Source organism: Nicotiana sylvestris, chromosome 11 (assembly GCF_000393655.2).
Source record: "Nicotiana sylvestris chromosome 11, ASM39365v2, whole genome shotgun sequence".
Classification (NCBI taxonomy): domain Eukaryota; kingdom Viridiplantae; phylum Streptophyta; class Magnoliopsida; order Solanales; family Solanaceae; genus Nicotiana; species Nicotiana sylvestris.
The window spans coordinates 127,249,367-127,321,455 of NC_091067.1; the positions used below are offsets into that span (position 1 = coordinate 127,249,367).

At 35.8% G+C, this 72,089-nt stretch overlaps 3 protein-coding genes and 1 long non-coding RNA gene across 5 annotated transcripts; 1 reads left to right on the forward strand and 3 right to left on the reverse strand.

Moving 5' to 3' along the window:
- Positions 1-4,307: 4,307 nt before the first annotated feature.
- LOC104234873 (RING-H2 finger protein ATL57) lies at positions 4,308-5,033 on the forward strand. The gene has a single exon (XM_009788509.2). The coding sequence runs from the start codon at positions 4,308-4,310 to the stop codon at positions 5,031-5,033; it is 726 nt and encodes a 241-aa protein (XP_009786811.1).
- Positions 5,034-12,705: 7,672 nt separating this feature from the next.
- Positions 12,706-14,947, reverse strand: LOC138881633 (uncharacterized). The gene is made up of 3 exons (XM_070161875.1): positions 14,539-14,947; positions 13,736-13,935; positions 12,706-13,026 (listed from the first exon to the last, which is right to left on the reverse strand). The coding sequence occupies exons 1-3, from the start codon at positions 14,945-14,947 to the stop codon at positions 12,706-12,708; spliced, it is 930 nt and encodes a 309-aa protein (XP_070017976.1).
- A 5,899-nt stretch (positions 14,948-20,846) lies between these two features.
- LOC104242328 (uncharacterized) lies at positions 20,847-24,849 on the reverse strand. Its single transcript, XR_714976.2, has 3 exons — positions 24,741-24,849; positions 23,379-23,461; positions 20,847-21,169 (listed from the first exon to the last, which is right to left on the reverse strand). It is a non-coding gene; the product is annotated as an uncharacterized lncRNA (long non-coding RNA).
- A 2,563-nt stretch (positions 24,850-27,412) lies between these two features.
- On the reverse strand, positions 27,413-34,482 carry LOC104242336 (uncharacterized). Of its 2 annotated transcripts, none has more exons than XM_009797365.2 (9): positions 34,318-34,482; positions 32,744-33,586; positions 31,633-31,751; positions 29,623-30,579; positions 29,225-29,534; positions 28,789-28,954; positions 28,542-28,653; positions 28,095-28,317; positions 27,413-28,003 (listed from the first exon to the last, which is right to left on the reverse strand). In XM_009797365.2, the coding sequence occupies exons 2-8, from the start codon at positions 33,512-33,514 to the stop codon at positions 28,200-28,202; spliced, it is 2,553 nt and encodes an 850-aa protein (XP_009795667.1). In that variant the 5' UTR covers positions 33,515-33,586; positions 34,318-34,482; the 3' UTR covers positions 27,413-28,003; positions 28,095-28,199. The 2 variants fall into 2 exon arrangements, with proteins under 2 accessions (XP_009795667.1, XP_070018590.1); XM_070162489.1 differs by lacking the exon at positions 34,318-34,482 and adding an exon at positions 34,242-34,291.
- Positions 34,483-72,089: the final 37,607 nt, after the last annotated feature.

Consider the following 72,089-nt stretch of genomic DNA (forward strand, 5'->3'; position numbering starts at 1 on the left):
ATGTGCCAGCATCAACCATGTCAATGAATATCTCAGAGCGACTCAGCTTCTTCCTAAACTACTCCTAAAAATATTAAAAATAAAGTATCCGGTTTGAGCTACACCCTTGGAAAAGAACCGGCGCCCAAAGAAAAACCAAGGGATACTACTTAACTATCCAAAAAAAAAACTTTTTGGTATTTTTAATCGGACTTTATCCCTCAAGAAAATTGTCCAAAAGATCCATCGTCGGGAAAAGTCTGAACTTTTTCTAATTTTTTTTCAATTTTCGTTTTTTTTTCCAGACTATGTCTATTACGAGTTCTAAAAGAAAAACTACATAAAAAATAGTTTTATACAATTACACTTCAGAAAGTAGTTTCTCCACCCCACACTTATATTATGCATCGTCCTCGATGCATGATCATAGAGAAAAATATTAAAACAAGGGTGAGAAATACTCCCTGAGGCCTTCTCGGGCCTAGCACCCAAAACTCTAGAACTAAGAAACTATGAAATTAAAGGAAGAGAAGAGAAGAAAAACTAGTTAGAAGCCTCTTCCACGCGTAGTGTGTGTTCCTCCACGTGAAACTCCCTTCAAAGTATGTTAGATCCCTCTAAAGTGGCATCCTCCCCTTCAAAAATAGGTTTAGTCTTGATTTTATACGTTTTTGGGTAGGTCTAGGGCCGAAATAACCTTATCCCGGGCAAAATAGGACTTAATCTGCGTCAACGGCGCCCACCTGGGCACTCCATTATTTTACATTCTGTTTCTGGCGCCACAGGTAGGGTTGTGGCGCCCAAATTCGTAAGTTTCCCGATTTCATTCGTTTTGGCTCAAATCTTGCGTGTTTCGCCCCCAATTGCTCCCGAATCATTCCTACACATTAAAACACATAAAAATTAACATAAATCAACACATTTAACATCCTAAATTCACGAAACAAAAGTAAAATATAAGGCGATATACATAGAAATATATATGCTTAAAGCTAAACATCAGTTATCCAACAAAGTTATAGCTTTCGGTCATCTCAACAAGGCGACAATTGTTGAAAAATTGTGCATCATTATATTGAAGAAATACTGATATTTTCTTGTCTTTAATTCGTGTTGTTGATTTTTGTATCTTTTGATTTCTGAATTATGTATTAATATAATACTGATGGTTTTATCTTTAATTAATTAATGTCATTGTAGTATATGGATATTATTTTTTCCTGATTATTTGTTCTTTTTTCTATTATTTGTCTTATTTTTACCTACTCATTATTTGCTTATGAGCGTATGTAATGAAAGTTTAATTCATCAAAAATAATTTCACTTTTCCAAAATAAAAAAATTCAAATACATAATGTCCAAAGGTTGGAAAAAGATAGAAAAAACAAATTATAAAACACATAGTGCATAAAAAAGCAGTGCAAAAGTTGGATAAAGATGGCCTATCACATACAACAACAATAACAACAAACCTAATTTGATCCCAACAAATGGGGTCTGGGGAGGGTAGTCTGTACGCATACCTTACCCCTACCTAATGCAGGTAGAGAGGATGTTTCCAATAGACCCTCGGCTCAGGAAGGACAAGAAGAAGAAGTGGAAAGCAATGAAGGAAGAAAGAAGAAAGAGAAAAGAAGGGGGGGAATAAAGGATAAGTAGACCAAATAATAGCAGCAGGGAATACAATACCTGAGGCGAACACAACCACATAACGTAATAGAAATCTAAGAATATAAAGGAACATGCATGCTACTAAGACTATCGGTGAACAACTATAAACTACCTACTAACCTTCTACCTTAATCCTCGACCTCCACACCCTCCTATCAAGGGTCATGTCCTCAGTGAGCTGAAGCAGCGCCATGTCGTGTCTAATCACATCTCCCCAGTACTTCTTAGGCCTACCTCGACCTCTTTTCAAACTCTTCATGGCCAACCTCTCATACCTCCTGACAGGAGCATCAATGCTTTTTCTCTTAACATGTCCGAACCATCTCAGCCTCGACTCCCGCATCTTGTCCTCCACAGAGGCTACTCCCACTCTGTCCCGGATAGCTTCATTCTTAATCCTATCTCTCATGGTACACCCACACATCCATCTCAACATCCTCATCTCTGCTACTCTCATCTTCTGCAGGTGGGAGTTCTTTACTGGCCAACACTCAGCCCCACACAGCATAGCCGGTCGAACCACCACTCGATAAAACTTTACCTTAAGTCTTAGCGGCACATTCCTATCACACAAAACACCGAAAGAAAGCCTCCACTTCATCCATACCGATCCGTTGCGATGTGCGACATCTTCGTCAATCTCTCTGTTACCTTGGATAATAGACCCGAGATACTTAAAACTCGCTCTCTTGGGGATAACTTGAGCATCAAGCTTAACCTCTACATCTGCATCATGGGTCCCGTCACTAAAATTGCACTCCAAGTATTTTGTCTTGGTTCTACTCAGTTTGAAATCTTTAGACTCCAAGGTCTGTCTCCAAACCTCCAACCCCGCATTAACACCGCTACGTGTCTCGTCAATCAACACTATATCATCGGCAAATAGCATGCACCAAGGCACCTCCCATTGGATGTGTCGCAACAGTACATCCATCACCAAGGAAAATAAAAATGGGCTGAGAGCCGATCCCTGGTGCAACCCCATCACCACAGGAAAAAATGCTCCGAGTCACCCCCCACAGTCCTCACCCGAGTCTTAGCATCATCATACATATCCTTAATCACCCTAATGTACGCTACCGAAATGCCACTAACCTCCAAACACCTCCACAGGACCTCCCTTGGGACTTTATCGTATGTTTTCTCAAGGTCAATAAACACCATATGCAAATCCTTCTTCATCTCCCTGTACTGCTCCATTAATCTCTTTACCAGATGAATCACTTCCGTAGTCAAATGCCCCGGCATGAATCCAAACTGATTCTCAGAAATAGACACGCACCTCCTCACCCTGGCCTCCACCACCCTCTCCCAAACCTTCATAATGCGACTCAACAACTTGATACCCCTATAATTGTTGCAATTTTGGATATCACCCTTGTTCTTGTAAAGCGGAACCATCGTACTCCACCTCCATTCTTCGGGAACCTTCTTTGTCTTAAAAACAACATTAAATATCCTAGTAAGCCACTCCAAACCTGCCCTCCCCGCGCTCTTCCAAAATTCCACCGGAATTTCGTCTGGCCCCGTCGCTCTGCCCCTACACATCTTACGCATCGCCCCTTCCACCTCCTCTACCGTAATCCGCCTACAGTACCCAAAATCCTGCCGACTCTCGGAGTGCTCCAACTCACCCAGCATAATGTGTCTATCCCCCTCCTCATTCAACAGTTTATGGAAGTATGAATACCATCTTCTCCTAATAAGTGCCTCATCTATCAACACTTTGTCATCCTCGTCCTTGATGCACTTGACTTGGTCTAAGTCACGGGCTTTCCTCTCCCTCACCTTGGCCAATCGGTACAACCTCTTGTCCCCGCCTTTGTCCTCGAGCTCCTCGTACAAACGAGCAAACATCGCGTTCTTAGCCGTCGTAACCGTTATCTTCGCCTCTTTCTTTGCCTTTCTGTAACACTCCCGATAAGTCCTTTTTCCTCCTCGTTAAGATGGCCATCACATGCTTGGAAAAAATAATTGGGCAGAAGGGGCAATCTTGAAAATTTTCACATGACGGGCATGTGCTTTTGGTGGGTGCTATTAGTTTTGTGATAAAATTTAACGGAGGAATGATTGTTGCAACACTTTAAATAATACAGGGATGACTTTTATTTAGTGGGATAAGACAAGAATGTACTCTCACTTTGTGTCATACTCTAAGGATGATTTTTGCCAAAAACTCCTAAAACAAGATGCAAATTCAAATCAAATTATTTTTAAATTTGAAAAAAAATACCATTCTTTTCTGAAGGGGTTAATAAAAAGATTGTATCATTAATGAATGGAGTATATAAAAAATTTAATATACATATTTTTGAGTTTGATTCGTGAAAGCATTTTATTCAAAAATGTAATTTTCTGAGATTTGAAATAAATAATATTATGTTGTTGAGTATGAGAATAAAAAAAACTAAAAATAAAACTTGTAGACCCCATGCTTACCTCTCTAAATCCAAAAACCCAAATCACCGCCATTTATCCTTATCCTCTTCATCACTCCTACTCTCTCTTCTTTCTACTCTTAGCTCCCAACACCCACCTCCAAACTTCAAGTATCTTCCACTTCATACTACATCAAAAGCCACTGTTCTTCTTTTTCAGCACACGGCTCTTGTTTATATATTTATCTTTCTTTTTTTGTTCACTGTTGGATAAAGAGAATGAAGTTTTCTATAGTACAAACCAGAAGACTACTACAAGAAGCAAATATAGAGACGACTACTACTACTACTACTTTGCATTCAACAATGAGCTCCTCCGACCCAACTTTCCAACCCATGAACGACTCTGTAGCTTCAGCAATGAGCCGTCCCTTTAAGCTCACCGCACCTTTCGACTCATCTATGGCGTTAACTATTCTCGTTTTACTCACTGCCCTTTTTTTCATGGGCTTTTTCTCTATCTACATCCGCCACTTCACCGCCGACGTAACACCCGAAGATCGCCGCCGGGAAAACCTCTCTCCGCCGTCTACCTCCGGCCACAGTTCTTGCCGGAAAGGGGTGGACCCAGCTATAATACAGTCGTTGCCTTTGGTTTCTTATCGTGGACCCGCGGAGCACCTGATCGAGGACTGTCCAATTTGTTTAACTGAGTTCGAGATGGGTGAACTCGTTAAGCTCATTCCGTACTGTCGACACGTGTTTCATCAGCAGTGTATTGACACGTGGCTCGCCTCTTACGTGTCGTGTCCGCTCTGCAGGTCTACGCAGTTTTTTAAGAAGGCGGATGAGGTTTGCTTGGATGTGGTTGAGGTAGAGAGTAGTAACGGTGGGAGTGGGATATCGACGGTTCAGGAATGTGACACGTGTAGGAATATTAGGAGATCGTGTAGCTATTCGAACTTGGGAAATAGAGTGGCATTGCACAGAAGTGCAAGTTTCTGAAAAAGAATTTGTGAAATTTGTAAAGATTTTGTAAGTATATTTGTGTACAGCACTCAAATTGACAGATTATTGTGATTTATTTTAGTACACTAGTTTTAGTGTACGAGCACGCAAATAAATGTGTCTGTGTGTAATAAATTATTGTGAAGTAAACATTAACGTTAAAATAAATGTAATATTTGTTTGAATGATGCAAATAAATGTCATTACATTGACACGGTAAATGAATTCAATATCCTCAAAATGACGTATTTAGTTAAATTAGCTATACAATAATTGTAATATGGTAATTACATAAAAATCTCATTTATGAAATTGCATGCTTGGTTCTTACCGTTAACAATTTTGGCCTAGAAGTTTCTCATAATAACTGGTATTATCCAACAGTAAATTAGTATTGCATAGCGATTAAAAGTCTGAAAGCCGAATTCATGTCATATTATGCAAAACTTTAGAATCTCAATAGCAGTTAAAGAAATAACTTCACTTGCTATGACAAACGTCAACTCGAAGAGATTGTCATTACGATAAGAGTTGTAGCCCTATTCTCGTTAAAAATAATGATATATAGCTATTAATAAATAATATAGCAACTTGCTAACTTTAGATATTGTGTAATCTATTTTTTATGTGTTAAAAAATTATATTATGCACCTAAAATATTCAACTGAAATGAAAGGAAAAGTATTATCAATCTGATTAAAAGGCTAAGACAATTCTTTCAAGTTTCACTTATACGATTAAGAAAATAATGTATAGTAATACCTTCACTTATACGATTAAAAAAATAATATATAGTACAAATTGATAATAGACCTCTAAAGGCTATTATCAGAAAACTCCAACCTTTCTTTGCCTTTCAGTTGAACGAAGTAATATAATGTATGAAATGAATTATTATGCCATGAATCGACCAAATCTATGGAAGAATTCATTAACCATGTGCAATCATAATCTATGTAAATTATAACAAATTGTGTAATTCAAAAAAAACACAATCTAAAAAAAAAAAATAACTATTGAGCATGGTCTTAAGGTTCTTTTTCTTTTTTTCGTCCATCGCTGCTTTATAGAGACATGCATTTTTCCAACCCTAGTAGAATTTTATTTGCAACTAAAATTAGGAGATAATATTTAATGACAAATATATTTCTTAAAAAAAGAATAAAAGGAAATAATTCAATTTTTATTTATATTAAATGATCAAAATTCTATATATAAAATTCAAAGTGGTGTGTTCATAATTGACTTCAAATTACTAAAGGAAGCAATATTTTCTCAGGGTTTGTAGCACGTGAAATAGGAGTTGAACATAAAATAGGAGACTTGGTTCAATTGAATTCAAAAATACTTATGAATGATAACAACTATAAATACTAATCGGTTACAATTCCATAATACAAACTAAGAACTCCTAAACCTACAATACCATATGTGAAAACGATAATTTCCTAGTTTTTCTTTAAAGAATGTTCAAGATCAAATAAGAAAAAAATTTATATAAGGTTACATCAGAATTGCTTTAAAATTTCAAATATTAAGCTCCAGGAAATATTTAATAAATAAAATTTAAAATAATTTACAAAATATTATCGATTACAGTTGAAAAAAATAATTTGCAACATTTTTTATATAGTAATAGAGTTGATAAATTTCAATATGAAAAAAGAGTGAATAGTTTTGTGGCCTTACTTTTTGTAACCTAAAATTTTAAAACCGAACAAAGAATACTCCTAAGCATGAAAGGAGTTGAAAGTTCTCGAATGATTTGATAACTAAATTTACAAACTTTGTTTATTATTCTTTTACACTTGAAAAATTAGATAAAGAAGGATTTTGGTACACAAAATTTAATTGATTTTGAAGTCTTAAATATTAGGAAACTAATTAAATGACCATTCCTAAAAATTAGAAAAATAGTTAAATGACTATTTTGTGTAGTGTAAAATCTATTTTCAAAGGATAAAAAAGACGAACGACATTTCGCTAAGGGCTTTCGTGCTTTTAATATAACTAGTTTTAGTGTACGTGCGTTGCACGTGAATTTTACATCTATCAATAAAAGTGCATAGAATATTGAACAAAAAAATAAATTTTTAATATAGACTTGAACTCATAATAAATAGTTTTTTTTCACCTAATAACAAGGACTGAACATTTAGGAAAATTTATTAATTTATGCATCAATGTCACAAGATACAGTAAGTAGTCCAGATATGTTGGACAACATACCCTATTATTCTTCAAAGTTTGCCCATTTTTTAAGTGCAGTTTATTTACATATTTTTTATAATACCAAACAAAAGTTTATTTACAGATTTACATCTTCATATCAAATAGAGATTCAGAAGAAAAATTTGAACTAAAAATAAGGATTGAGCATATTAGAAAATTTTATTTCCTAACGGTGCGATGTTCCCAAATTATTTTATAAGTAATTTATCTACAATTGCCGAAATTCAATGAATGGAATATACCTTTCAAAATACAGTATTGTAAATTATTTTCGTGCGCAAGGTAATTATATTAATTGGCAAAATTTATATTATAGTCAGATAGAAAATTTTTTGCACCACACCTTAAAATTAATATTCCATGAAATATTTATGATAACGAATGGGAAATAGTCCAAACAGGAATAATTATTTTTCATGAGATAATGAAAATTGTGTTTAACCAAAAAATAGAATTTTAGTCAAAGCTAGAATTTAGAAGAACGCGGGTTACTGATAATCAAAAGAATATGTAGAAGAGAATAATTTGGAGTAACCAGAATGTAATCAGGAGAAAAACAAGTGAATCAGAGTATATTTCAATTGTGTCTCTCCTTACAAGTGACTAGATACCTCCCTTTTATAGGTGTCTTGAAGGTATGCGTTTCCTTCAAATCATAATGAGGCTATTATGAATAATTAAAGACATTAAATGCTACGTTACACAATCATTGTAATCAATACAAATTCTCTAACGTATCCGGTATTTAATGCCTATCGAATTCCGTATCTGCGCTCTTTATTATGGTCAGATCCGTTCCTTTTGATAAATGATCTAAATAGGTACGGGCGCTGAATCCTTCAAATGACCTCCCGTGCCTCTTCCTTTGCCTTTGCTCGTTTCTATTGCTGCCCGTGACTCTTGACTAATTATAATTCTTTGACTATTTGACCAGTCCACGTTTCTCAACATATATAAATTCAATTTTTTCCAATACAGATAGTCCCCCCACTTTCCATTTATTCATCAATTGAATATTTGGGAAGTGGATTTCATTAAAACGAGAATTTTTGTCACCATTAATGCTATGACAAAACTGACGATTCAATTGTCACTTCCATTTAATACTTCATGCACGTGTCGATTTTCCATTGGCTCTGCAGTTTTTGCAGCCTTTTTTCAAGGTTTTTACGGTGCCACTATTAACGAAGTGCCAGTTATCATAATTATGGTATTTCCACCTCTGCACTTTTACCTTTGGCGGTTGCTTATCGGTATAAATATAATTTTTTCCTTTGTCTTTATCACATAAAGCTTATTGAACACTTATTTCTCCAAATCTTTGTTGACTTCTTCCTTAGACCATTCCTCTTCGATATGTCTTCTCCAAGCCCTAATCCTAAGAGAGTTTCCATTACTGACTCCTTCCCTAATGCCCCTATTAGGCATAGATGGGGAGGTAGACTTCGTAGTTTAGGATCTACTCGAGGAGGTGGTTCGTCTATGCCTTCTTCTAGTTCTGGTCCTTCCTCTAGAACCAGAGGTTCCCTTTCTCAAAAATCTTCTTCTAGGGGTAAAGACCATTCTGAACCTTTACGCGAACCGTTAGTAGATGAGATAGTTCCTTCAGAATTGTCTTTTTACCATGACAGGGAATCTCTTAAAAACCAAGTTTAAGCATTAGATCGTGTCGATACTTACCCTACTCAAATTACAGAGGTTTTGACTCCTGTGGTTCGTAAGAACTGCCATTGGAGTAATAATTTTCCCATTATTATCCCTAATCCGAATCAGAAAATTACTTCCTATTTAACAGGGTTCTCTTTTGTTTACACTTACCCTTTTACTTTAGGGTTTAGACCAGCAATTGACCTAGTCATTCTCGAATTTTGCCGTTTTTTCAATGTCTGCTTGGGTCAAATTGGCCCAATCATATGGAGGGTAGTTGCCTGTTTAATGCATTTAGCCACTAGAGCTGAAGCTCCTTTTACTTTCCCTCACTTGATTTATCTTTACTCACCTAGGCTTTTTCGTAATGGTGTTTTTACACTAGTGGCCAGGAGTAAGAGGGTTTTGGTGAGCCCTAAAGATGACAAGGATCGTGGCTGGTATGCCCGATTTGTTGCTGCCTCCACTGTTGGTTTAGTGGGTGAAGATAATGTCCCCTTTCCTGAGAAGTAGAATTTTGCACGTAGGTCTTTTATCCCTCTCGTACCTTCTTCTTTCAAATTTATCAACTTTACTAATTTTACCCCCCCCCCCCTTGTTTTTCTTTTTAACAACCATGGGAGTTGTGGGGGATGTTCCCAATTTCCGTGGTTGGGTAGATAAATTGCTGAAGATCGCGCCAATGGACGGTAGATCTTGGAAAACACTTTCTAACCGCTTTGGTTGGAAGGTTAAGACTCACGGTAAGAGTTCACATTTTGTTTTTTTTATGCCTATATTCTCCTTTATTGTTTTAACTTTTATCCTTCTTTTTGTCAGGATTTGCTATTCGAGGGGTTACTGCAGAAGCAGTTGCAGCCTATCGTGTCTCTTCGGTGACCCGTACTCCTTCGAGAACCCATATCTCTCTAGAGGGAGACCGAGAAATAGTCTTGGGTTCCTCTTCTGCGAAAAGGAAGGCTGCTGAAGAGGAAAATTCTGAAGAAGAGGAAAATGAGAGCCCGTTGGTAACGAGGCCACGAGTTAGGAGACACATTATTTCCGATGACGAAGCTGAAGTCTCGATTTCTTTTACCGAACCTGTTGAAACCCCAATAATAATTCCCGATGATGACGTCACTCCCTACGACACTTGTGAGTCTATCGACCAACTTTTTGTCAGTGGATTTGGTCGTGAAGATGTTGGGCCTGTTTTAGACGAAGTACCTTTATCATCTTTCTCATTACCCGTGCCTGTGATTCCTTCTTTACCGGCCCCATCTATTTTCGTTCCTTCTTCTACTGCTCTTACCTCTTCTACTTCTCCTCCTTTGGCTATTCCCCCCCCCCTCCTATAGTTCATCATACTGAAATGGGTTCTTCAAGTAAGAGTGCCGCTATGAGGCGGGTAACTATTGAAATTCCTGCTGAGAATAGCCTTTTGAGAAAATTAGGTCAGGCGGATATATGTCTAGAGCCTCTTATTGTCCCAATTCAAAAAGCAAAGCTGGAAAGCCATAGTTCCCTGACTTTAATGAATGACATCGTGCATGCCACTCTGAAGGTATTTTCCTTCTCTCCCACTTTGCAAAATTTTTCATCTTTGAGATTCTTATTTCTTCTCTTTTCTTTTTTAGGCTAATCTCATCGGCACAGAGTTGATGAAAAGAATTGCTCCTTTGGAGAAGACAGCACGTGACTCTCAATTGGAAGAAACCAATTGGAAGGGGCAATTTGAGAGTGCTCAGCTTCACATAGAGAGCTTGCAAGAGAACAAGAATACCTTAGAGCAGCGAGTACGGGCCTTAACCTCAGAATTGACGGTTACAAAAGCTTCTTCACACCAAGCAGAGAAAGGCAAAGAGCGTCTCGAGTCCTCCTTTTCAGAGCAGCTATCTAAAGCTAGTGAAGAGATCAGAGAGTTAAAGGCTCTTTTAAATCAAAAGGAAGTTTACTTTGGGGAGCGTGTGCAGAATTTGACTTAAGCCCAAGAAGACCTCAGAATATCTGTTGATAAGGTGCGTGCTTTAGAATGCTCCCACGCCTCTCTTCAAGCTTCCCACAGCTCTGCCTTGGCTGAAAATGAAGAGCTAAAAAATAAGATCACTGCTTGGGAAAAGGATTATGAGATCCTTGAAGAAAAATCTGCTGTTGAGGCAAGTTGGGCTTTTTTGAATTCCCGTCGTGATACCCTACTTGAAGCTAGCCAAGAAAACTTCAACCTGGAGTTAGAGTTGGCTAAAATCAACTAAACTATTGAAAAGGCTCAACAGACTCAGGACTTCCCTTCTCCTGTGGATGAAGTTCCCGTGGCTGAAGCTTTTATGAATGTTGAAGCTGATACGGGTGTCATGACTATTTCAAACCCAATCGAGCCCGTTGCTGCAAGTCAAGTTGAAGCCGCGCCTGCTGATGCACCAGCCCAAATTGAGCCTGCTGCTATCGATGTTCCTGCCTCAATACCACAAACTTCTCAGTGACTAGTTTTAATCATTCAAATGATTTTATTTTTGTTTTGACTTTGGAAGATAGTAATCAAACCCTTAACTTCATTTGAGGGTTGATTTTAGGAACGTCAGTCCCCAAGTCTTTTAATGGGGTAATCTAAACAATTTCGTAGTTTGATGACTAAGTTGGAACTTAGTCTTAGATGTTTTTTTACATATTAAGAAGTTTTTTATCTTAAACTTCTGCTTGCTTTATTCTCGCCTTTATTTTTAAGGACTTACAGAATAATTTGCATTTTTGTTTTCTGAAAAATGCTTCTGTTAACCTCATGATTAATTTAAACATGAGTTTTATAAAAGAGGGCCCTTTTATATTCCAATACTTAATGAAGAAGACGTCTCAACTTCATAATGGTATTATCATACGACAAGAGAAACAGGAATACACATGTTTTTCTAAAATAACTTGGACAAGTTTTTATTTTTGAACCTTGTCTAGTTCCGAATAAAACTTTACATGTATTTGAATTACATCCATAACTTTCTCATAACTATTTTTCTTGTAACAGATTTATAAAACAATAAATAATAGACACGGGGTTTTTCCTTATAACCCATTTTAGTACAAAGCCTTTATCCCTAGTGAGGTTTTTCTTTGGCCTTAGCTCGTGGCTTTATGACTTTTACTCTACACTTGACTGGCTTTAGCTCGTGGCTTTATGACTTTTACTCTGCACTTGACTTGACTCTTTCAGGCTTGATTTTTCCTTAATCTTCTTTGCCTTCTTTATACATATGTCCGTGTATATTATGTAGTCCCCCAAGTGTTTGAGTGTTGAAGTATGAAGCCTCGAGCACTTGATAGTTTCTCACATTTGGTCCTTTCTCTGAAAAGGAAAAACATACGAGACTCGGAGGGACGATTATAGATGAAGACTGCATAACCCATTTGTATTTCTATCAGAATAATTGTAACCCTAGGCCAGGAATTTTAGGTTACTCCATGTGCCTTGCAGGTCGTGACTCATCATTTAGTACGGGTTAGCGTTTTGCCTAACATCTAAAATCGTTAGTAAAATCTTAACAATTCAAAAATGAGGTTTAAAATGGTTATACCTGACCGTGGATTTTCTTTAGAAATAGTATCTCTTTAAATGAACAGCATTCCAATGCGAAGGTAGTATCTTGCCATCCATTGTCTCCAGTTCATATGCTCCTTTTCCTGCAACATCATGCATTTTGTAGGGTCCTTCCCATGTTGGACTTAATTTCCCTGTGTTAGCTACCTTTGTAGGCTGAAAAACCTTTTTAAGCACGAAGTCCCCAATTTTGAAGAATTTGAGGCGTGCTTTTCTATTGTAGTATCATTTTATGACTTGCTTCTGTGCTGCCATTCTTATTAAAGCATCTTCTCTCTGCCCCTCGAGTAAATCTAGATTGACCCGCATCTCCTCATCATTAGACTCTTGTGTCGCTTGTGTGAACCGTGTACTTGGTTCCCCTATATCAACTGGAATTAAAGCCTCAGCTCCATAAACCAATGAAAACGGTGTTTCACCTGTACTTGTTTTTGCAGTTGTGCGATAAGCCCATAAAACTCCAGGTAATACTTCAGGCCAGTTTCCTTTTGATTCCTCTAGCCGTTTCTTTAAGTTGTTGATAATGACTTTGTTCGTTGATTCTGCCTACCCATTACCCACCGGATGGTAGGGTGTTGACGTAATCCTTTTAATTTGCCAGCTTTGAAAAAATTCTGTGATCTGAGCTCCAATAAACTGAGGATCATTATCACATACGATCTCCTTTGGTACGCCGAATCGATATGATATTCCGCCAAATAAAGTCTCTGACTTCCCTTTCTCGCACCTGTTTGAATGCACCTGCCTCTACCCATTTAGTAAAATAATCAGGGAGAACAAGCAAAAATTTTACCTGTCCTTTTGCTTGCGGTAATAGTCCTACGATATCCATTCCCCATTTCATAAATGGCCACGGCGAAATGACTGGATGTAATAATTCCGCAGGTCTATGCATATTGTTACCGTACCTCTGGCATTTATCACATTTGGCTACGAAACTTTCTGCCTTCTCTTCCATTTTAGGCCAGTAATAACCTGCCCTAATTAAGGTTCTTACTAGTGATCTTTCACCCGTGTGATTCCCGCAATGACCTTTGTGTATTTCTCTCATTACATACTCTGTTTGTGAAGGTCCAAGGCATCTTGCTAAGGGTCCACCAAACATTTTACGATATAGATTGCCTTATTTTAAGCAGTACCGAGCGGTCTGCCTTCGAAGCGCATAGGCCTTTTTCTTGTCATCAAAGACGGTTCCATACTGCAAAAAAGCAACAATTTCGTTCCTCCAATCCCAGGTTAAGTTGTTAAAATTTACCTGATTCGCATCAGGATCAAGAACTGAATGTATCACTGAGGCATTTGCATCGTTTGCCACGTCAGCCGCAGATGCGAGATTAGCTAGGGCGTCTGCTTCAAGATTTTCGTCCCTGGGTATTTGTCTAATCTTCCAATCTTGAAATTGTTTTACCAATTCCCGTACATTTTCTAAATACTGATGCATCCTTGCTTCCCTGGCTGTATAAGTCCCCAATATTTGATTAACTACGAGTTGTGAATCACTCTTGATTATAATCTAATTTATGCCAAGTTCCCGTGCCAGTTCTAAACCTGCAATCATAGCCTCATATTCTGTCTTATTGTTAGTTATGGAATGACATTTAATAGCTTGCCGAATGGTTTCACCCATAGGTGGTACCAATACTATCCCCAAACCTGCTCCTCTCGCGTTAGATGAGCCATCAGTGAATAAAGTCCAAGTTCCTGGGTTGGCTCCATTGAACACCTGTAATTCTTTTTCTGCTTCTAACTGTATTCCCTGACTAAAATCAGCCACAAAATCAGCTAATACTTGCGATTTTATAGCAGTTCTAGGTTGGTATGCAATTTCGTATTCACTTAACTCTATTGCCCACTTAGCTAACCTACCTGATAACTCATGCTTATGTAGTATGTTACGTAAAGGGTAGGTAGTTACCACAACGATAGGATGACATTGAAAGTAAGGTCTTAACTTCCTAGATGTCATAATTAATGCAAGTGCAAGTTTTTCTAACTGAGGATACCTCGTTTCTGCATCTAACAAAGATTTACTTACGTAATAGATAGGTGATTGTTTACCTTGCTCTTCTCGGACCAGAACAACACTTACCGCCACCTCCGAAACAACAAGGTATAGGAGTAGCTTTTCCCCAGCCTTTGGTTTTGCCAACAGAGGCGAATTTGATAAGTACGTTTTCAAATTCCTAAGTGCTTGTTGACATTCCTCATTCCATTCAAAATGATCCTTCTTTTTAAGAGTTGAGAAGAATTTAAAACACTTCTCTGATGATTTAGAGATGAATCTTCCCAAGGCCGCAATTCTCCCTGTTAATCTTTGAACTTCTTTCTTGTTTGAAAGTATGTCAGGGATTTCTTCAATGGCTTTAAACTGTGCATGATTTACTTCAATTCCATGGTTAGAAACAAGAAAACCCAAAAACTTGCCTGATGCAACGCCAAATGCACATTTTTCGGGATTTAACTTCATATTATATTTACGCAGAATTGAAAATGTGTCAGACAAGTGTGATATGTGATTTTTTGAGTGCTGAGTTTTAACAAGCATATCATCTATATATACCTCCATTGTCTTTCCTAAATATTCCTGAAACATTTTGGTAACTAACCTCTGGTACGTTGCACCTGCATTCTTTAGACCAAAGGGCATTACTTTATAACAATAAGTCCCCCTGTCTGTTATGAATGAAGTTTTTTCTTCATCTGCCGGATCCATTTTAATCTGATTATATCTTGAATATGCATCTAAAAAACTTAACAATTCATGACCTGTAGTTGCATCAATCAATTGATTTATGTGTGGTAGTGAAAAAGAATCTTTAGGGCAGGCTTTGTTAAGATCTGTATAATCTACACAAACCCACCACTTACCATTTTTCTTTGGAACCACAACAGTATTAGCTAACCAGTTAGGATACTTTACCTCTCGAATGGAACCAATTTTTAGCAATTTTTGGACTTCTTCTTGAAAGTTCCCTGCTTTCTTTTCTTTTGCTTCACATGAGGATATGACGGATCTTCATTTAGTTTATGAGTCATCACCTCCGGTGGTATTCCTGTTATGTCAGAGTGGGACCAAGCGAAGCAGTCCATGTTAGTTTTCAAAAATTCGATTAACTTACCTTTCATTCCTTGGTCAAGATTAGCCCCGACATCGACTTTTTTATCAGGACACTGAGCAAACAACACGATAGGTTCTAATTCCTCTATCGTTGTTTTGATATCTTCATTCTCTTCTGGTTCTTGAATGGTATCAGACCTTGAGTCTACATCTGTTCGCACTTGTTCAGTTGAGGTCTGTGTTGTGGTGTCCTCAACTGCCTTCTATGATTGTTATTTGCCTTCACTTCTCGTGCTTGTATTTGCAACGGAGTTAATAGCCCTGGATGTATGTTGATCTCCGCGAATTTGACAAATTTCCCATGGCGATGGGAATTTGATAACTTGATGCAAGGTTGAAGGAACAACATCCATTTCATGGATCAATGGTCTCCCTAGAATCATGTTGTAAGCCATCTCCATGTCTACTACCTGGAACTTTGTATCTTTGATGACCCCTTCAGCAAAAGTGGTGAGTGTTACTTCTCCTTTTGTGACGACATTGGAATTATCGAATCCAGATAGAGTATGCGCCTTTGGTATTACTCCATCTTCAGCTTGCATCGCACGTAGCACTCTTAGCAAAATAATGTTCACGGAACTACCTGGATCAATTAAAACTCATTTCACATTAGTATCATGCACAATTAAAGATATTACCAGTGCATCGTTATGAGGGATTAATACGCCATCTGTATCTGCATCATTGAATGTAATATTGCCTTCTTCTAGAACATTCCGCACCCGTTTCCCTTGGGTAATAGTTATTTTGGAAGTTTTGTTAGCCGCAGTATATGACACACCATTAATGTCTTCACCCCCACTTATAACGTTAACAGTTCTTTTGGGAGAAGGTGGCTTTGGAGGCTCCTACCTGTTCTTCATATAAGCTTGCTTGCCTTTCTCGCTGAACAACTCTGTAAGATATCCTTGTTTTAATAAATGATCAACTTCACTTTGTAAAAATCTGCAATCTGCTGTTTTATGCCCATGATCACTGTGGAACTCGCACCAATGGTCAGGGTTGCGCCTGTTTGGATTCGATCTCATTTCCTTTGGCCATCGAACCTTATCTCCCATGCTTTTCAAAACAGCTACGAGCTCGGAGGTGCTGGCATTGAAGTTGTAACCTCCGAATCTCGCTTTTAAATTTCTATCATCATCCCGTGACTCATAGTTGTTTCGCTCGTTCCTAAATCTTGATGAAGAACCTGATTCTCTGTTTCTTGATCTGTGATCATGCCTTTGATTATCTTGTTTTGACCATGAGTCTTTCCTCGCAGGTCCCATATAAGGCTCGTACCTGTTTTTACCGGATCTTTTTTCGTTCTTTGCACGTCTTGAACGTATACTTTCTTCTTTTTGAGATCGGGGAACAGTATCTTCCTCAATCCTCAACTTCGTGCTATACCTGTTATAAACATCGTTCCACGTTGTAGCTGGGAATTCTCGAAGGCTTTCCTTTAGTCTCCTCGTAGCTTCCGAGCTTTTTTCATTCAAATTACTTGTGAAAGCGATAGTTGCCCAGTTATCAGGTACCCGCAGCAATGTCATTCTTTCGCGTTAAAATCTGTCCACGAATTCTTTAAGCAATTTTGAATCTCCTTTCTTAATTTTTAAAATATCCTCCATTCTTTTTTCCACTTTTTGGGCTCCCGAGTGCGCTTTGATGAAAGAATCTGCAAGCTCTGCAAAAGAATTTATAGAATTTTTAGGTAAAAGGGAATACCACGTTAGTACTCCTTTGGTGAGTGTTTCACCAAATTTCTTGACTAATACCGACTCGATCTCCTGCTTAGTCAAATCATTGCCTTTTACGCCCGTTGTAAATACAGTCACGTGGTCCCGTGGGTCTGTCGTTCCATCATATTTTGGAATATCAGGCATTTTGAACTTTTTTGGAATTGGGAGTGGGGCAGCACTCGGCTTCCAGGGTTGTTGCGAATATCTGTCCATGTCTACCCCTTTGATTATGGGCGGCACCCCGGGTATCTGCTCTATGCGTTCACTTTGCTCCTTGAGCTGTTTCTGTAAGGTTAGTACTAAATTTTGTAAATCAGAATTAATTACATTACCTGGTTCTCTCTCCTGCGATTTACTGGGGGTTCCACCGCTGCCTGAGTTAACAAGCCCGGAGCGAGGGTTTTCTATAGTGTTATTATTTGGAGAAGGTGTGGGTGTTGCAACATGTAACTGGTTAACAAGCGCTTCAACAGCTTTGTTGACCTGAGCAGTAATTAACTTCTGCAGAGCTTCATCATCAGCTTCAGCATTTTCAAATTGAGCATACTCGTTTATTTGAGATCCATCGGGAGTACCCTCACGAGATTGCCATGGAGAGTCCTGCGGAGTAGGAACCTGAATGTTAATGTTCTGTGGGCCTCCCTGACTTTATTGGTTCTCTTGGTTTCCTGGGGTGTTGTCATTATTATTCAACATGATTGATGTAACAAGGAAGGTCAAGTGAAAAGAAAATAGATTATCAGATTTCCGGTAACGGAACCAATTTGTTTAACCAAAAAATAGAGTTTTAGTCAAAGCTAGAATTTAGAAGAACGCGGGTTACTGATAATCAAAAGAATATGTAGAAGAGAATAATTTGGAGTAACCAGAATGTAATCAGGAGAAAAACAAGTGAATCAGAGTATATTTCAATTGTGTCTCTCCTTACAAGTGACTAGATACCTCCCTTTTATAGGTGTCTTGAAGGTATGCGTTTCCTTCAAATCATAATGAGGTTATTATGAATAATTAAAGACATTAAATGCTACGTTACACAATCATTGTAATCAATACAAATTCTCTAACGTATCTGATATTTAATGCCTATCGAATTCCGTATCTGCGCTCTTTATTATAGTCAGATCCGTTCCTTTTGATAAATGATCTAAATAGGTACGAGCGCTGAATCCTTCAAATGTCCTCCCGTGCCTCTTCCTTTGCCTTTGCTCGTTTCTATTGCTGCCCGTGACTCTTGACTAATTATAATTCTTTGACTATTTGACCAGTCCACGTGTCTCAACATATATAAATTCAATTTTTCCCAATACAAATTGTTTGCCTAACTGGATGAAATAGTCAAAAATCTGGCTAGATGCAAGGACGTCAATTGCCAATCTCTATTCTTTAAATCTATTTTGAATAACCAGTTGATATTATCAAATAATATCATAAAATTATTGATCGGGTTAAGCACCTGATTTATTCACAAGAAAGAACAATTAAACATTGTCCTAGGCCACAAGACCCTCAAGTTTTATCTTTCATTCTGTCTCACGCGAGTTATTTTTATTCAATATCTTGTGAAGGAAAGGACAACAGAAACCTAACAAAAATTATAATGATAGTTTCGATTCTTGATTTTGTTATTTTTCCAACGATGAGTTATCCGTTGAGTATACATAGGAAGATGGTTCATGAAATATAATTATACAAATTAAGTAAATGTAAAGCTTCAATGCACCCCTATCTTAATTAAGACTTCTAATTTAAAGAGTTAGGATCCATAACAAGTTCATATAGTTGTAAAAAGAAAAATTTATATTGCTGGAATGTAATATTATACCTGAATAAACACAAGTTTCTTTTGAATAAAAATATTAATGACTTCAAATTCTTAATTATTAGTTATGTTATATAGTTTAAATAAGAAAAAATTTATATGAGATAAATTTTAATCAATTTTAAAGTCCTAACTATTTATCTCCTACATAACTCAAATAATAAAAAATTTAATAATAAAAATTTTAGTAGATTCCAAAGTCCTAAATGTTAGGAAACTAATTAAATTACAACTTTGTCCAATATGAAAATTATTTTTAAAGAGTAAAAAAAGCGAACGACATTTCGCTAAAAGGTTTCGTGCTTTTAATATAGTATTATAGAATAGATATAAATAGAGATAATTTATATAAGATAAATTTTAATTGATTTTGATTAAGTTTTAGTTGATATCAAATCCTAAATATAAGGACTTAGTTCAAATAAAGAGGATAAATTTAATAAACAAATTTTACTTGATCTCAAAATACTAAATATTAGGAAAAACAATATAATTTTTTTTTACTTAATTTTCAAAAACTTTATGCCCAAGAACTCCTATTACGTGTCTTTTTGACAAGTAGTGGTAGTTAATGTCTTGCCTAAAAGAATTCTCTAATTTTGGCACTATAATCATAAATATGTTACGTATTTTAAGTAGGAAAATAATTTATGTAAGGCAAAATCTTAATCGATTTTAAAGTCCTAAATATTAGGACACCATAAATGTTTAAAAAAAGAAAAAAATTTATAACTAAAATTTTAATTGATCTTAAGGTCCTAAATATTAGGAAAATAATTTAAATTATAATTTTGTCCATTATGAAATCTATTTTTAAAGGGTAAAAAAAGCGAACGACATTTCGCTAAGGGTCTTCGTGCTTTTAATATAGTATAGATATAGATAGATATAGATATTTTCTGATTTGCAAATGGAGGCCTAAATTTTTCTTGATTATTGAAATCAAGTTCTATTGGTAGACTTGGAAACAAAAATTCTTACAGCTAGAATATATTAATTAATGCATCGTTTAGGCTAGATTAGAGTATTTTCTTCCTCTTTTTTTTTTTTTTTTTATCGTGAAGAATCTTCACTTTTTTTCTTTTCATGATTAAGGGTGTGTTTGCTTATAGCATTTTCCACTCCTTTGCTTGAACTGCGAAAAGAAAGAATATATTGCCGAATAAATACATTTTTATTTGCTTATTTATATTAACAGGTTATTATTAATTTGGTAGGACTGTATAAAAGTCGATTCCTTGAAGCAATTGAAAGCAATTGCAATTTGTTAATGTCTCTTTTCCACATGAGGCCTAAAGTAAGCAGAGTTTCCAGATGCTTCTTACTTCTTCAATTGTACTTCGAGCATTCTGGAATGATCTTTTTTCAACAGAATACTCTCTGGTGGTTTTGATTAAAAATTCAATAAAATATTGTCAAACCAAATGTACAACTTGAACGTGTGGAAATTATCAAAACTCTTCTCTCCTCTCGAGACGGATTTACATTATAATGAACGGTTCAACCATACTCCATATATATATATATATACTAGATGATATCAAGCCCATGCTGAGCACGGGCCCAACATAGTGCTTGTGATGTAGTAGCTTATAAGGAAATTCAAATTATTGCAAACTAAAACTAACTCAAATGGACCTACAGAGCTTAGTGTTCCCCTTTTTTATTTTATTATTTTTATCAGAGTTGAGCATTTTCAAGTCTGTAGTTAAGTTTAAAGATTCTTGGATAGAGATAGTATATCTATATTTTACAAGATAAGGTTTAGTACCTATAAACTGAGCATTGGAGTAAATATAATAAACAATATCGTATCCAACCGATTAGTTCGCATAAACAATGTTCTTTAAAAAAACAAACTCCTTTCAGATGCCTTTTCACCTTCTAGGCTCTAGCGGGCAAAGGACATTCCTACGGCCGATAGGTTTTGAGACAACACTATCAAGATGGACTAATTTTCCTTTCAGCTCTATTTGCATGGAGCCAACTCATCTTGCACATCCAACTAAAAGATATATGCTCTGATGGTGCCTGCAAATATGAATGTTTTAAATTATTAGTCATTAGATCAGTACAACAATGAGTTAAAACTTTCATCATACAAAGAATCATCTTACTTATGAAGCGTGATAAGTTTCTCCACAAAGTACACAAATGAAGCAACTTGATGTAAATTCACAAGGCCCCTCTCATGGCCTATGGACCAAATCTAGTAGAGTTTATCTAATACTGATATTGAAAGTAGAAAGAGAATAATAGTCAACATTAATTTAAATCAAGAAAAAAATAGTGATGTTTCATTTTCTATATTTCAGATAAGGGATTTCACTTGTAACAACATAAATTAAAGTCAGCATCCTTTTGATATATTCACATTAACTATAATTACAAAACTGGATACCTAATTCATAACTTGATGATGATGATGATCTATATTTTGAGCTTGTAAAACTTTTGAATGGCTCCAACAACAAATTCAAAGTATTTGGTCCCTTAAGCATAAGAATTTGGAGAATCTAACTTCTGAACCCTATTGTATAACAACTTAGAGGTCTTAGACACGCATAACAAAAGAAGGAGCAGGGTAGTTCAACAAGCTTTTTCACTTCAATCTTTTCTTGAATCAGCTCTTTTTCTCGCTAACTTAATGGAGCTTATGAAGCTTCAACCTAGTAAAAATCCAACACAACAAAATATACTTCTAAAAAGAAGAGAAAATGTTACCAGAAATTTTCAACAGCAAAAACTGTCACTACTGAAAATTTTATTGAGCATAAGAGCCACTAAGTCCAAGCAAGCTCTTATTTTGTTTTATAAGCACGGAGCTTTCAGCTCTACGTGTGTTTTTCTTTTTTCTTCTGCAAGTGGGACTCTAGTTATCAGAATACTAAAAGTCAAATTGATGAAACCAAAAGAAAAAAAGTTGAAAGGAGATTAAAAAACTAAAGATAAAAACTTATTAGCATAGGATAATCTTCCAGTCAAAGCTTTAAAATTCACCTAAAATGACTACCAACACAATAAGATGATCTTTTAGGAGTAATTTATTGTTGAAATAGTCCATCAAAAAAGTTAAGTTTTCCAAGATATCACCCTTCTACAACATTAAATAAGATTGAGGAAAACCACAAAATGCAATAAGATAAACATATGACCTACTTTTGAGATTATAGCATAATGCACCTGACACTATAGAGACAAAAATACTGCAGCAACAAGCTAGTAACTATCCTTGAAGAAATCGAGCAGAACCTTCGGGATATGGGTTGGAGTATACCAACATTTGAGATGTAATTAGCTGATAAGAAGTTTTTTTCTAAGAAAAAGGTTTTCTAAAGAAATTTGTCCAATAGAGCTATGAGAAATCAAATCAACATAGAATCAATTACTCAATAGTAGATTTCCTAACATTGAAAAGTAACACCCTAACGAAAGTTTGATTCATTTTCAGATAATCATCCAATCACAAATTTAGGAAGTCATTTAAAGATAGGTCAAATTATAAGAAGTCATGTTTAAAGATCTCAAATTTATAAGAGTATAGTCAAAAGAAATGAAAAAAAGGCTTAACCAACTCTTAACAGGAAGCTACAAAAGGCCTTTCAAAACACATCATTGGAACGTATTGTTATTTGAGCACGAAAACATGTATCTACAAGAGCCAAATAATTGGAACGTATCACATTCACATGCCAACAGATGTATCATTATTCCCTAATATTGAAAAATAAAAAAGTCAAATTTACCCTACAATAATTTTATTTCTTTGTCGACTCTCTTCCATGAAAGACAATAAACAAGTTATTGCTATTAATTGTCAGCTAATCCATCATCTTTGAATAAAAGAAAAATTATTCATATCCAAGTTCTGCAAAAAGAAACAACATAATAATATTATGAAGCATCAAAATATTGCTATTGCACTCCAGCACTAATATAGTACTATTGCAATATTTGGGTTAAAAAAACTCCATTTAAGTTAGCAGAACATTTCACTCATGAACGAAAAGTAGAAACATAGTATTAGACAATTTTCAAGCCAAGGATTAAAAGAAAATGAAAAATTCAAGCTTAACAAATAGATAAAGCATCCTAACAAATCAGATTTTGTCCACTAAGTATTTTAAGGAGACGTCGCTCAACATGAATAATGTCAATAAATACACTTCAAAAGAAAGCAAAGATCAGACATCAAAAAACACAAAATCCTAAACCAGAAACCCTTGTTTCAAGAAACTACCTGGAATAAAAGATTTTGCAAGCCTGGTTACATGAAATACAAATAAGTATTTGAGATACTTTTTCTGCTCTATTAATCTTCCCCTGCAATTACATATAGCATAAAGGAAAAGGTTTAAAACAAAGAGGAGTAAGAGAAAAATTCAAAATTAGTTAATTCTAGAGCGAGAAGAGAAATTGGCCAATATATCATTAAAAAGATAATTATTTCTACCTAACCAAATTTTCTCTCTATTTTTCGCACAACTGAAAGAGTTTTCTCTGAAAGTGAAAGTGTGAAGGAGAATTGAAGTAGTAAAAGAGATGGAAGAGTCGATGTTTTGAGATTTTCAACTAAGGTTTGAAATTGAGGTTTTAAGAATTTGTTTATGATTTTCACTTAAGGACACGATTCAAAATACATAAAGTTCAAACTCTTTGAAATACAATCTCTTTGAACAATAACTCTTTCTACCAAATATTAGAAAGGTAGTTTGGCAGAAACAATTTCTTTCAAATACAATAGCTTATATATTCAGCCATAATATGTGAAAATCTTATGAGGTTTAGAAAAAAATTGAAAGAAAGTCAGATCTTGAAATTTAAATTCATACACTCAACGATTACTTGTGTATAATAATACATATGTAATTAAAAATTAGTAATTAAAAGAATTGGCAATTAAAAATTAGTAATAATACATATGTTTTCAATTTGCTATGATTAATGATAACTATGTGTATAAAAGACATGCATGTCTTGAATTTATAAACATTGGGGTACATATAAATTTTTATTTCTATTTAAAGAGATTTATGAGAGACAAAAATGCTGATTAAGAAAAGTGAAAATCATCTAAAAAAGATTGACTTTTCTCAACTTAAAAATCTACTCTTCTGAAAAAGTTCATGTGACTTCTTTTTAAGGAATAACTTCTGAAATTTCTTTTTACAACTTTTAAGCTTCTCATACTCATATCTATTAGTAGGTAATTTAATTATATAACCAATTTTTTGAGTCCCATGTCTGGTTCGATCTATGTAAAAAATAGTCAACATCAACGTTTTCATTAGAATTGTCCTCTATCTAAGTCCAAAAAGGAAAAAACAAAACAAGAATCTTCTCCATTATCATATAAAGTGAGGAACCAGATAATAAGAACATCAAAATAAATTTATCCTAAAATGGGTCTAATTCTCTAATGTTCAGATTCCCATATTAATAAATCTTAACTGGAAAAATCCAAATGTTGTTAGCCAAAAACCTACCAAACAAAAACAAATTAAACAGTCCATCCTTTGTTATTACAACAACGACGATTTTCAGCATGAAATCGAAAACTTTAAAAAGAAAGAGAAGAAAATTAGGGGAAAAGTACACTGACCTAGATGAAAAGAATGAAACGCAGAGAGATTCTTCAGAGTTATGTTGGTCATTGTGAGTAAATTATTATGTAATAGCCTAATAGGAGAGGAAAGTGAGACAATTCTAAAATTTCCTCAGGTTTATGTGTAGGAGATAAGGCCACGTAGTTGTAGGTTTAAAAAATAAAATGGCACGGTAAAATGACAATTATACCCATGGTCGACCGTCTTTCCTTTTCTCTATATATATATATATATGAACTATGGATTCGAACTCATAAAATTTAAATTTTGAATTTGTCTCTGGGATCTTCACCGCAAGGGATTTCATTTATGCTACTTTGACACAGATACCCACAAAAATAAAACTATTTATCCTTGTCTACCCATTTATTTTTCTACCCATAAATTAATTACATTTACTACCCATAGTAATTTTTGTGGGGAATTTTTTCTTTATTCTCTAATTCTTTTTTATTTCTATGCTTCTTTTCTTTTCTTTTTTTTTCTCGTTTTCTTCTTATCTTTTTTCCTTTTCTAATTTCATTTAACTTCTTTTTTTTATATTCTTTTTCTCTTTATAATCTAATTTCATTTACTGTTTTCACTATATATTTTTTTATACTATTAGTAAAGAAAAATCAAACTGCGTACCAATTAAATATAGCTAATACAATAAAAAATTATTAACTAACATATGATACCAGTATAGTATATAGATATACCAACAGAGTATACAATTGTACGTAAAAAGTTAAAAAAAAATTAATTCAATTATTAAACTGAAATAATATCAGTTGTCAATAAAAATTTCAAAAAATTCTAAAAGGATCTAATTGTAAGAGTATATCGTTACATTATGTAGCATATTATAATATATATATTTTTTTGCATTTTCAATTTGCCTCTCACGTTGAGTAAAAGCTTAAAGCAAATTAAAAGGGAAAAAGCAAGTGAATTTATGGGTAATAAGTATACTATTATAGTATATTGTATACTGTTACAGTATACTATAACAATATATTGTATACAATAATAGTATATTGTTGCAGTATAACTATATACTCCTATAGTATATTATATACTGTAACGGTATATTGTTAGGTAACTGTGTTCTTCTTCGACTATTACAATATACCGTTGCAGTATATTGTAAACTATAATAGTATACTATTGTAGTATAGCTATCATCCTTGCATTATTAGAATGTTGACATTTCTCTGTAGACAAAAAAAAAAATCAAAAATTGAAGGACTTATGTGGAATAAGCATATAGGACTTTAATATTAATCCACAATGAAGGAAAAAAGAAACTGACGTTCAATAAGAAAAGTTGTTATAAAAGACGACTACAAATTCTCCACTTCTGGACGTTAATTATATTCCTAATAATGGATTCTATTCTCACTCATATTACAAGCTGCCTCAATTTGAGTAAATTCTATCCCGAAAGTTGTGTTCACATTCAAAAGATGAAAAGGATATTGTTTCTCAACTACTAAAGGTCAACGCTAATGGCGTAGCTTAAAATCTCGCTAAGAATATTTAAATTTTGTAAAAGTAAATAACATTTTTCAATAGATGAGTGCACCGAAAATTTTAACTTAAACTACATAATATTTAGCTAAATCATATGAACACTTATAAACAAACTAAAAGTTAGTATAAATCGATCAAGACTAATTTTGGAGAAGACTGTATATCTCTTGTCTTAAAATATTACTCCCTCGTATTAAGTGGCCTTGGGAAATTAGGTAATATGTTTCAAACAGAAAAGGGTAACAAATCATTTGAACACGAAATCACAATTCTGTGGGACAAAAGACAGATCGGAGAATTGTTGGCCAAGGACCATATTCTTCTTGTATTGATGAATATTTATGAAAAGTAATACTCCTGTAGTAGTACAAGAAGGCGTATACAGTTGGAACTTGGAAGTTAGAAGGTGCCGGGTAAATAGTTTGGGCCCCATGAGTATGAGTAGTAAATAGTTTGGATCTGCGCATTAAAAGGTAAATAGTTAAGAATTAACGGGTATAAAGTGAGATTTTCTCATGTAAAAATACTTGAAGAAATTGGCAACATATCCACATTGGCGTGAAAGACTCGCTTTGAGATGCCAAGTAATACCTTGCACACCACACTCAAATCCTCATGGTTGATTGCTCAAATAAGATGAAATTAAAATTTTAAATGACAGTGTTACTGTCATCTATTAGGTTTAGAATATTGGTTATTTGAGCAATAGGGAGTGGCCGCTTGAGATTCTATAGGTAATTTGTCTTTATTTGATCAAAGAACTTGTATTCCAAGTAACTAGCTCACATATTCCAAGGATTTTTCCATGTGGCCTTTTACTTTGTTAGTGCTTTTAAGCGATAAGCACGAAATATGGTGATAGTACAAACTCAATGTCGAAGGAAAGTCTTGGCGTAACTGGTTGTTATCATGTGACCAAGAGGTCACAGATTCGAGCCGTGAAAACAGCTTCTTGCATAAATGTTGGGTAAGGCTGCGTACGACACACCCTTGTGGTTCCGCCCTTTTCCGGATCCCGTGCATAGCGAGAGTTTAGTTCACCAGACTGCCCTTTAGTACAAACTCAATGTCACAGAATGATAATTACAATTACATTTCAATCTCAAGCAAGTTAAGATCGATTATACGAATCATATATCACTTTTCATAATGCTTCACTTAAGCTCATCTCAAATCAATATAATATAAAGTAAAATAAAATAAAAGGACTACAATTCATTGCAATGAGTTAATGTATAATGTTATATTAGACTTTACATTGGTAGTTCCTGATTCTTGTAAAAGAGATGAACAAAAGAATATGATATCACCACTTTGTCATAAATTAAGGGACAAAATATTCTGTATGATTTAAGGGATTTCAAGAACCATAACCAACTTGAAGCTAGTCAAAGCTTTTTCCAAGCCTTTAACCACACACAGCAATCTACAACTTGCATGCTGGGCTATTAAAAACTGCAGGCTCACACAGATGTATATGATCAAGAAAGATCTTTCATCATGTTCAACACTCGACTCGACATAGCACACTTGGTGAGCACCGTTGCAACTTCATCAATCTCTCCCAGCTTAAGGTTATTCCATTAACTTCATCACATAACAAAAGCCATCACAAAAACTTATGACTTCCCTGTTAGCTGTGTCAAGCAACCAATTCGTGTAGCCACCGATATGCAGAAATTTTGGACTAAAGGTAAGTTTCACCCGCTTATTCTGTTTACCACAATGAATCAGACGTGCAAATCTGCATATCCAAAGTGTACAGTTAATGAGAATATGAATGGCAAATGAAGAATCACTGATACACAGAGCAAATCAACAGAGGAGAGAATTACCTAAGACTAAAGGAGCAAGACTGCAGGTGCCAAAGAAATCTTTATTTCAATATCTATCTTCTCTTTCTGATATATTATCTACTTTTTTCTTCTATTATATACCAATTACTGTATAGAGAAAGCTCGGATCACCTCAACTACTGGTGCCAGGCACATTGGACACTTGGCTTTTTCATGGACCAATTTTTCTGCACATTGTGAACATGTGCACATGTGGCCACACCTGCAATCAAGAAGGAAAAAAATATAAAGTCTTCTAAGACTAAATTAAAAAGAGAAAAGGTGTTCGCAAGACTGCCAAAAAGCCATAAGTTAAACTTGAGGAATATACGAAGGACAACGATGGTTCATAGTTTCACTGCAAACAATAAAGAGAGCTGTCCCTAAGACAGCTCAGAAAAGCATCATGTGCACTTAATAATTGAAAGAAGGATGTTTCATATTTACCTGTACAATAATGAATCTATATTGTTATTACAACACAAGCAACATAATCCTTTTCTCACGTTATCCCATTTGGATTCATCGTTCAACAGAATATCCCCACAAACATCCACATCTGATAAACGGAAAAAGAAATCACCACAAGGAATAACAATTTCTGGGGGTCGGGGATGAGTTGTATAAGATGGATTATCTACAACTCGGGAAGAGAAGAAAAAATCACAAAACCCACATAGGCATGAAATCAAACCTGTTGAACCAGCACATATATTTAGAGCTGCAGAAACTTCTTGGCGAACCGACCGCTGCAGCTCAACTTGGATTTCCATGCATGTTTGAAGCATCCTTTGCATATCGTTCATCCTCTGGTGAAGTATAGCCATGTCAATCTTCAGTTCATTGATGATATCCCACTCCTGCAACAGATCAAACAGGTATGCATTTCATTGTAAGAACTATGACCATGTAAAACAAGAAAAGGGTTTGACTACATCGAGTTTATTAAGGAAAACATGCTCATAGTGAGAAGTTACTATGTTTACAAAAAACTCAAAGTAGAACAAAGAAAGTGATGATTATCATACTTTTTGCATATGATGGAAACTCTAACATCAACACAAAGCAACTACGCTAATCAACTTCATATAGAACTTTCAAGTAGTTCACGGAAAATGGATGAGGCTTACTAATTCTCCCATGCGGTGATGTGGATTTTGGCGAGGCAAATTCTGATGCTCGGGTTCATGATTCCATTGTGACTGAGAAGGTGCCTCTTGGGGTGAAGTCATAGCAAAGGGATTTCCCTCCATATTTATCTGAGGCCCATCTCGAATAACATTCTCCTGCTGCTGCTCGTGCTCTGCATCAGATGGGTATGAGGATGCTTCATCCATATCCCAGTCAAAAGAAGCATGACCTTGTCTTTCGACATAAGATTGTATTAGCTGGTTTAGACTCTGACGGAAACTGCTATTAAGCAGATTAGAGACACGCCTCCTAAAGCATGAACAAAGTTGTTAATTACGCGAAACTTCACTCAATGTTATACAAAAAATGCAGAGTACTAAAAGATGGGGGACCTTACCTGCTTAGCAGTTCTCGGAGTTCAATACTATAAACATTGTCGTCATCCGGTATATAAAATGTATCAACCCTTTCAATGGATCCATCATCCTGACCAGAAGGCGTGTCAAACCAGTCATCAAGTGCCTCTTCATGCCACTCATCATGTGGTTCTTGTGCATGGTTTTGTTCTTCAATACCACTTCCCAAATTTTCCGGATAAGATTGATTAGGAGCACCGTCTTGCGAATCTCCACCGATGTTTTCTGTGGCATCATCTACCCATTCGTTCTGATCAGCATAAAAAGGCCGGTACTCACTTTCCTCATGTTCTGTTGCAAATTCTTCTGGCTCTTCCGCTTGCTGCAAATCACTTTCTTCAGGCTCTGCAATAAATTCCTCCACCTCCTCTTCTTGAGCTGATGAACCTTCCCAGTCATAATATTCAAAGATATTCCTCTCAAAATCACGAAAATGACCATCTACCACATCATGAGAATCACTTGGCTCACTTTGTGGTGCATCATTGTCATGGAAGGTTGCATGGTGATCTTGTACATGACCTTGCAGACTGCCTTCAATAGCCGCAGCTTCGGGCAACCATCTGTTACCAGCATTTTCCACCAAGTTTCTATTGCCATTATTTTGTATTTCAGGTAAACTACTAGAAAACTCCAAATTTGGCGTGGCTTGCTCATGATCCTCATCTCCTCCAGCTTGCTCAGAAGTTTCAGCTATTTGGTCAATGTTATATTGACGATTCACATGCTCACAAATTGTGCTTTCTGAGTTCGCTACCACACGAGACCCATTCATCTCTCTCTCTTCATTAATAAGTTCAGCTTGATCATAGCATTCGTCTATTACCTCTTGTTCACTATCTGATTGAGATGGTTGAGGGTCATCCTTTGCAGAGGACAGCTGCATATTACTTGTAGAACCACGCACATTATCGTCCAATCTGGACAAAATTTCTTCCCTGTTTCAAACCATTTCATGTGTCAGGTAAGACTGCTGGCGAGAAGAGATGACAGATACTATTTATGTGAACAAATGCACCTTTTGGCTGACAAAAGAGGACACTAAGATAATATTACCACAGCGCAAGAGCAACTCAAAACATGCAAAACATCCATCAAAGTGATTGATAGACTCATGTTGAGAGAGGCCATTTTTGTCAACAAAGTTAAAAAAACAGAGATGAAAAGAGTACTCTTTATCAACTTCAAATAGACAGGATGCAATATTCAAAGATTTATCTGGGGAAGCAACAATAGAAAGCTACCAAGCAGTTTCTAACAAAGAGAGTTGATGGGATACATTTGTGACAGCTAATGTTTCGTCTAAAAAAAAAGATCAAGGTAGGTAGAACCACTCCCCCCCCCCCACACCCCTATCCAGGGGCGTACACAGGATTTCTCATAAGCAGTGTCGACATTTAAAAAGTGAACAACTCATTTTAACGACATTGCATTTAAAAAATTTCAGATCATTATTAATAAAACTTAATTCATGCACATTATTACAACTCACCTCAACGAACTTTCCATTTTTGAAATATAATTATAATAGCGTCGAATATTCAACTTTTGTTGATATGAGGCATTTGTACATGCTAAGTGATTTTGTTCGCACTCACCTTTGAATAGGTCAGGGGTTCAATCCCTTCTGAGTACTAAATTTAAAAAACTGAAGTCCAAAACATTAAGTAAAATACAGGTCGAAATTGAGACTCGAACTCCCGACTTAAGCAGTTAAGCTAGAGAGAAGAAGCGATCAACCAGTGAGCTGAGGCATTTTATTTGGTAAGTGGTTCATTTTATTTTACGTAACTGCTTTCACATATTAATTATATGTGTATTTAATAAAAAGATTCAACACAGCTCCCCCGCGTTTCCCCACTGCCTCTCCAACCTGCTTCCAACCTGCTAGATAAGTGAGTTACTGCATCTGAAATAGCTCATTACTTTGTGGTGGAATAAAAACAAAAAATTTCTAGAGAATGATACTTAAAATTTGGGTCCACTTTTACCTTAAATCAGACACCGTATGTCTTTGCCTCAGTAAGCCCAGCTCACTTGCTGCATTTGAAGCAGTTCTTTCACCATTTGTCAATCTTCCATTTTGCAGAAACCTTCCCCTGAGTAATGACTGCAAACACAAGGTTTTACTGCATTACGAGCAAGCATGAGGTTGCAAATAATCTAGAGATGAAAGTCAGAGAAGCTGAATGGAAACAAGGACATGACACTAAGGACCCCCCAATTTCTCGAAGACTAAGGATAAATATGTTGTATGCACATCAATCTTGTTATGCATGTTGATAAGCTACAGTCAAATAATCAACGTCATAATTTATTATCAAAAAAGTCATTGATAGATCAACTACGCCTTAATCCCAAACAAAATTGGAATTGGCTTATATGGATCCTATATCAACCATTCCGCTTAATCGGGGCCCAATCTCTTAAAAGTAATACTAAATAAGATTTCATGAAGCAACGGTTAGTCGAACTAGAAATTAATATTGCGATTTTTTTAATCAATTCTACAATATTAATTATCAGAGAGAAAATACTAATTTCATATCTTTAGTGATTCAGATATACCTTGATCGCAATGCAGCACTGTCACTTGCGACCAAGTAGGGAGACACATGGTGCCTGTATTTTAGCACACTTTTTAGTTAATCATATTTAATAATTACTACTTTTAAACACCCCCAAGGATATTAACCATTATAAACTGAAGTACTTCATCTTATTGTGATCAACTTCAATCAAGTGGACTTGCACAGTATTAGAAAATTTTGTCAATCTCCTTGTTTTTGTTTAGCTCTCTAACTTTTTCCTAACACTTATTTTTCTATTTGTTCCCAAGGAAATGCGGACAATTAGCATGTAAAACTCATCTGATTAATCTTGAAGTTTTTCTGATGGCAATAGACTAGAACATCTCAATGCACATATTTCAATCACGTTTAACTTTGATGCCAAAAATAAGGAGACTTCCGCTCCTCACTTTCCATGTATGATATACAGTAGGAGACAGGATATCAGCAGTGAATAACATCTGGCAGACATAGAATATTGTGATATTCTGGGGAATAAGGAAAATGGAAAGCATTTCTACTGAAGCCTAACCTGAATCCGATTGCGATAGGCAAAGTCTGATACAGGCTTACACTCCAACAGTCCCTGAAGTTCTTTTTCTCTTTCTCTCTGAGACCTCATCATTAAATCAATGAGAGCTTGTCTGCCACAGAGTTTTCTGCGCAAGGCCTTTCTCTCTCCATTTTGTGAATGATCGACCAAAAAACCATCACGCACATGTTCAGATTGAGAGCCGGTTTCAGCAGCAACTTCATCTCTAGGAGAACTTGTGCCACTCTGATGAATATTCGTTTGCACCCGCTCCCTTATGATTCTCACCTGTCCGCCTTCATTTTCCCCTAAACATTGTGCCTCAGAACAGTTGTTCCCATGTGAGACACTCAATGACTGTGAATGGCTCTTTCCACCAGCATTCATCCGCTTCTGAATAATCTGCCTAACTCTTTCACGTTCAACCTCCCCAAAATCACTAGATTGATCTGAGCTAACACTTCGGCCATCATCAAAGTAGTTGTCCAGCTCGATATGGCTTTGAGATGTACACCTTTGATTCTCATCCTCATTGGCACCATAGTCAAAATTCTCGACATCACTCCTCTGTGGTCTTTGCCTATCTCCAGTAGGGGCATAGGAATTACTCACGACATGCTCACCCTCAAGCTCCCTCCACATTTGAAGAATAGATGAAGCCCGGGTTCTCGGCCTATCATGTTCACCCCGTTGCCTCGACACCGAGGACTGAGACTCTATAAATAAAGAAGAACCAAATGCAGAAATATTATGCAAGCCAGCAACAGCCATAGTCTTGCCCACGTTCAATGCTTTCAATTCGCTGCCATTGTAATAATCACCCGGATCTGAGTACTGGTCGATCTGTTCATGATGCATCAAGATTATATTAATTATGGCAAGAATTAATTACCCGCATAGCCAAGTAGTCATTTCCAACTTAAGTGATATATTTATAAAGCTAAAATGCACCCAAATCAGCCAAAAAAAAAAATAACAGCACATGATTCTGTTGCATAGTCTGATATGCATCAGGATCCAATATAAGTATGTAGATTGAATCATAAGAAATAACCTGATATTTTACTTAACCACAAATGAAACAAAAATTTATCCCCAAAACCTCCCAACAAGTAATCCAAAGAAAACCTTTTCCTTTTCTTCTTTTTTCGCTGAATGGGCCTAAAAAAGGAGAAAACGTGATCTGACAGATCTTCTTTTTCTCTGACAGAAGGGTAAAAAGTAAATTTCAAATTTCAAATCTGAGAAGTATTACTCCTTCAAAACATCAACTCAGCTCCACCCAGAGAAACAAGAAAAAAAAATAAGACTAAGAATATCAACTTTAAGAACAAATTAAGAAGATCTCCATAGTATTCGAAAAATTCTCTAAATGAGTTTACATAACAGAAGTCAAATAAACTATTCTGAATTCCAATACAACTGGAAACACTTGCAAATTAAGCAACATGAACTGTATAAAGCATGTTTTTGAACATAATATGAAACAATGCAATACCAGAAAATATCAAAAGCAGACAGAATATGATTCTTCATTATTGAAAATTGTAGAAGAAAGAAAACGAAAAACTTACATTTAGCCTTTAACAGCAAATTTCAACTCAGTTGTTGACTTCAGACTCAAAGAATCAAAAAAACCCACCAACCAAAAAACAACAAGGTTGCAATATGGTGTGTAATTATCAGAGATAATAAAGAGGAAAAGAACAGTTTTTGGTCCAAGAGAGAGAAATATAAGAAGCTAAAAATGGAAGGAGAAATTTATTAGGAAAGAAATAATTGAAAGAAGGGGACACGTCACTCTTTTTGGCCCATTTATTTATTTCTTTTCTTTAATTTTACCCCTGAGCTTTCGCCGTAGCTCTAACGTCTATTTTCCTTTTTATATTTTGGGGTAATTGCACTTTTGGCCCTTCAATTTTTTTTATATTAAATCCAACTATTCAAATGTGATGGGATATGCGGAAGGGGATATATTAAGAGCCCGTTTGGGATGTGGAATAGAGCAGCTATATGCGAGTTATTGTGGGAATTTATGCCGGAAAAAAGATAAGTTGTGGATTCAGTGGGTCCATATTTATTATGCCAAGAAGAGAGAAATTTGGGAGATAGAACCTAAACAAGCCTCTTGGATGCTATTGAAGATACTGAAAGCTAAACATTACCTCACAGATGTTGATATTAATATTGATGAACTGAGGCGAATGCAAAATTCTCTATAAAAAAATGCACCAGTTGCTATGTGGTATCTTTGTAAAGGTTCCATGGAGGAAATTGACTTGGAACAACTATGCTTCTCCAAAGTGGATATTTAGAATCCGGTTGCTTGGGTAGATTGAATACAAAGGACAAGCTGGTCAAATGGGGTATTGTAAGTGAACAGAAGTGTATCTTGTGTAAAGAGCAGAATGAGATCATTACACATCTCTTTTTTGAGTGCAAAATTTCTACTGAATTATGGGAAAAGATGCTTCTACGGCAAAGAATAAGAAGATCTGTGATGACATGACAAGAAGAACTACATTTGACTGTTACCAAGATGAAAGGCAAGAATGTCAATGCTGAGATCTATATAATAGCCTTTGCAGGTTGTGTTTATTATATTTAGCAAGAAAGGAATCTAAGGGTATTTCAGAGTAACCGAAGAAGTATTGGGATGATTACAAGACAAGTGATTCAAGACATATTCTGTAGAGGGAGCATGAAGCATACGGCGGCCAGGAGGCTTAAAAATTTAAACTTCTACCCATAGCGTATTTACACAAGTAGGTTGTTACAGTAGATTGTAGTAAGCGGATATTTTTGTAACTGCTTAGAAGTTCTACAGTTACTGAGAGTTTTGAGGCTTCATGCTTAACTCTAGAGCTTTTTGTTACTTAGATACATGTACATGATTCCTTTGGTGAAATAAAGTTTTATTTACCAAAAAAAGAAAGAGCTCGCTTGGACATAAGAAATTTTTTACTTTTTTCGAAAAAGTTTCACTTCTTTTCAAAATGAGTGTTTGGCCATAAAATTTTCAATTTTCACTTGAAGATGAATTTTGGAATTTTTCGAAAAGTTGAAAAACTCCAAAAAGTTGTTTTTCAAAATTTTCACTCAAATCACTCACAAAACTTTAAAAACAATCCAAAATTATATTCATGTCCAAACATAGCTCTAATTTTAAATACCACTTTCACTTGAAAAAGGTATCACTTTTTTTCTGGAATTTTACATTTCTTATGTCCAAACGCCCACTAAGATTCAAAAAATATATAAAGAAGGAGATAAAGTACGTTACCTCAATCAAACGTCATAAGGTGAGCATACTCGCCCTAAGATTGCAGAGTTATATAACCTATCTAACTTCGTATGATTATATAATGGTAGATCATTTGTAAAAATTTATCTTGTAATAGTTGAGTTAGTATATTTAATTATTAATTAATTAAAATATAAATTTTTTATTCCTATATGTAAAAAAATTATCAAATTTATCTTATTTTAATAAAGTTTAGTCTAAAATATGAATAACAACACGAATTTGACGTAATGCATCAATAGTTTAATTCTTGATAATTCTTTAAATTTGTGAAGATTAACAAACAAATAGATTAAAAGTCCACTTATAAATAAATTGAAGGTTAAATATATATTAAACAAAAATTTCAAGGGCAAATAGAATTTATCAATATCTGAGGGACTAAAAGCACCAATATCCTTTTTCTATCTTTTTGTTCATAGGGGAAGGAAATGGGTGGTTGCCACGTGGGTGACTGTTATTTTCAGAGGGTGATATTAGCAGAATTGTTTTTTCTTTTTCACTTTTGTCTTTTACTAGCTTTTTCTTTAATTCAACGGTAAGCTGTGGCGCGGGTTTACAGTGATTTCCCAACGACGTCGTTCTCACTTCCTATAACATTTTAGCTTATTTCTAGAAAATTCTAGTGTTTGCAACTGCTATTGACTTGTCTGTCCGAAGAGATATTTCATTCATGAGAACTATATTATTAATTTGGTAATTTAGCACCTGACAGTCGAATTATAAGATAAAGTTCTATACTTCTAGCATTAGATTAGCATACACATTATCATGTATTTATAGAAAATGTTAACATCTAACTATTGTTAATTAACAAAAGAAATTTACTCAGACTTAAAATTTATATCAATTCAATAGACACATGATAGTTTTTATACATAAAATTTTGTTATCTTGTTCAAATTATAGTTAGTTAATATGTATTGTCACCTCAATTTTATCATTAATAATGATAAAAATAATAGCTTAGGTGTAAAAACGGTCTTTTCGCAGTGCAATTTTGAGTAACTTGTATATCCATCATTATACTTAAAAGAAATTAAGGGTGTGTTTGGTAGGAAGGAAAATATTTTTTAATTTTTTTATGTTTGGTTGGCTTAAATGTTTTGGAAAATATTTTCCTCATTAACTCAAAATGTTTTCCATATCAAGAGAACAAAACATTTTCTAAAACTCTTTTTCAACATTTCCCACCTTATTCCCCATCCCCACAAACCCACCCCAACCCCATCTACCCACCCCTCCCCCCACATCTCCCCCATACCTCCCCCACCCATTCCCCCCAACCCTACCCACCCCCAAAACCGCCCCCAAGTCCCCGCTCCCACCCCGCCCCCGGCCCCCACCCTAAATAGAAATATTGTTCATAGTATATTTTTTTCATGTTATAAATAGAGTATTTTTTTTAATTTCAACAAATGAGTATTTTATTTTCATGATATAAAAAAAGTTTTTATTTTATTTTAACAGAAAAAGTACTTTTTTCATGATATAGAAAAATATTTTTGTTCATTTTAACAAATATTTTCTACTCCCTAGCCAAACATTACAAAATATTTTGCGGAAAAAGGTTTCCATTCACCAACCAAACAAGGAAAAATAAATGATAAAATCACTCATTTTCTATGAAAATATTTTGTAGGAAAACATTTTCCTTCGTACCAAACACACCCTAAGTGGAACCCATTCAAAAATTAAGGTTTCATGTATTGTAAAATTATTGAGAATCAGGTTTTATAAACCCCATAGATTAGGACCTAACTTTAATTAGAATATGTTTTGAAATTGTTCGTTCCTAGCATTACCTTTTAAAAGACATATACAACATGATCCTTTTCCTTATAATTATGCTGAAATGCAGGCTTTAATTTCTTGACTCTTTCTCTATGGCTTATATAGTGCTGTCACATGAACTTAGAATGGAAATTTGAGGCTGCTAATTAGATGTAGTCACAAGTCCTACAGCCTAAACGACATGGGAATTCAAAGGATAAATGTTAAAAATATCCGTATTATAATGCGACTATACCAACTACCGATAAAGGGAAGATGATCGTATTCCATGTTTCCCACGGCAATTTGGCCTCTATACACTCCAAAGTAGAAATTGTGTAACTATATATATTCAATAATCATTTGTCAACATCGTTCTTAAGCCAGAGAAAAAAATGAAAGAATTGTAATAAGAAACCGAGTTTTGCCAATTAAACCGGACAGTTGCTCAATAAACGTGAAATTACTTCTAACATAAGTGAGAAGGAATGAAAGGACCATCTATTGTAGATGTAGATGTTAATGGTAAATTTCAATATCCTTAGGCCATTTTCTTGCAGTAATACCACTTTCATAGTTGAGATTAAATCCCAATTGAGGTACTTTAATGAAACGAGAAAACTCATAAACTTGCATTTCCACAAATTTCAAGAATTTTCATTAATGAAGTGGATCCCATTGGTTAATTAACTTCCTACAAGGTCGGCTGCTTTTTAATAATTTTAGTTTTAGTTATCATATGTCATCATCATTCAGAATTCAATTACTAAATTCTCTTCTTCAAGAAAAAACTTAATTAAAAATGGTCCAAATCATAATTAAAACCACAAAAGCACTTGATGTGTATGGAGGTGTAAGAAGAAGAGAATGGGACAATGCTAATCATAGGATATTAGTGCCTTAACATCTTAAAACATGTTTATTACCATATTATATTAACATGTTGTTGACCCCATTTGTTACTTTAGTACAGCACTTAGTTGCATTTCCAATCATCAAATAATTAGAGCACTTTTCTAATAATGTTTGAGACTCAAGAGACTTATGTGAGCTTAGCTTTTTGTCGTTTCAAAGCAAAACAATTTGCGTATCTAACGGAAAATGTTAAAAGGAGTACTGAAAATGTACCTAGAGAAAAAGGGAAAGAAAAAAGTTAAGAAAAAGAAAAGAAAGAAAGCTCTGACCAAAGCTGAATCTTGAGAAGACTTTCACCAAACACGTGATTTTCAGCATGGAGAAGTGGAAATGTCTCCTTTTTTTAGTACAATTTTGTGGCTTCAGAATATCCTGCACTGCTTCTTTGGGCATGAAATTTCAACTAGCAGCTAATCTTTGATTGGATATCAATGATGGATTAGTTGAAAGTTATACTCAGCTTAAACACCGAGGAGTCATTAGTTTCACAAACTAATTATGCAGAGTTTAAATGTAAAGATTAGTTTCGCAGTAAATAATAATATAGGGTTCGTGCATGTAGGGACTATACTAATGTATGAATTGTTATATTAAAAATAATAGTGCAAAGTTGTTATGAAAACGTTACAATGTTTTATACTTCAATATCACACAAGACGGGTGATTTGTGTTGTGTCCAATTTTTTGCGTGTACTGATTATGGAAGGACTGGTTTTTCTATGTGTTCCTTATACTAATGTTGCGGAATAATAAATGCAAAAAATAAAGAACATAAGTATTTTTACGTGGAAAACACTTGGCTCAAAAAGTGAAAAAATCACGACCTACTACCCGGTAGGATTTTTCCCAACACTTCACTAGATCACTGAGTCAAAAATAGCATTTACAAAACTCTTATAAACCTAAGTATTACCTCTAACCCTTTGTGGCAACCAGCCTCAAGCTGTTGCGACACCTTCAAGTTAACTCTAACTTGAATACTACACTCAGAGTGTGCCTAGTACAAATGGTTCTAGATAAAGCTGAAAGGTACAACTCAAAAGTCCTACTACAATGATCCTAGAATAAAAGACAGGCACTTGGAACTGGTTCTTCTATCTGGTTCATGTAGCTTCAGGTTCGCACACTTGAATCACACAAGAATTGCTTACAAAATGCCTTGTTATTTTGCTCTCAACTCTCGTTTAACTTCAGCGTTTGTACGTAAAAGAGAACATCCTGAAATATATAGAGTTAGTAGAATAGGAAATAACTAGAGTTCTAATTGTTAGCTTCAAGGTTTCACGTATTAATTTTGATGATAACAAACCAACATAATTATTAATCAAAGAACATTTATTTGTGGTAATCTTATTTTTGCACAGATTTATTCAAGAAAGAATATGCTGGTAAAGATCCAGACAAATATGGGAAAGAGAATATCATGTGAAGAATTTATCAAGGAAGATTATTTTCAGAGATTTAATCTCCAAGCATCGTAGAAGGAATAATATTTGAAAGTCAAAATTCAAATATTGAATGACTTACTACAATATCAGAAGAATCTACGGAAATTATGGAAGGAAAGTTTTTCAACATCTTGCAAGGAAAGTTGCTAAAATCATGGAGAAGATCTATTATTTTGTGGAAGAAAGATAGTACATGGAAGAGATACTACAAAGCCAAGGAAGAATATATTTGTATGAAAAGAAAATATATTATGGGTATAGTATATTCTATATTACGGAAAGAGATTATTTCTCAAGATCAAGGAAAGTGTCAACGATATATTAAGATATATCAAAAGCAAACTATGCTACAAGGAAAGAAATATTTTTCACTATAAAAAGAGCAAATGTGCAGTACGAAGCAAATAAATTGATCTAGTGAAGAAGGAAAGAAAAGCACGTTCAAAAGCTACAAGAAAGAAAAATCGAAGAGTGGTCTTTGATTAAGTAAAGATTATTATATTTTTGGACAAGAATTACGGAAAGTCAATCATAGGTTTTTAAATAGCACATGGAGAAAGAACTGGCAAGAGCTTACAAAGAAAATATTGTTATGAAGGAATAGTATAATCAAGGTCCAAGATTAAAGAATTATAATGGAAATGATCTCAAATCTATATGGGATCAATCAAGTGCAAGATCCAAAAGTAATTCCTTGTATTATTTAAAAGCATGTGAAGAGCTTCTTTATGGAAATATCTTTTTGGTCAAATCTAGTCATCTTTAGATATAAAAGGCAAATGAACATGGACAAGGAAGTGCAAGTTGTCAGAAGCAAGAATGAACCGTTGGAGAAGGTATCAATTTGCACAAATCAAGCAGGACACAAGATCACAAAAATGCTACTGCATTTATGAAGTATAACGGCTAGAAGGATTCAAAGATAGTATAAGAAGAAGCGATCAAAGACGGAAAAATTTACGCAACCTTCTATACAATTGTCTGCCCAACTACAAGTTCTTTATTCTACTCTTAATAAGCATCGTAATTCACTTTTAGATTTACTGTGTACACAAAAGAGAGAAGAGAGACAGAAAAATATTGGAGAGGCAGTGTGTCCGAGAGGTTGTGTCATTGTTTGTTTCTTTGGTGAGCGAGGGAATACCAAAGGTTCGTTGTTGGTGAGCGAGTGAAAAGCAACCATGTAAACGTTGGTGGTGAACGTTGAAAATCACACAAGCTATATTTAAACCAAATTACAAAGAGCTCAAGAGATAACATCCTTGCAACCCAAGGAGACTGGATTAGGATACCACATAGGTTCCGAACCAGTATAAAATTCCTAGTGTCATTTATTTTACTACTCTCATATTTTATTATACACCTTATTGTTTGTTGTGAGTAGTATCTATTTAAATTGAAGTACTAATAGTTTTGGTGCAGGTTGTCTCTGCATAAGTCGACTAGGTCTGAAGAGTAGTCGACTAGAAATTTAAAAAGGCTAAAATTCACCCCCCCTCTTATACTTTCAATTGGTATCAGAGCAGGTCTCACATTTTTACTTTTGTTTAACAGCAAGTGAGAAAAGATCATGTGAGCACACACAGTTATCGGAGCCATACTCCAAGAGGGGACTTCTGCATTAAGACCACCATACTTCAACATACTTTCTGGTACACTCACTGGAAAGTTCGAATGGAAGCTTTCATCAAATCTTATGATGTCAAAGTATGGCGAGTTATCAAGAAGGGTGACTTTCCTCTTCTACAGTCCAAACCATAAAAGAAACCAGAACGACGGGTATCTACTGAAACCCTTGATATTGATGATTATACTGATGAGCATATGACAATCATGCAGATAAATTCAAAGGCAAAATATCTATCATACAATGCTATAAGCGGAGAAGAATTTGAGAAAATATCAAGTTGTGACACAGCCAAAGAAATATGGGATAAACTTGAAGTTACCTATGAAGGTACCGGTAAAGTAAAAGAAACAAGGATAAACCGTATGATTCGTGATTATGAGTTATTTCAAATGAAGGAAGCAGAATCCATTGAAGAAATGTTTGGCCGATTTATCAAAATAGTTGGAGATCTAAAATCCCTTGGAAGATATTCAAGTGGTGAACAAATCAGAAAGATTCTAAGAATTTACCCACTTTATGGCAACCAAAAGTTGTTGCTCTTGAATACGAAGATCTCGACAAACTATCATATGATGAACTTCGTGGAGACCTTATAGCCTTTGAGCAAACCCATCTCAAAAAGCATGAACATGAAGAGAAGAAAAAGAGTGTTGCTTCTAAATCAACTATTGTCGAGTCTGAAAGTGAAGCCGAAGAAGAAGGAGACATACATCAAGATGATATTGCATTATTTTCTAGAGTTGTCTCTAACACGACGCGAAGAAGCAAGAAAAATGGAAGAGTCAAATCAAGTTCTAGAAAAGGTAATGAAATAAGTGAGCAGAAAAACAATGATAGAAAATGCTACAAATGCAAAAATTATGGTCACGTTCAAGCCAATTGTCCAGAACTAAAAAGAAAACTATCCAAGGGCAATCGGAAGAGAAAATCTTCCAGCGTATGGAGTGATGAATATATGCGAGATAAAAATCAGTGGAGCTGCCAACTTTTGTTTCATGGCACGAAGTGAGACAAGTGAGAAAAAAATCTTTTAGTGCCTGGAGTGATGAAGATATAATGATCATGAGGAATCTAGAAGCAACTGCTTCATGGGCCCAAGTGAAACAAGTGAGGTAAAATCTCATGACTGTGATAAATTTAAAAAACTTTAAAATATCGTAGAACAGACTTTAGAAAATATGAGAAAAATTCTTGATCAGCTCAAGAAGACTAAACGGGAGAAGAAAAACTTGGAGACCGAATTTGAAGAATATAACAAGTTGAAAAAGAAAAAGGAAGAGTGGGATATTCTACTCGAAGAATATCAGGTTGAAAATGACTTACTTCAAGAAGAAAATGCGGAACTTCGCAAATAAATGAATAGTTCGCACAAATCTTCCCGACACCACTTTGATTGACCGAACAAGCGGGCTCATTTTCTTAATAACTCCAAGTTGACTGACAAGGGATCTACTAGTAGATGCCCTACTTCAAACAAGTCGACTCAGGAAAGCTTCAAGTCGACTAAGGCACCTGCTGGTAAATACTATACTTCTTTTGTTACATGTCACTACTGTGGTAATTTTGGATATAAGGAATTTGCATGTAATTATGCCAAAAGTCATGTTAGATCAAAATTTATTTGGAGACCTAAACAGTTACATGTATCTCCAATTATACAAGCTACTACCATGAAGGACCCAAAAAGGTTTGGGTACCAAAAACAAACTAATTTGTTTTGCAGGAATTTCTAAGTCCAGCCATAAAAAGGATCAAAGATGTTTGCATATTGGCCGGTCGAGGAACATGCTTAAAGATGCTTCAAAGTTCTTACATATTCAATAGAGGATAAAGGAAATACGACGTATGATCTAAAAGAGTGACTGGTATCACTAAGGTTTATTCAAGTTCTTCTCACTACATTAGGTGATACATATCCAGCTATTGGTTTAGTAAAGTATAGCCTAGTATATGCATATTAGTCACCTATATACACTTCGAGTCCACTAGCTACATCACATTGTTATTCTATTTGGTAATATTTTTTATCCATGACTTAGAGTGTCACGACCCTAAACCCAGACCCGGTCATGATGGCGTCTCTCGTGAAGACAAGGCCAGCCGACACTTCCCATTTTCTAATTAGTAACAATTAGGCATTAAGAAACAGTCTAAACATGAATAAATAAACCAAATTTTAAGCAAATGATAGTATAATATGCGGAATACAGCCCAAACACAGCCCGATACTGGGGTGTCACTAGTCATGAGCATCTAAAAAACGGAATACTCCAATATATATAACTACAGAGTTTAATACAACAAACTAAGAACATGAAGAGGTAAGATAAGGAAGAGCTCCGGGCTGCGAACGCCAGCAGCTACCTAGAGACTCCTCGGATCCGCCTGAGCCAGAAATGATCAGCACTCGGGAGCGGGACCAGATATGCCTGAATCTGCACAGAGGAGTGCAGGTAGTAAAGTGAATACTCCAACTCAGTGAGTAATAATCATAAATAAAAACTAAAAGCAGGAAATCACGTAAGGCACAAAGCATGCTACAATGAAGCAGTAAAACCATTAAAAACAGTAAAACCAGTGAAAGATAGGTAAAAATCCTTTAACTCAAATTTAACTTCATGAAAAGCTTTTTTCAACAATTAAGCAAGTAATTGACAGTCGATTATGAAAAATAAACACATAAAGGTTCGCCCCTCGAGCACAGTATCAACAAATCCGCCCCTCGGGCAACATCTCAGAACAATACCAGCCCCTTGGGCTCAATCTCAGAATAGTACCAGCCCCTCAGGCTCAAATCTCAGATCACAATACCAGCCCCTCGGGCTCAATCTCACATCACAATGAGTACCCACCCTCACTTGGGGTGTGCAGACTCTTGGAGGGACCCCTTACGGCCCAAGCGCAATATCAAGCCACCTCGTGGCATCATCACTAGGCCCTCAGCCTCATATCAATCAAGTCACCTCATGACGTACATATCTCAGGCCCTCGGCCTCATAATCAGTTTCAAACGTTTCCTCACAACATAGGCCCTCGGCCTTACTCAGTCAAAATCCGCACAAGCCACTCGGGCAATAGTAAAACATAATTCTCAGCCCAAAAATATCATTTAAAAGATCATGTAAGTGTTAAAACAGAGTAAACATGGCTGAGTACGAAACAAGTGAAATATAACATGAATGAGTGCCAGTATAAAGTCAAAACAGTGAGGAAATACTAGTAAAAATCCCCGAAGGGTTCAAATAGTTGGCACAAGGCCCAAATATAGCATTCAGCCCAAATCATGATGATAACAAATAGATTTCAGTCAAATATGCGGTAAAATAGTCATTCGGGACGGACTAAGTCACAATCCCCAACAATGCACGACCCCACGCTCGTCATCAAGCGTGTGCGTCACCACAATATAGTACCACGATGTGCAAGTCCGGGGTTTCATACTCTTAGAACATCATTTACAATCATTACTCACCTATATCCAGTCCGAACTCTATCCCGCGATGCCCTTTTCTCTCGAATCGGCCTCCGGATGCTCCAAATTTAACCAAAATCAGAACAAAACCATCAAAATATGCCAAGGGAACAAAGCCCACTCGAAAATATTCAAATCAAAAATTCTGAAATTGGTCAAACCCGACCCCCGGGCCCATGTCTCAGAATTCAACAAAATTTACAAAACTAGAATCCTCATACTCTCACGAGTCTAACCATACCAAAATTATCTAATTCTGATACCATTTGGTCTTTCAAATCATCATTTTACATTTTTGAAAGGTTTTGCAAATTTTCTTCCCAAATTTTATCCCAAATCATGAATCAAATGATGAATTCAATGATAGTTTCATGTACTCTAGCCAAATCCGAGTTAGAATCACTTACCCCGATGAATTTCTTGAAAAACCTTCGAAAAATCGCCAAATCCGAGCTCTCTAGGTCAAAATATGAAATAAAACCCTAAACTTCGTATTCATAGAGCACCTCCCGGATTTCCACCACTGCTAACCGCACAAAATCAAGTGCGGACCGCAGTAGAGCACCGCTGACCGCACAAAAACTAGTGCTGACCGCGGTGGATTTGACTGCAGTGACAGACTTTGGTATTTTGGCCATAACTTTCGCTACAGATATCCAAATGCCTATTATAATATGTTTTGAAAACTAGATTCAACGATCTACAACTTTCGTTTTTGAATCATCCCAAAATTCCTTGTAGATCAAAAGATATAAGCTTTCGAAATCAGACCAGTGAAACCTTCCTCACCGCGGACTGCACAAAATCGAGTGAGGCCGCAAAGCCCCCACCGCGGCCGCACAAAATCCTTTGCGGACCGCACTGGTGTCTGCAATCTTTCTGAACCTGCAGCAGCTATGTTTTTAGGCTTAAAACATCCCGGAACCTACCCGAAACTCATCCGAGCTCCCGGGATTTCAAACCAAATGTACCAACACATCCCATGACATCATTCAAACTTGTTCAAATCTTCGGAACGCTCACAACAACATCAAAACACCAATTTAACATAGGATTCAATCCTAAGAACTCCAAAAACTCTTAAATTATTCTTTCGATCAAAAAATCTATCAAACCTCGTCCTAATAACCTGAAATTATGCAAGCACATCACATTTAACGCTACGGAGCCATTCCAACTTTTGGAATTCCATTCCGACTCTTAGATCAAAATCTCACTATCGGACCGGAAACTTCAAAAATTCAACTTTCGACATTTCAAGCCTAAATAAGCTACGGACCTCCAAAACACAATCCGAACACGCTCCTAAGTCCCAAATCACCCACGGAGCTAACCAAATCATAAGAATTCTGATCCGAGATCATATACAAACAAATTAATCTTGGTCAAACCTTTCAAATTTCAAGCTTCAAACTAAGAATTGTTCTTATAAATTCATTCCGATTACCCTGAAAACCAAAACCAACAAATTACATAAATCATAATACATCACACGGGGCAAATCATGCCCGAAAACTAGCGAGCGAAGTGCAAAAACTCTAAACGACCGATCGGGTCGTTATGTAGAGACTTTAAATAGCCTGAGTACATGTCTTGCATGAACCATGTCATTTGCATAAGATATTAGGACAAGAAAGCATGTGATTATATTGATATCATACGAACTTGACTCATGCCTATATGCGTCTTTGATATTCATGAAGTGAATTATTTGTGTAATATGTACTTTCTTGGTAAGAATACTAATACTTCACTCAAGACCAATAAAGTTATTTAACTTTGAGGCCACTTCTGCACATGAAATATATTTGGCAATACTCAAAAGCTTGAAGACGAAAGGTATGTATCTCTATTATTGAAGATTATTAGCTTTAATTGAGTTATGTTCTGGATCTATATTGGAGGACACCTTATGTGAGATATAAAAGGAAGAAAAATCAAGTGTTGATTATTTTAATTTTGTTTATTGCAAATGCTTACCCCCATCATGGTAAGGAATCGGTAAGATTCATTATATCCTTTTAAGCATTTCACTACTAATAATTCTTCAATATTTGGAATAGTAACTGTAAAGTTGTCTCTACACAGTTTCTTTTGACTAATATCTCTTTAAGCAATTTTGTGAATAAGGATGAAGGGTATATTTCGAGAACAAGCAATAAGCCAATAAGGGTACATTTGCACAAGCTGGATAACGAATATTTGTGCTAAGCATAAACGAGCTCGAGCTGAAAGAATCTGAATGAATTGAAGTGTGAGAATTTTATTACCAAGCCAAGTGAGCTACTATCACTGACATTCATCCACGATCATGATGAAAATGGTAAGGTTGTGAATAACATGGATAAACTTATAGCTCAAGGTTTCACAACAACAAGGTTTGTTTCCTCGTTGAAATTATTGTTATAAAGTATCTTTGTGGGCATCTTATAGAGTTTTTAAATATTGCTAATATATTTTACATGGTTTTATAATTGAAAGATTTCTTTAAAACATCCCCTAATGTTAAGAATTTCTAACAGTGTTTATGTAACCAATTTGTTTTATAATCTTCTCTAAGATTATCTTCAAAATAATCTTTTTCAAAAAGGCATGATTATGGGATTATAACTACACATAGTTATTTTGATGATACTAACGAGAAGTTGTATCAAGAATTTTATTGAGTTTACAAGGTGATTGAATTTGAGAGTACAAGGGAGAATTAACATTCCTCTTCAAATCTCAAATAATACAAAGCAAGAATGGAAGTTCGTTCATAAAGCCAAGCATTCAAGAAAACTATTCCAGAGACTTGCTTTAGAACTTCATAGCACATAAGTAATCCTGTGAGCAGTCTACTTCTCTAACCAAAGAGAAATATGCCAAAGGTAAGGTAACGTGGAAGCTTGTCTTGAGGATATTGACACACTTTCTCATTTCAGGAAAGAAATTGGTATCATTCTCGTGTATCCTTTTGTAGTAAAAATGATTCATTATCATCTTACCTCTTCTATGATTATCATTATGTGTTTCAAAGCATAAGTTGTAGTTTGCCTAATATATTGTTCATCTATAAATATTTTTAGCCTACTAACTTGTTTTACTATACCTACTACTTAAAAAGTTTTTACTCAAATGGTTGTTAAAACTTTTCTTTGTTAAGATGGTCTAGTGACTCAAAATATTCTCTACCATTATTTATCCCTTAATCATTTGAAATTATCTTTTGGTCCACCTAAAGTGCCTGTGTAATTTATTATGTTTCATATATGCTCTCAAGTGATTACTAATGCCTTGCACCTCAAACTTGTCAACTTGATTTTTTAAAGGTATTTAATTTCTCTGATTACTTATATAAATCTTAGATGTATATGGATAATAGTTCTCAGTTGTGTACTAGTTTTGATAGTTGAAATGGTCATGTGGTCTCACACTACTTGATGGGTCTTATGGAAAATGTTAAAGATTTGATTAGTTGTTATTCTGTTCTCTTGCTTAAAAAGTATACCCTTTTGATGATGGCAAAAGGGGGAGAAAATAATGCGTACAAAAGCTCGAAAATTCAGGTAGAATGTATGGAGACAGGGGGAGCTTAACTGAGGAATGCATAGAGTGAGGGGGAGTTCATAATTGATGTACTACATGCATTTTGAGAAGATGACTTTAGGGAAGTAACCGGTTTATCTAGCTTCTCCTATTATTGTCTTTAATTAAGTCTTTGATTAAATTTTATTATTTTGTACTCAATGGGTTTCCATCATCAAAAAGGGGAGATTGTTAGGTTCAAGGTTTCACGCATTAATTTTGATGATAACAAACCAACATAATATCAAAGAACATTTACTTGTGGTAACCTTATTTTTGCACAGATTTATTCAAGAAAGAATATGCTGGTAAAGATTCAGAAAAATATGGGAAAGAGAATATCATGTGAAGAATTTATCAAGGAAGATTATTTTCAGAGATTTAATCTCCAAGCATCGTAAAAGGAATAATATTTGAAAGTAAAAATTCAAATATTGAATGGCTTAATCAGAAGAAGAATCTACGAAAATTATGGAAGCAAAATTTTTCAACATCTTGAAAGGAAAGTTGCTAAAATCATGGAGAAGATCTATTATTTTGTGGAAGGAAGATACTATATGGAAGAGATACTACAAGGCCAAGGAAAAATATATTTTTATGGAAAAAAAATATATTATGGATATAGTATATTCTATATTATGGAAAGAAATTAATTCTCAAGATCAAGGAAGGTGTCAAGATATATTAAGATCTATCAAAAGCAAATTGTGCTACAACGAAAGAAATATTTTTCACTACAAAAAGAGCAGATGTGCAGTACGAAGCAAATAAATTGGTCTAGTGAAGAAAGAAAGAAAAGCACGTTGAAAAGCTACAAGAAAAGAAGTTTGAAGAGTGGTCTTTGATTAAGTAAAGATTATTATATCTCTGGACAAGAATTATCAAAAGTCAATCATGGATTTTTAAATAGCACATGAAGAAAAATCTAGTAAGAGCTTACAAAGAAAATATTGCTATGAAAGAAATGCTATAATCAAGGTCCAAGATTAAGGAATTATAATGGAAATGATCTCAAATATATATGGGATCATTCAAGTGCATGATCCAAAAGTAATTCCTTGTATTATTTAAAAGCATGTAAAGAGCTTCTTTATAGAAATATCTTTTTGGTCAAATCTAATCATCTTTATATATAAAAGGCAAATGAAAATGGACAAGGAAGTGCAAATTGTCAGAAACAAGAATGAACCGTTGGAGAAGGTATCAATTTGCACAAATCAAGCAGGACACAAAATCACAAAAGTGCTACTGCATTTATGAAGTATAACGGCTAGAAGGATTCGAAGATAGTATAAGAAGAAGCGATCAAAGACGAGAAAATTTACGCAACCTTCTATACAATTGTCTGCCCAACTACATGTTCTTTATTCTACTCTTAACAAGCATCATAATTCACTTTTAGATTTACTGTGTACACAAAAGAGAGAAGAGAGATAGAAAAATATTGGAGAGACATTGTATCCAAGAGGTTGTGTCATTGTTCGTTTCTATGGTAAGCGAGTGAAAACCAAATGTTCGTTGTTGGTGAGCGAGTGAAAACCAACCATGTAAACATTGGTGGTGAACATTGAAAATCACACAAGCTGTACTTAAACCAAATTACAAAGAGCTCAAGAGATAACATCCTTGCAATCCAAGAAGACTAGATTAGGATACCACATAGGTTCTGAACCAGTATAAAATTTCTAGTGTCATTTATTTTACTGCTCTCATATTTTATTATACACCTTACTATTTGTTGTGAGCAGTATCTATTTAAATTGAAGTACTAATAGTTTTGGTGTAGGTTGTCTCCGCATAAGTCGACTAGGTCTGAAGAGTAGTCGACTAGAAATTTAAAAAGTCTACAATTCACCCCTCTTGTATTTTCACTAATGCTATACTCTTCCTTAGTGGAAGAGTTCTAGTTATCTTCAACTTCTAACTCTTTTCTTTATGTTGGATAGAGTTCTCTTCACTTATGGAGTCCAACTCCTTATCAAATATGCAACATTTTCGTTCAGGAGATATCCAATATAACCATTTATGCTTATCTCCTTCACGTGCATGCCTTGTGCTAGAATCTGCCCGTGTCTGTATATATTATGTATGGGCCTGGTTCATGCGTGTGTTTCTTTGTCAATCATCAAAACAAACTTACTTAGGCCAACACATTATCTATTTGAGATTTTTTCATTCTTATACACTATTTGAAACTTTATTACCCTTAATGTCCATGTTGAGCTAATTAACTGGCATAAACAAATTTTGTTTACAAAATATATACAATTCACCTTAAATGGCTCCCAAATCCATTATTTGTTCCTTCAATCAAGGGATTTAGTTACTTCCTTTTCTTTTTTATCTCCTCTCCCCTCTTCTCTCCGGATTCTCTCTTGATAACGAACTTCTAGCTTTCATTCGGAGCCAATTTCTTTGCCTTTCAAATCTTATATTTATGTGTATGAATTCAATAAATAAATAAATATAAATAATTTATTTAAAATCAATAAATCAAAAAAATATGACAGAATCTCAAAATCATACCCATGAAATCAAATTATGAATCTGTAATTGTGTATGAAATATTGGTGTACATTATCGACGATATGGCGACTGTGGCAGTTACGTTAAAGGTGATCAAGAAATTGTAAAAAAGTAATATTTTTAGATTTTGGTATGTATAGGATGCAGAGACATGTATTGGAGCATAAGTTATTTTAACCGTTGAAAAGATGAATTTAGCTTTATGGTTAATTGGTAACAGATCTTGTTGAACTTGAAAAGATTGTAATTATCGTTGTTTTTTCCAGTAATAGAGCAGGAAAGGAGTATACTGCAACAGAGGGGCAATTGTTTGGCCGAAAATCACATAAATGTTCTTTTTCTTCTTTCTTTTTGTTTGCAAGAAGGAGGGGAAGAAATTTGTCTATAGTTTCCATCGTTAGGAACTTTCTGGTCAAAGTACAAAACGAACTAACAAATTTATTTTCTCTATAATGCAATGTATTTATACATAGTAAAAACAAATTTTATCCAACTAATTATATATTATACAATTTATCTACAACTTATCTACAGCTTCCACCCATTATTTCTACCCAGTTAAATACAACTACAATAACATACAACTTAAATATAAATTTTATACAATATATTTGTTGTATATTTTGTATCTGATTTATACATAGTAAAAATAAATTTCATACAACTAATTATATATTATACAACTTATCTACAACTTATCTTCAATTTTCATACATTATTTCTACTCAGTTATATACAACTACAATATCATACAACTTAAATATAATTTTTATACAATGTTGTTCAACTTTCTTACAATAGTTAAATTAAAAAAAATATTTAAACAACAGAATATAATTTTTCTATAAATTTTCTATAATTTTACTACAATTTCGTAAATGTAATGTATATCCTGTTTTCTTCTTCTTCTTCTTCTTCTTCTTCTTCTTCTTCTTCTTCTTCTTCTTCTTCTTCTTCTTCTTCTTCTTCTTCTTCTTCTTCGATGAGTTTCAATCTGAAATTCAACCAAAATCAAGTCTAATCTTCACCAAAATATCCTCAAAATTGAGATATAAACTTCAAACCATATTCTCAATTGTTTGCAACAACACCCAATCCAAACAAATAATGGTTTTTAAAAACCCAAATTCGAATTCAAAGTTTCAAAGCTTTTTAATGGCTTTCAATGGTGGAGCTGCTACTCTCTTTTCCTTTGCTTTACATTACTGAAATTAGGGATTGAGAGATAGAGAGAGACGTAGAGTGAATTCCCAATTCTTAATTTGCAACAACACCCGATTCAAACAAATAATGTTTTTTGAAAACCTAAATTCGAATTCAAAGCTTCAAAGCTTTTTAATGGTTGTCAATGGTGGAATCGTGGGTGAGTGCAAGATACGTGAGGGAGGAGCGTGGGATGTGGAGAGAGAAATGTGGGGGGAGTGGAAGATACGTTAGAGTTATTTTAGGACACTAATTATTATTATTAATTTCCTTAAAATATACATAAATAGTAATTGAGTATATAAAATGTAATTATAGTAAAACTTGAATAGAAAGGGTAATATAGTTTCATATAATGTATAGAAATGTAAAAATCTCAGGTTTTGTTATGTGTCTTTAATTTGGACACTCTTTAATTATTTAGGTACAAATTTAACATACGCTTCTAGTTTCACATTCTCTATCTTGCTAGAATTAGTGTATAACTAACTATAATTAAGTGATCCAAATAATTTATGTGATGACACATAGCACGTGTATTTATTGATTTGTATAATATTTAGCGTATATTTTGAGTTGATATAAATTATTAAATTTTTTACCTAAATAAGACATCAATAATTCCCACCCGCTCGTAAGGGTTGACTGAGTTGGTTGGATGATCTGGTTTCTCACATGAGAGACCTATGATTGATTCTCCTCACCAATAGTCTCCTCAGTGAGAGCTTGACGCACCGGGTTTGTCTAGTACGGTTTACATCTCCTTTGTAATTTGCGAGCTATTACACAGTAAGCAAGTTACCCAACGCGCATCCAAAAGATAACGACTACAAGTTTCCTTAGGAATTTTCAGAAAGAAAAAGTTAATAATAAGCCCCACCACCCATTTCACCTCCAATTTCGCAGATGTAGTGGGGTAGATAAACTGATGAATATTCCTTTTCCCTATATGTCTGTAAGACAACTAAAACATAAGTGTCATCGGATTAGGTTTCTTGTCTTTGAGTTCCCCTCAGCTCGATCACTTGTTCATGAATATCTTAATTCAGTAGTCCCATGCGGATTTGAAAATTCCTCCAGAAACTATTTCAATAAGAAAACAAACAAGCATGTGTTTTGATTTGGAAAACATTTTCTTTTCCAAATTAAAACCAAAGGTAATTAAAAACTTTTACATAAACCAAAAACAACGAGTTAGGGAAGTCCTTAAATTTTATATGCAAATGTTATGTTTCTAATAATTCATTCTAAAAACTAATCCAAACACATAACTTATCTACGAAATAATTTTCAGAAAACCAAAATTTTGAGAAACTAAACCAAATTAAAGAAAATCCAAATGTCATATTATTCTTCTGTTTTTATTAATATGATATATCCTCTTCTTCATCTCTTTCATTTCAGTACTAGTCATGCCATTTTTTTGTGAATGGGGACAATATCCATCACAAATTTGGTAAAAACATGGCTTTTTTATTTGGGTACATACTTTAGGACATACTTCATCTCGATGCTTGCCTTTAGGGCAATTTAATGGTCGCCATGCATGTGAAAATCTAGGAAAAATATTGCTTCCTTTTTCTTCCTGGCTTTATCCATTAGATCGACTTGATAGTTAACCGCGGGCAGTTTTTTTTCTCGGGGCAAATCAGTGCATTAAAGTCCTGTTATGCATTGGGTTCGGGAAAGGATCGGATCAATATTCATGGCTTGAATACGTGACTTCTTGGTCCCACAATAATAATTTTTACCGCCGCGTCAAAGCTCCCTTCGTATTATTCTTTTTTTCAAATTTCCCTATACGAAATTCCTTAAATTAGATTAGGGTTGGCAAGCGGGCGGGTCGGGTTGGATATGAGTCGGATAAAAAAACGGTTAATGTAAAATCGGATAATTATTATCCAACAGATTTAATACGGATAGAAACTTAGTTAACAGATGGATAATATGGATATTCATATTATCCATGACTTTTTGAATATGATCACTTTTGGGAGAATTCCTAGTCTCTCATATTTGAGGAGTCCCAATTTGAAGCTTTACAACCGTAAAAGTTAAATCAATTAGTTATCCATTGGTTATCCTTTTTCTAAATGGATAATATAGTTCTTATCCATATTTGATCCGTTTTTATAAAATTTATTATCCAACCCATTTTTTAGTGGATAATAAGGGTGAATAATTATTATTTTTTAACAATTTTGTCACCACTAAATTAGATCGAGATTCTATTTTCGTTAAGTGATACCATTAGCTTTCTTTAAATAAGAAAGTACAACCTTTATTTTTGCAATTATGCTACTTCAATTTTTGAAAATTGCTTAATTTCAGAATTCTTGGTTTGAAAGAAAAAAAAATGTCTTCAGATTTAACCTTCTCTACACTCGACATTTGAACTATCGGAGTATAAGTTAAATCTTAAGACTCGTTTAATCAGCTAGAAATTTCTGAACTTCACAACAGAAAATGATAACTGTTGAGAAGTATATACGTCATAGAAGTTAGCTAGACGACTAGAAGTTAGTTAGTGGGTTAATGTACAGCCGTCAACAACTCTTATTTTATACTTAAGGAGCTAGTAGTTAGTGATGTATGTATATATATACATGTATAGTACATGCTTAATATGTGATTCAATATTTTCCTAAAGGCAACTCTCTTTCTCTCTTCTTCCTCCTCTGTTCCATCTCTGCTTCTCCAATGGATGTGCCTCTTTAACATGGTATCAGAGCTCGACTCAACTCCGGCGAGTTCAACAATGGTGGACGAATGAGGAGACGATACAAATGAGTTGTTCGAATCCAGAACTTGCTTCATTTGCTTCAAATTACAGCTGAAGATACAACTTCTTCTTCAAGCTAGGCTTTGCTAATTTTAAGAAAATTCAATAACTTTTCTGAATTCCTGCAACAATTTGAGTGAGTAATTCTCTTCAATTTACAAATGTACGAAGTTACTATGGCAATTAATAAAAATGAATCTACTTCGACTACTGTTACATTGTCACCATTATCTACTCAGAACCTCGACTTAGTTCATCACAATCATCCTTTTTATATTCATCCTTCTAATACTCAAGGTGTTGTTCTTATCTCGATTCAAAGTCTAGGTTCGGAGAACTATTCTCTTTGGAGTAGATCTATGAAAATTGTGTTGCATGGCAAAAACAAGTTAGGTTTTGTGCTAGGAACCTGTAGGAAGGAGCTATATGATATGAGTCTTCATGAACTCTGAGATCGATGTAATGCTATTGTTCTGGCATGGCTAATAAACAATGTTGCTCCAAATTTACTGGGTGATGTGATCTATGCTGCTAATGCACACAAGGTCTGGGAAGATCTTCATGAGAGATTTGATAAAGTGAATGCTTCTAAATTATTCTACCTTCACAAGGAAATTGCAAAGGTAACTCAAAATCTGCTAACTGTATTTGAATATTTCTCGAAACTTAGGGAGTTATGGGATGAATATGAAGCCTTAGCTCCTCCTCCCTCATGTGGATACCCTGAATCCAAGTAGCAGGCAGAACACTATCAACTACCAAAATTGTATCAGTTTTTGACTGGTCTAAATGACTCATTTGATAATGCTAAAGATCATATGCTTATGATTCGACCACTTCCAAATGTTAATCAAGCCTATGCTATAACAGTTAATGTTGAAAGTCAAAGGAGAAACAATGCAGCTTTGAGTGATGACATTGGTGATTCTGCAGCACTGATGAGTAAGGCTAACTCTGGGAATGGAAATAGTGGTTTCAAACCTAGAGATAATCTTGGGATGTCTATACTACAATGTAACTACTGTCACCTGAAAGGTCATACCAAGGATACTTGCTATAAGCTCTATGGATATCCTGCTAATTTCAAGGCCAAGAGAAGAGGCTATTCAGGTCCTCATGTGAACAATGCATCCACTACTCCAGAATTCCAAACTCTTGATCCTCCTCAACCGACTCCTTAGTTTTCCTCCCCTGCTCCAATTTTTACTCAAGAACAATACAATCAGATCCTGCAAATGCTGAGAAAAGGAAAGCAGGTAATATCTGTGGCAAATGCAGCAACTATGAACAACACAGGTGCTATAACAGCCTTCATTTCTCATCTAGTTAATGTTAACTGGATAGTGGACACAGGGGCCTCCAATCATATGGTACATAGTTCCAAGCTACTAAGTGAAATCAAGGATCTGACTAATATAGATAGTAATACGGTTCATCTTCCTAATGGCGAGCAGATTGCTATCAGTCATACTGGTGTTTCCACAATCTTCAAAACTAAATACAGAATATCTTATACATTCCATACTTCAAATACAACTTGCTATCAGTCTCAAATCTTACAAAGGAGTTGAGATGTCTTGTTGCATTTTTTCCTGATTTCTATATTTTTCAAGACCTCTTGAGTGAGAAGGTAATGAGGATTGATAAGGAAGAGTTTGGGCTTTATATCCTAAAGCCAGATGTCTCTAAGGACTTAGTGCAGCTGCAGGATGCAAAACAAAGTACCAGTCTAGTATCTTGTGTAAATATTATCTCTAGTTCTAGTAACAATAAGGAAGTCCATACCAAGTCTACTAAGAATTGTATTGTGTCTTTGTGGAATAAGAGACTAGGGCATGCACCTCTGAAAGTTCTACAAAAGATTAGTAGTTTACCTTATGTTCCTATGCAAGATCACCATTGTACATCGTGTCCTATTGCTAAGCAATCTAGACTGCCATTTCCTCACAGTACTTATTGTTCTACTCATCCTTTTGAACTTGTGCATGTTGATGTCTAAGGATCATACAAGGTTCCAACTCATGATGGTAAGAGATACTTTATGGTATTAGTAGATGATTTCTCCAAGTACACCTAGCTCTTCTTAATGAACACTAAGGCAGAATCTATTGTTGTGTTGAAAATGTTTTTAACACTAGTTCAAACTCAATTTGATAACAAGGTTAAATGTCTTAGGTCTGACAATGGTAATGAGTTCTTCAATGAGTAGGTCAACAGTTTTTTGGTGCAACATGGAATTATTTATCAGAGTTCTTGTGTATATACACCTCAGCAGAATGGTAAAGTTGATAGAAAACACATGTCTATTCTTAATATGGCAAGAGTTTTGAGGTTTCAAGCATTTGTTCCACTACAGTTCTAGGGTGAGTGTATTTCTATAGCAGTCTATCTTTTAAATAGATTTCCTACAATCTTGTTGAAGGGAGCCTCTCCTTTGGAAAAACTCTATAACAAGGTTCCCTCTCTTCACCTCTTGAGGGTCTTTGGTAGCCTATGCTATGCCACCTCAACTAGAAAAGCAGACAAATTCAGTCCCAGGGCCATTCCTGTTGTACATCTGGGCTACTCTCTGTACAAAAGGGATACATTTTGTATGATATTCACTCTAAAATATTCTTTGTAAGCAGGGACACTGTCTTCAAGGAGGATGTTTTTCCCTTCAAGCATGTTACATCCAGTTCCTCTCCTTTATTTTCTATTTTGGATCTTTCAAAAGCTGATTGCTCTTCTATCAATTGCATTCCTACTGAGAACACTACAGCTGAGTCACCTTTTTCTGTTTCTAGTCAGCCTGTTGGTCATAGTTAGCTTGTTCCTAATCATCATCTACAGTCAAGCTCCTCTAATACTGCTTATCCACCTTCTATAAATCATCTGGGACTTCTATTCCTCCTATATGGTTGAAAGATTATGTTGTACCCTCCAAAGGAGCAGCCTGTAATTACTCCATTTCCCAGTATGTTTGCTATGATAAGTTGTCTCCTGCCTATCAGGCTTATCTTGCTGCTTACTCAGCTGTGTCTGAGCCTACCTTCTATGCTGAGGCAAGTACTGATCCTAAGTGGATAGAAGCCATACAGGCTGAGATTGCTGCTCTTGAGGAGAATCAGACCTGGTCCATTGTGGGCCTGCCTACTAGCAAGAATCCTATTGGTTGCAAGTGGGTATTCAAGGTTAAATATAAGTCTACTGGGGAGGTAGAGGTATAAAGCTCGACTGGTTGCTAAGGGGTATAGTCAGCTTGAAGGTTTGAATTACAAAGAGACTTTTTCTCTTATGACCAAAATGGTCACAATGAGGTCTGTAGTGGCTTTGGCTGCTAGTTTATCTTCCAAATGGATGTGTACAATGCCTTTCTTCATAGAAATCTTCTTGAAGAGGTCTATATGCAGATCCCAGATGGCTTTTCCAGCCAGGGGGATGTCATCAGAAGGTATGTAGACTGCATACGTCCTTGTATAGACTCAAGCAGGCTCCTAGACCGTGGAACCTGAAGTTGACTTCTGCTTTGAAGGATATGGGATTTGTACAGTCTCATTATGACTCTCTTTTCATACAAAGGGTAGATGGTGATCTGATAGTAATTCTGGTATATGTTGATGACCTTCTGGTTACTGGGAATAACTTGGAGCTTATTAATCAGGTAAGGACAAATTTGCAAGCTAAGTTCAAAATGAAGGACTTGGGAGAATTAAAATTCTTTCTGGGAATTGAGTTCTCCAGATCTAAAGAAGGAATCCTTATGAATTATAGAAAATATGCTTTTGAGTTAGTGTCTGAGCTGGGATTAGTTGGTGGAAATCCTGTTGCTACACCTCTTGAGTTTAATCACAAACCCACCTCAATAGCATTTGACAAATTCATGAACAAGGGAGAAGCCTCTACAGATGCACAGCTTGAGGATCCAGGTAGCTATCAGAGATTGGTAGGCAGATTGCTATACTTGACAATGACAAGGCCAGATATTGCCTTTGTTGTTCAAGTACTTAGTCAGCACGTGCATGCTCTCAAGCAGTCACATGTGGAAGCAGCTACACAAGTGGTCAAGTATGTCAAGGGGACTACAGGACTGGGACTGTTTATGCCAGCAAAAAGAAACAAGCAACTAGTTGCCTACTATGATTCAGGTTGGGGCTCATGTATGGAGACAAGGAAGTCTATCACTGGTTATATAGTTAAGTTCGGTAGAGCTTTAATCTCTTGGAAATCCAAGAAACAAAGCACAATTTCTAGAAGTTCTGCTGCATTAGAATTCAGAAGCATGTTAGCTACTATCGCTGAAGTCACTTGGTTAGTTGGCTTGTTTGGAGAGCTAGGAGTTACAGTGAACATTCCTTTGTAGTTGTTCTATGATAGCAAAGCTGCTATACAGATTGCAGCACACCCCATATTTCATGAGAGGAAAAAACACTTTGACATTGATTATCATTTTGTAAGGAAAAAATTCAGGGTGGTCAAATTCAGACTCAACATATTGCGACTAAAGAACAACCTGCTGATCTGCTTACCAAGAGTGTATGCAAACCACAACATGAGTACTTGATTAGCGAGCTTGGAATGAAGAACCTCTTCCATCCCTCAGCTTGAGGGGGAGTGTTGAGAAGTATGTACATTGTAGAAATTAGCTAGATGGTTAGAAGTTAGTTACTGGGTTAGTGTACATCTGTCAACAGCTCTTATTTATTCTTAAGGAGTTAATAGGTAGTGATGTTTGTGTGTGTGTGTGTATATATATATATATATAGTACATGCTTAATATGAGATTCGATATTTTCCTAAAGGCAGCTCTCTTTCTCTCTTCTTCCTCCCCTGTTCCATCTCTGCTTCTCCAATGGTTGTGCCTCTTTAACAATAACCCTACTAATAAAGTAAACGAAACCACTAAAAAACTGGTTGTGAGGTTAAGTGCGTCCAAATAGACATTTAACATGGTATATACTATTCGCTTTTGATCAAACTTACACCATATTTTAGGCATTATGCTATTAAGAGTATTTATATAAGTTATATGTTACTTCACAATTTTTCAAATATCAATGTAGTACTTTGTTTTAGGGGTGTACAAATCAAACCCGAAAACTGCACCAAATCGAAAAGTCAAATCAAACCGATTAGAAAACTTGATTTGGTTTGGTATTGAGTAAAAAATCCGTACCAAACCAACATATAAATATATAATTTTTATATATATACTTTTAAGACTTTTTACCTCATTACTAAACCCTCTTAAAATAAATAAAAAGATTTTGTAAAGATCAAAAAGGGTTTTCAAATTTGAAAGTGACAAAAATTTGTATTCAAAAGGACTTTTCAGAGTCACCACCTGACATTGATTTCGGTATGTCAGGTCACCATTTTTAAAAATAATTTTTCCTTTTAGAACACTTTGGACTCCAAAACTAAGTCTACACCAGAAATTCGGGTAAGGGGGTTCATTTGACTCGAGGAAAAGGTGTTAGGAACTCCCCAAGTCCCGGAACTAGTACGGTTGCATACTTGATCTAGTCGGCTTTTAAGAATACTCAGATTGAGGTGGAAACACACAAGCCAAAATAAACACGAAAAAGGCTCGAGGTCATCCCCACCTAATAAAAGAAAAATAATAAAAATAATAAATGTAAAATCCTAAGCTAATCTATACTATACTTCCTTCACTGTGTAATTCCGGCCTTCATTACATTCACTACGAGGAATTACCCCAGATAATAATACATACAAAACTCTAGGGGCATTTCCTTGAATATAAACTAATAGGGACGACCTTTCACCTCGAAGGAAACAAAAACATAAACATCCTAAAGGTGCCTACCCAAATGTGTTTGGCCTAACATGCTACTAGCGAACCCCAAATAGATAAAATAGATATCAAAGCTAAAGAATTATCTAAACCCCAACAGCTTAATGTTCTGTTCAAAATTTCATGCTTGTTTCTTTATAGACCAATCCCGCAGTCTGAGATTTTCAACCCCTTGAACAATCTACCGAGCTACTGAATTTGTGTTGATTTAATTCCCTTATTATTAAAGTATTAATTGTAAAACCTTAAGCATTTATTCCTCAATAAAGTAGTGAAACACAAAAACCAAAACTCATTTTAACTATGTAGATTCATCCAAGCAAATTAAAACAAACAATATACAAATAGTAATCAGCATATCAAAACTGAGTAAACAAATACTACTATGACATTCCAAAAACGCAGCAACAAAGTGTAAACTCATACAATCATCCAAGCAAAGCAACTGCAAACTAACTAAATAACAGTATGATATGCTATAAAGCAAAAATAGTAGCAAAAAGGTAGAAACAGACCTTAATTATCTCAAAAACTTTGATTGAAAAAGCGGACCTCGATCGGGAAATGAAATGGGCAAATAGAAACTGCACCGGAACTTCGAACCAAACTCCGGGCTCTAACCTCGAGCCGCGACCTTGAAACAAACTCGGCTCAATCACAATCTCTTTCAAGCAGAGCTTTTCCACTTTATTAATAAAGAGCCTTTGAGTGTTGAACTACAAGACATAATCGACCCATCTCGAACGTGGAAGCTATGATTCAGGCGCAAGCAGAGTGACGAAAAACTAAGCTCAACTAACAGCAGTTAAGGATCCAACCATAAACAACAATCAACTTTAAATTTCAGGTTGAAAAACAGCTTTGAGATCACAGAAAATTGTTGAAGTGATATAGTAGCAATTAGAATAACTTTCTATCACTTTTCTTGGTCTTTGTTCTTTAGATCTGTTTTGAATCTCATAGTGTTTCTCCGCGTGTGTGAGTGTGACTGAAGAGAGTGTGCCGATGACTGGCCGAATTCTTACCTTGGCTCGCCGGAGCTGGAGCAAAACAAAAGACGGAGGGCCTTTTTGGAGGAGGCAGCTAGGTTTTATGAAAGGGGGAAGGGAAGATCGAGTTAGAGAGGAGAGGAGGAATTAGGGTTGCTGCTAGGGTTTTCAATGGGGAGGATCTGTTCCAATCTCTACTGTGTTGAGTGAGATGTAAGGAAGAAGAAGGGGGAGGGAACGACGTTAGGGTTTTGTTTGGGCGACGGCGGTTTTGTGGTTGTGGAGATTAGGTTGGTCTAGGTCTCTCTCGTGTTCAAGAGTGAAGAAGTAGCAGCGGCTAGTGTGGTGTGGCTGTTGATGGAGTGCCGAAGAAGAAGGAGTTCTGCCGCTATTGTTGTTGTCTTCTTGGTGAATGGCTGAGATGAGGTTCTAAGGTGTGTTAGGTTGAAGAAGATGAAGGTCTTAGGGTTTTGGTTGGAGAAGAAGGGTCCAAATGGCTGGCCTCCTCTTTATGTGTGACTGTGTGTGTGTGCTGAATGAGTCTTTAGGTTAGAGGAGTATAAGCTTAGGAATTATGGGCTAGGTCCGAATTGGGCCAAATTTACCTTTACAAGTGGCCCTTTAACTCTACTAGACTAAAAATATTGGTTCCTAAAAATAATAACTATAAAATTGTGAAATCATTCCTAATTAATTAAAACAAACTACATTATGACATGAAGTTATATATATTGATATTTTCGAAGATTATACTAAAAATAAAAATGGGTTAAAAATAATATTTCTCTAAAAATACCTAATACCTTAATTAAATAGAGAAAAATGAAACTATTTTTTTGTATTTTTAAATTTTGTAATAAAATAAAGTAAAAGAGTCAAAACTAGTTAAAATAGCGATATTAGACCTAAACTAAATATTTAAACGCTAAAATATATAAAATCTCGGGGAGGGTCAAAAATTACATGTATACAGCTGCCCTCTTTGGCTGGAAACATGAAGAGTTTTCAGATAAAGAACGACGAGATAGGTTTTTTGACCCAACCGTTATTTAGAGAAACCAAAAACTAAAAGAAAGGAGAATGTGACCGAGCCCTGGTATCTGAGCTACCTACATATCCTTGGCTATAAGGAATCAGGCCACGTGTAATTTAGAAGTAGGAAAAGCGATGGAGTACCGAGGTGGAGAGTCGTTGAGGTGTCATCGAGGTTCCGGTCCGCGGTTCCTGCCATTACATCAAAATAAAAGGAAAAATTACAGCAAAAATAAAAGAAAAACACAATATCCTATCTACTTCAGGTCTTGAGTCTTTTTTGAATCTCCATTTGCTACTTCAACATGAAACTAAAAATTCACCCTATTCTTCAGGTGGGCATCCCGCTGACTTGAATTTGAAGAAAACTGGAAGTTGACCATGTTCTTCATCTGGGCATCCTGCTGCTTGCACTTGAAATAAACTTGAACTCGAAGTAGACTTGAGCTTGAAAACCTTGTTCCTCAGGTGGCTCGTACTACTTCTGATTTGAACTAAAAATTGCCCCTATTCTCTAGGCGGGATCCTGCTGTCTTTGGCTTGAATCCTGAAAACTGAAAGTTGACCCTGTTCTTCAGGCGGACTCATGATGCCTCTCCGACTTGAACTTGAAAACTAAATGTTGACCCTGTTCTTCAGGCGGGCTCCTGATGCCTCTGACTTGAACTTGAAAACTGAATGTTGACCCTGTTCTTCAGGCGGGCTCCTGATGCCTCTCTGACTTGAACTTGAAAACTGAATGTTGACCCTTTTCTTTAGGCGGGCTCCTGATGCCTCTGACTTGAACTTGAAAAGTGAAATTTGACCCTGTTCTTCAGGTGGGCTCCTGATGCTTCTTGAAAATTGAAAGTTGACCCTGTTCTTTGGGCGGGATCCTGGCGCCTCTCTGATTTGAACCTGAAACCAATTTCTAAAACATTTCCCCTCATTTTCCAGGTGGGTGCCTGCGATAAAAAACAACAAAACAAACAAAATTTTCTACCCTAGTTTGCACTAGGAGGATTTGTAAGTTGTTAGCAAAACTGTAAATCATCTATGTTATTGCTGAAGAATGCAATGATGAGAGTAAAATTAAAGACTCGACTAGGATGTGTGTCTTCTGTGAGATTGAGCTTAATGAAAACTATAAACTGAGCTTGATTAAACTAAAAACTGACCCTATTCTCCAGGCAGGATCCTTTAACTTAAGGAAAACTAAAGATTAATAATTTAAGAAAACTAAAATTGACCCTATTCTCCAGGCAGGACTCCTGAACTTAAGAACAACTAAAGATTAACAACTTAAGGAAACTAAAAACTGACCATATTTTTCACGGGACCCCTGAACTAAAGAAAAACTGAGACTAACAACTTAAAGGAACTAAAAACTGACAGGACCCCTGAACTTTGAGATTAACAACTTAAGAAAACTAAAACTGACCCTATTCTCTAGGCGGGACCCCTGAACTCAAGGAAAACTAAAGATTAACAACTTAAGAAAACTGAAATTGTCCCTATTCTACAGGCGGGACCCCTGAACTTAAGGAAAACTAAAGATTAACAACTTAAGAAAATTAAAATTGACCCTATTCTCTAGGCGGGACCCCTGAACTTAAGGAATGCTAAAGATTAGTAATTTAAGGAAACTAAAACTAACCCTATTCTGCAGGCGGGACCCCTGAACTTAAGGAAAGCTAAAAACTCTTCTGACTAGGGAGAATGCCTAGGAAGTACGGTTCTTCTCAACTAGGGAAAATGCCTAGGAGGTAATGGTCATCTCAACTAGGGGCATATGTAGGAGGTAAAAACCTTCTCAACTAGCAGAATGCCTAGCAAGTAAAAACCTTCTCAAACAGCCTTTGTGCTAACAAAATTTGGGCACGCACTTCAAAAATTCAAGCTTCCAAGCTTTGATTTGGACATAGTCTTTGTCCTTGTTTCAAACAAAAAAAAACTTATGAGCTTAAACATGGTGGTTGGTTTGTGGCCTTGACTTTGAGGGCGATTGCTCCTTCACTTGCCATGATAACTTTGATTTCAACTTGAAAGACCTTGCTTATTTATTGACTAACCACTTTCTCTGTCACCCTTATCACATAAAATACCTATGATCTGTTCAAGCCTCAAATCCCTCTATTTGTTACATTGTGCTCATGAATTGACCGAACCTTTGCATTTCACATGAATCCCAAAGTACGTCATTTGTTATCAAATTAGTGCGCATATTATTCTTTCCTGACTTATGCCGCTTTGATGTGCTAGCCAGATTCCGCTTTGTGCAATTAGAAAGATGGTAGCAGATTTTGAAGTCATTTCTTACTTGTTCTAGCAAAACAGACTCGAGAGGACTTAAACAAAGCAAGAAGAACAACGTTAAGGGGACAACGAAAAGAGATGACATCTAACAAGAAAATCACCAAGTAGAAACTTATCAGATGTGGATACCAACTCTAATGACCGTGACATGTATTTTGGATTAGGTGGCCTAATTTGCTAAGCAAGTCTAATGTTCGACTCTTGTTGTATCTCTAAGCCATGAAACTAGACTTCAATGTTCCGATTATCCTATCTGATTCATGGTCTTTATTTGACTTGTAGTGCCAGAAGGGTTTTCACCATCAAGCCTCTCTCATTTTGTTCTTTCTCTCAACTCACCGTCGCCTTATGGTGCCTGTGAAGGTTTTCACCAGTAAGACTCTCTCATTTTGGTCTTTTCTTCTTATTTCCTCTGATTCTGTAGATGACAAGGCATTAACCATGGTAAAAATATCATATGCTCCTGACATGCTAACTTGGCACTGTCAAAGATTATCTGGGAGGTCTTTTTTGGACTGTAATGTGGCTTTTGGATAGGGTTAGAAAGAAAGAATATCATAAAGGCCCAAAATAACTAAGACGACAGGGTTAATTTATTTACAACTTTTGGAATTAATTTTAAAACTTTGCCCCAATTTCTAAAACAAGAGAATTTGATTCTCTCTTCTTTCTCTTTTTTTTTGAGATAGAAATTTTAAGACAAAATGCCTCACGCTTGACTTCGTGGGATTATGAAATATTTTATTTGGTGCGACCGAACCGTAAGGCTGCCTACGTATCTTGTGGTGACAAGAATCAGGTCGAACGTTTTTCACAAAGATACTTTTTGTTGTTGCTATTTTCTTTTCTTCTTCTTTTTTCTTTTGCTTTTCTTTTTTCTTCTTTATCTCTCTTTTTTTATTTCTTTTTGAATTTTTCTTTTGGAATGAACTTTCTGAAACAAATTTATGGGGACATGAACTTTTTTTTTGACTCTAATTTGATTCCAAAAGCGGGGAGGTCAAAGAAATCAACACAGGCTCAAAGGGGCATCGAAGGGTATAACGTATTTGGGTAGCTGAAAGAGGGCCTCCCAGTCACTGAAAGTGCCAAGTTTAACACATGCAATTTGAGGATGAAAAATGAAGATCATGCATAGCATTTCTTTGTAGCAACCACATTGATATCACAGATATGCCTTCCACCTTTCTTTAGCACCTTGTCAAGTTTAGAACTCTTGTTGGGTAATTTCTTCACAATGGATGTGCACCATCAGTTTGGAGCAAACTCTTTTGGCTTTATCTTGTAACTTGAGATGCACTTGAGCTAAAAGTTACTCGCTTCAAATTGTTTGGGACGCGCTCTCTCGTAGCAAATTCTTGTCGTCCTATTAACTTTCCAAACTATCTACCCCAATTTCACACAATTCGGGCTTTAAATGATCTCAAAATATCCAGATCTTTACTTATTTCCCTCAAATGTCTCTATTGTTTCATGATTAGATTAACTTTCAAGACCAGACTGAGAATTCCACGTGCAAGTCATGTCACTAGAGTCAGCATGAAAAGAACTATAAAATAAAAAGAGAACTAAACAAATACGGACTAGAAATAACAGAAACAGAAAATTGTATTAGACATAAGGTGAAAGGGTTTGAACAGTGAAACAAGCATAACAAAACTTGGGTTACAATTTGGAACGATCTTAGATAACACTAGACGAGTTACTACGACTAAACGAACTAGGAAAAATAAAAGGATAGAAGGGTTTGAATCACAAGACAATATCCGGATTACAACTCTGAAATAACCCGGACAACAGAAATGACGACAAAATAAACTACCAGGGCTCCTTCATGGCTAACCAAGTAAGGAGTGTCTTTCCAATTACTAAGCTCGTCATTATAGCCAATGAGTTGCACATCAAAATTACTGGGACCTTCACCAATTTTAATCACGTTGTCTTCACCATGTGGCTTATTGACTCCTTTGAACAACCCTTCCTCGGCACTAATTGTTGAATTAGCGACTGACCCCCTAAGAGATCTTGCCGTAAATGACTCACCAAAGGACTTGAAAGAACCTGCACATTCGTCATCATTGCAAACCATCCCAACAATTTTTCTGCAGTCACATACCTATAGAGGATTATGCGTGACACTTGGGGTATTACTGCCTTGGACCTCAACTATTCCTTCTTGAATCATTCTTTCTATCTCCCTTTTCAAAGCACGACAATCTTCAATGCTATGACCTTGGACATTAGAGTGGTACATGCACCGTACACCAAATCAAAACCCTTTTCATATGGGTCCGAAGTATAGCCGAGGAGCGGCTCAATCAGGCCAGAATGTTTTAACTTTTCAAACAAGCTTGTGTAGGATTCTCTGATTGGCGTGAAATTATCTTTTTGCCTTTGTTTCCCTCCATGCCTTTGTTTTTTAGGGTTATAGCGTGCCTGATAATGCTGTGAAGGCGCACGAGAATTTTAGGATGCTGGTGCTCGCCCTAGAGAGTGACATAGTGGTTAGATAGATGATCGGATGTTGTTCGGAGGATAATACTGGGGTGAATTATGTGGAACTCGGGATTATGTGAATTATGTGGACAAAAATTTGTGTTCAAAAGGACTTTTCAGAGTCGCCACCTGACATTAGTTTTGGTGTGCCAGGTCACCGTTTTTAAAAATAATTTTTCCTTTTAGAACACTTTGGACTCTGATCACTTCAAACTCCACACTACTAAAAAGTAGGAAGAGAGGGTCGCAATAGCTTTTACCCGATATGAGGATCGGGATCGATTTCCACAGGGAGCTAGGAATGGAGTCGAGTATCTACCTAGACTAGAAGTGTTTATTTGTTCCAAATGTCACTTCCATATATTTTTGGGTTTTTAGATTATAAACTACTATTACCAAGCTATTAATTGAAACTAGATTATGCTACGAGATAATTGTTAAGTTGTATCTAATGGGAAGAAGGGTACTAGGGTCGTGACATTACCTAGGTGGCTAATTGACGGGTAGAAGTTATTAAAGTTCGATTGACATAATTGGGGCTTATGCTATAACCATTGCACAATTTTTCCACTCTCACACCTCTCGGTAGAGAGAGTGATTTTGCCCAATTGACTCTCTCGAGACCAAATGGGTAGGCAAATTAGATCAAACAACTAGGGTTCAAGTAGGGTGATTATTCTCTCGAGGTTTAATCTGTTAACTGGGACTATCAATTCTCTTGAGTCCATTCCAATTCCTTGTTGGGTCAATTTTGGAGACTTAGACTCTCTTTCTCAAGAACAGCCAAGTCAACTTAGCACAAATCAGTGTTTGCAACCACCAATTCATAGATTAAACCATAAAATTGACCCAAATAACAAACACCCATAGTAAATCTAACAATAGATGGCAACACCCATCAATTACTCACACTAGAGTTGAGCCATAACCCTAGCTAATGAGTTTAGCTACTCATGCTTGAAGAAGAAAATAAAGAAATAGATGAAGAACAAGGCATATTAACTAAATGCTAATGTAAATACATAGAATCTATCGTTAATTTGAAGCTAAGATGCCAAAAATGGCTACAAATGAGGTTCCCACGAGCACAACTCAGCTTTGATATATCTGATAACCTAAAAAACGGTAAAATGTTCTATTTATACTAGGCTGGAAAAACTGAACAAAAATACCCCTGCGGGGTCAGTGCGGACCGCATAAAATGGACCGCGGCCGCACTAGACTCTTGGACTTCAACTCTGGGCTCTCTGAACTTGGGCTCCGCGGACCGCGTAGAATGCACCGCGGCCGCGGAGGCAGCTGTCGCGGTCCGCACATCCATGACCGTGGACCGCATTGGTATTTCCCATCTCTCTGAATATCTCTTTCGCGGACCGCACAAAAAGGTAGAGCGGCCACGAAGCCTTCACCGCGGACCGCAAAATGTGTACCGCGGCCGTGTTACCTGAAGCCCATTTTTGCCAACTCTCTGAACCTCCTTCCGCAAACCGCACAAAAAGGTAGCGCGGCCGCGGAGCCTTTACCGCGGACCAGCGAAATGTGTACCGCGGGCGCGTTGCCTGAAGCCTGTTTTTTACTTCTCTCTGAATCACCTAGTGCGGCCGCATTCGACTTTGTGCGGTCCGCACTAGGCTTGTTTGCCCTCAATTTACTGTGTCTTTGATACTTAGCAGGTTTTACTCCTTTTGAGCCCATCTTTGACATTTCGACACTTTGTCGATCAAACATGCAATCAAGCACAACTTATGAGCCTTTTGGGATTATTTTGTAATAATTTATAATCAAAGCATAGGCAAGAAAGAGCATGAAACTCATTAAAATCCCTACTTATCAACTCCCCCCAAACTTAAGCCTTTACTTGTCCTCAAGCAAACAAAATAAGACCCACCCCTTAAGGAAAAATTCAAGTATTTCCAACTATCTTAAAGTAACCTCAACAAGCATCAATTGGGACTAGCAATTGCCCTCAATACGAATGAATCATTAACAACATTTAAACTTTGAAAAACTATGGATCAAGTGTGACACAAGAGCATCAAGAGTTGACTCATTACATCAAAGAACTCTCTCAATTCACTTTGGCCATTTTGGAACTCAAACTCATACATCCTCAACTCTCCCTAAGTAAACCTCACCTTTTAGAGTATTAGCACACAAATCTAGGTTAATGGGAATTCACTAATCTCTCTCAAGGAAAAGTCACAAGTCCGGCTCTAAGTACCATATGCTTTCCCCTCATGTAAGTATCCACTAATGTAAGCATCCTTCAACTCAAGATCATATAGGGCCTTTGAGGAGTCAATGTGAAGGCTTTTGGTTCAGGGTAGAAAAAAGTTTGGTCTAAATGGGTTCCATCTTCCCTTAAGCACTTCTTTTGATTCATTTGGCACAATTCTCTTGACTCTTTGAGTATCTCACTTCTTTTTAAGGGGTTAGAGAGACGTAATGTCACTCTTTTTATTGCACTTCAAAGCGTTTCTCTTTTTTCAACTTTTTCCACTCCTTTTTCTCTTTTGTTTTTTTTTCTTGAATCCTTTTTTATTCTTTTTCACATTGGGCTTTCTTTTTGTCCTTTTTCTTTTCTTTTCTTTTTCATTGCCTTCCTTCGCTTTATTACCTTTTACCACTTGTTTCTTCTCTCGTCTCTCCCCCCAAACTTAGACTTTTGCCATTGCTCAAGGGAAGATCGGGTGCCGAAAGAGGGTATATTTTAGAATGGATATAGGCTGATAGTATTGGTTCTTGAAAGAAAAAGGTTTAAGGCTCAAAAGGGTTAACTAGGGAGTATATAATTGGTGGGCTATGTAATTGTTCAACTATCATTTGGATCAAGGAGAGCCTATAATCACTTCTCAAGCCAAATTTCACTTAAGATTTCGCCTCAACAGACATTCAGGGCAAGTTCTAGACCATTGGCTCGAAACTTGGGCTCACAATTCAATTTCTCACCACACAAGCTCAAGGATTGTTAAAGACATAGAGTTAGGGACCCACAACAACCTTAGACACGATTTGAGCACACAATGGTCCCGAAAGACCACATGATGATTGTTTGGTCAACACAAGAGTCTCAAGGTCACGACTTTCACCATCCTAAACACAACGACTTGTCTTTGACCATGGGATCAAAGGCAACTGTGTTAGGCCCAAGTGAAGCTTTGCTTGAGAAAACCTTAACTACAAGCTACCAAAAATAGAAACAAAAACGGACTCAAAGGCTTATTGAAAGCGCCAAAAACAAAACAAAAAGCTACGAGCCTATCTAAGGAACTAAAAAAGAATTTTTTTTACGAAAATAAAAAATAGAATGAATGTGTACAATAGGGGATTTGAATATACAACGGGGATGAATATATACAATAATGTAACTTTATATATACAAACCAAATGAAAGATAAAAAGTGCGATAAAAGTAACTGAACATAAAATTATATACAGACCAAAGATGAAAATCAAAAAGACATAAAATGTAACAATATATACAGTCATCCAAAAATGTAGGGCGCACCCCTCAAATAAAAGCTGGCATTGTCCCCAATGCCAACTAAACAAATAAGCACCAAAAAGTATAAGGAAAGGATATGGGAACTCCCTAAGATGTGTCCGTCTGCATGGGATCATCAGTGGTCCCTAGGTCCTCTGTATGCGTGAGAACCTCAGACTGGTTCCTGGTCTCCTGCTGCTCAGCTGCTGGGCCTGGGGCCTGGACCTGGACGGACTGAATATCAAGAACATCCTGTGGCTGATTGGAGGAAACCTCCGGTGGGTCCGCCAACTAGATGGTAGCCTCATCTGCACTAGGGAGCTTCTTCTTCTTCTTTGGAAGCCTCTGTGTCTGTTCCTACTGTGGCTCTGCTGCTGGTATTGCTGCTAGAGCTGGATCCTCAAATAGCAAGTCTAAAGGCAGCTGGTCTGCTTTCAGTTTGTCCACATCCGCTCTAAGCTCCTTCATAGACTCCTTGGAAGCTCGTGTTTTGCGCAGCTTTTTATGCTCCCTGGCAAGCTCCTTCAGGGCCTTGCCATGTGAATCTACTGCCTTAGCCAAGGCACCCTGAGTACTGATGATCTTTTCCTGGTTCTCCAGGATCTTCTTCAATGTATCCTTAATGGCCTGTGG

Coding starts and splice junctions, on each gene's coding strand:
- LOC104234873 (XM_009788509.2), top strand. CDS start 4,308: ATGAAGTTTTCTATAGTACAAACCAGAAGACTACTACAAGAAGCAAAT.
- LOC138881633 (XM_070161875.1), bottom strand. CDS start 14,947: ATGAAGTTAAATCCCGAAAAATGTGCATTTGGCGTTGCATCAGGCAAG. Junction 13,936..14,538: donor TCTGGTCCGAGAAGAGCAAG/GTAAACAATCAC, acceptor GGACTTATACAG/CCAGGGAAGCAAGGATGCAT. Junction 13,027..13,735: donor TTGATCCTGATGCGAATCAG/GTAAATTTTAAC, acceptor GGTAATGGGTAG/GCAGAATCAACGAACAAAGT.
- LOC104242336 (XM_009797365.2), bottom strand. CDS start 33,514: ATGGCTGTTGCTGGCTTGCATAATATTTCTGCATTTGGTTCTTCTTTA. Junction 28,654..28,788: donor TATATGTGCTGGTTCAACAG/GTTTGATTTCAT, acceptor TCCGTTTATCAG/ATGTGGATGTTTGTGGGGAT. Junction 28,318..28,541: donor ATAGATTCATTATTGTACAG/GTAAATATGAAA, acceptor TCTTGATTGCAG/GTGTGGCCACATGTGCACAT.